Source organism: Pantherophis guttatus, chromosome 6, assembly GCF_059756535.1.
Source record: "Pantherophis guttatus breed Tessera chromosome 6, ASM5975653v1, whole genome shotgun sequence".
NCBI classification, from domain to species: domain Eukaryota; kingdom Metazoa; phylum Chordata; class Lepidosauria; order Squamata; family Colubridae; genus Pantherophis; species Pantherophis guttatus.
In genome coordinates, this window is record NC_142068.1 from 92612292 (window position 1) to 92683417 (window position 71126).

Genomic DNA, 71126 nt, shown 5'->3' on the forward strand with positions numbered 1-71126 from the left:
CTCATTTTATCCACCTTGGAAGGATGGAAAGCTGAGTCAATAGCACTTAGACTTATATACCGCTTCACAGTGCTTTACAGACCTCTCTAAGCGGTCTACAGAGTCAGCCTATTGCCCCCCAACAATCAGGGTCCTTGAGCCTAGTGAGATTCAAACTGCCAATTTCCTGTCAGCTGGCAATCAGCAGAATTAGCCTGCAATGCTGCATTCTAACCACTGTGCCACCACCAAAACTCCGGCCTACAGATCAGGAATATTCTAGAAGAATAATCACTGACCTCAGAAAAGTCCTAAACAAAGACCACTACAGATAGTCCTCGACTTATGACCACAGTTGACCCGCAAATTTCCATGGCTAAGCAAGATAGTTATTGGGTTTTGCTCCATTTTGTGAACTTTCTTGCCACCGTCGTTAAGCGAACCATTGCAGTTGTTAAGTTAGTCGCTGTAGGTAAACCTAGCTTCCTCCTTGACTTTGCTTGTCAGGAGGTCACCAAAGTGGATCCCCGAGACACTGCAACCGTCATAAATAGGAGTCAGTTGCCAAGCATCTGAATTTTGATCACATGACTCTGGGGATCCTGCAACCAGTCAAAAGTGGATTTTTTCAGTGCTGTTGCAACTTTGACCGGTCACTAAACAAGCAGTTGTAAGTCAAGAGCTATCTGTACATATTATGCAGCCATTAATCAAGGATTATTGCAGGATTGTAATTGAAATCTGACTTTCAATCCAAAATCAACAGGAAAGCAATTTAACCCCATCTTCAATATTGGAATCATAATGGAAATGTTACAATGTTATTATATTTTTTTTTAAAAAAAACTTTTTAATCTGAAATCATTCCTGATTTAAGTTAATTTCATTGATTATATTGTACACCGGCCAGTGCCCCTCTCGGAGGGAGATGGGAAGGTAAAGAAATATGAAATATAAATAAATATTTTGGCATGGCAACAAAGCTTTAGCTTTTTTAATCTTCTTTTTTTTTCTTTTTTTGTTTATTTATAAAAGATGTAATGGAAATTGTGAATTGAGCTTGTGAAAGGAATGTAAGCGTGGTAACCATCTATGACCGGATCGAGATTTTTGCTCTTGAAAGTTATGTTTTTATGTTTAAATTTGAAAAAATAAATAAAAAATATTTACAAAAAAAAAAAAAAAGCTTTAGCAGGGGGCAATTGGTTTGAACTTGGAGTACTCACTTCTAAAGATCTAAGTGCCTGAGCCCACACTGTAACAAAATTGCCAAAAAGGCATTAAGAGTTGTTAACCTAATCTTGCGTAGCTTCTTCTCTGATAATGTTGTACTACTAACTAGAGCATACAAAACATTTGCTAGACCAATTCTTGAATACAGCTCATCTGTCTGGAACCCGCACTGCATACCGGACATAAATACAATCGAGACTCCAGAGATATTTTACAAGAAGAATCCTCCATTCCTCTAACCGCAATAAAATACCTTATGCCACCAGACTCCAAATTTTGGGCTTAGACAACTTAGAACTACGCCGACTTCAGTCTGACCTAAGTATAGCACATAAAATTATCTGCCACAATGTCCTTCCTGTTAATGACTACTTCAGCTTCAACCGCAATAATACACGAGCAAATAATAGATACAAACTCAAGGTAAACCGTTCCAAACTCGATTGCAGAAAATATGACTTCAGTAACAGAGTGGTCAATGCCTGGAATGCACTACCAGACTCTGTGGTTTCTTCCCCAAACCCCCAAAACTTTAACCTTAAACTGTCTACTGTTGACCTCACCCCATTCCTAAGAGGTCTGTAAGGGGCGTGCATAAGTGCACCAGCGTGCTGTCCCTGTCCTAATATTCCGTTTTACTCTTACTCTTTTCATGTATTCAGATTATGTTTATACTTTTTATCTGTTATATTATATGTGCTTGATAAATAAACTTATGATTATGATTATGAGTATTTCAAGTTATTTTAAGTTATTGTGAGTCCTTCGGAAGAAGAGCGGTATAGAAATTCAGTAAATAAATAAATAAATAAGTTGGGAAGTTGTTTGTAGGTACAATTGGGAGATTCTACACTGGAGACAAATTCTTTGTGTCTCCACTCACATTTGGCCAATAAAGATTTGGCCAATTCAACTTCGAAAAACCACTCTCGCTAGGATCTGTAGGTAGTCCTCAATGTACAACCACAACTCAGCTCAAAATTTCTGGGGGTCATTTGTTGAGTTTTGCCTCATTTTGCGACTTTTCTTGCCACCGTTATGCATTTATGCCTAGCACTACCAGTTGGGTTAGTTAGAGAGACGGTATTCTCCTTCCCCTTTCCTGGAATGCCATACAATTAGTCCTTGACTTACGACCAACATTTGAGCCCAACATTTCTGTTGCTGAGACAGTCGTTAAGCAGGTTTTGACCCATTTTAGGATCTTTCGTGCCACGGTTGTTAAGCGAATCGTTGTTAAGCGAATCGTTGCAGTTGTTAAGTGAGTAGCACGGTTGTTAAGCGAATCCAGCTTCCCCTTTGACTTTGCTTTGTCAGGAGGTCGCAAAAGGGGATCATGTGACCTACACACACATACACTGCGACCGTCATAAATATGAGTCGGTTGCCAAGCGTCTGACTATAAATCGGGTGACCCTGGGGATGCTGCAGACGTCGTAAAGTGGGAGCCTCTTTTTTTTCAGTGCCGCTGTAACTTTGAACGGTCACTAAACGAACCGTGGCTTAAGTGTGACAAGACTCCAGGAAGGGCTTCTCAAAAAGATGCTTGTGGAGGAGGAGAGGAACGTCTGGATGGCCTCCGTAGCCAGCAAAACCGAGGAGAGCAGAGAGCGCGTGCGCGAGTCCAAACTGACCGCAGCTGTCAGAAGGCGCGTGGCCCCTTTCGGGAAAGTCCTTTATTTCCCGCCCTTTGCCGCCTTTTCCTCGCGCCCAGCAGGTTGAACCCCGCGACGAGGGAGGGGGGAAACGGGGCGGGGGGTGAGTGAGAGGCGTGGAAAAGCGCGGCTGAGGGAAAAGGGGCGGTGCTGAGGGAAAGTTTGGGAGCGCACGTGCGCTTCGGGAGCAGCCACAGGTGGCTGAGGAAGAGGAGAAGGAGAGAAAGAGGAAAAGGGGCAAAGGAGGATGAGGAAAGGGAGAGGAGAAAGAGGAGAGGAGAAAGAGGAGAGGAAGAGGAAGAGGCGGAAAGGAGGGGTAAAGCAGAAGGAGAGGAGGAGGAAAGGAGAGTTAAAGCAGGAGGAGAGGAGGGAGAGGAAGAGGAGGAAGGGAGAGGTAAAGCAGGAGGAGGAGGAGAGAGGAGGAGAGGTAGAGAAGTAGAGGAGGAAGAGGAAAGGAGGAAAGGGAGAGGAGAAAGACGAGAGGAAGAGGAGGAAAGGAGAAGTAAAGCAGAAGGAGAGGAGGAGGAAAGGAGAGGTAAAGCAGGAGGAAAGGGAGAGGAGGAAGAGGAGGAAAGGAGAGAGAAAGCAGGAGGAAAGGAGGAGGAAGGAAGAGGTAAAGCAGGAGAGGAGAAAGAGGAAAGGAGTAGGCAAGGGAGAGGAGGAAGGGAAAGATAAAGCAGGAGGAAAGGAGGAGGAAAGGAAGAGGAAGAAAGGTGAGAGAAAGCAGGAGGAGAGGAGGAAGAGGAAAGAAGTAGACAAGGGAGAGGAGGAAGGGAAAGGTAAAGCAGGAGGAAAGGGAGAGGAGAGGAAGAGAAGGAAAGGAGAGAGAAAGCAGGAGGAAAGGAGGAGGAAGGGAGAGGTAAAGCAGGAGAGGAGAAAGAGGAAAGGAGTAGGCAAGGGAGAGGAGGAAGGGAAAGATAAAGCAGGAGGAAAGGAGGAGGAAAGGAAGAGGAAGAAAGGTGAGAGAAAGCAGGAGGAGAGGAGGAAGAGGAAAGAAGTAGACAAGGGAGAGGAGGAAGGGAAAGGTAAAGCAGGAGGAAAGGGAGAGGAGAGGAAGAGAAGGAAAGGAGAGAGAAAGCAGGAGGAAAGGAGGAGGAAGGGAGAGGTAAAGCAGGAGAGGAGAAAGAGGAAAGGAGTAGGCAAGGGAGAGGAGGAAGGGAAAGATAAAGCAGGAGGAAAGGAGGAGGAAAGGAAGAGGAAGAAAGGTGAGAGAAAGCAGGAGGAGAGGAGGAAGAGGAAAGAAGTAGACAAGGGAGAGGAGGAAGGGAAAGGTAAAGCAGGAGGAAAGGGAGAGGAGAGGAAGAGAAGGAAAGGTGAGAGAAAGCAGGAGGAGAGGAGGAAGAGGAAAGGAGTAGGTAAGGGAGAGGAGGAAGAGGAGGAAGGGAAAGGTAAAGCAGGAGGAAAGGGAGAGGAAAGGGAGAGGAGGAGGAGGAAAGGAAGAAGAGAAAAGGAAAGGTAGAGGAGGAGGAGGAAAGGGAGAAGAGGAAAGGAAAGGGAGAGGAGAGGAGAAGGAGGAGAGGCCAGGGCTCCCTCAGGGCAGAGCGGGGAGCCAAGCGCGGGCCGGGCGAAGGCACTTACTTGCGTCCCGTTCACCAGCCGCCCGGCCATGGCTGCGCTGCCTGCGCCCGGGGCAAAGGACGGCGGGGCTGTCGGAGCGGCCGGCGGGGCGGGGCGGGGCGAGGGGCGCGGCCGGCCGGCCAGCTGCAAGTGGCCTCCCGGCTGAAGCCCCTCCGGGATGCCGCTTCCTTGAAGGCGGTCAGCTGATCGCCAGGCGGAAGAGCCGCTGCCGGCGCTTAGGCGGGCTGCTTGCTCAGCCGGGCGGGCTCTGCGCTTCGCTGCGGGGCCAGGGGACCTTCCGGGTTTGGGGAGCCCCGGGAAGAGGGGAGGGGGCTGGCCTCGGGGAGGGGGGGAGCTCCGTCCAGGCCCAGCCGGGGTGGGGTGAAGATGGGGGCGCCTGCCTCGTTTTTCTCCCCCCACCCCCTATTTTACACCTCCAAGACGCCTCTAAAACTTTTCAAAACTTTTTTTGGCTGCCAATCAGAAGAAGAAAAAATGCCTGGGTGGTCGGCTGGCTGCTGGCCTTTGGTGCCCTTTCAGTGAGGCAGCTAGTCCTCGACTTTACAACGGTTCGTTTAGTGACCGTGCAAAGTTACAACGGTGCTGAAAAAAGTGACTCAGGACTTTTGTTTTCGCACTTAGGAATGTTTTTCGCACTTACAGCCGTTGCAGCATCCCCCAGGGTCACGTGATCAAAATTCAGATGCTTGCCAACTGTTTCAGACTTACGACCATTGCTGTTTCTCAAGGTCAGGGGATCCCCTTTTGCGACCACCTGACAAGCAAAGTCAAGGGGGAAGTCAGATTCACTTAACAAACGGGTTGCTAACTAATCAACTGCAGCGATTCGCTTAGCAACCGTGGCAAGAGAGGTCATAAAACGGGGGCAAAACTCACTGAACAAATGTCTCAACCGCAGAAATTTTGGATTGGATTGTGGTTGTAAATTGAGGAGCATTGTATTGTAAAGAGGAGGAAGCACACCTGATGGTTTCTTCCTTTCAGACCCGTCTCAAGCTCACCTGCCAGAGGGCTCACAATACACCTGTCCAGAGTACCAACTTTGTAAGAGCTCAGGAAACAGTGGTGGTGGTATCGGGCACAGTCTATGCCTATGATGACAAACCTATGGCACGCGTGGCAGAGGTGGCACGCAGAGCCCTCTCTGGACATGCCCACTGGCCAGCTGCTCTCTTTCAGGTTCTGTTACACACATGAGCACCGGCCAGCTGCTCTCTTCCGGATTCCGGCGCATGCATGCGCACCAGCCAGCTGCTCTCTTCTGGAGTCTGTCACATGCATGCGCACCAGCCAGCTGCTCTCTTCTGGGTTCCGTTGCATGCATGCGCACCAGCCAGCTGCTCTCTTCTGGGTTCCGTTGCATGCATGCGCACCAGCCAGCTGCTCTCTTTTGGGGTCCATCACTTGCATGCGCACCAGCCAGCTGCTCTCTTCTGGGTTCCGTTGCATGCATGCACGCCAGCCAGCTGCTCTCTTCTGGGGTCCATCGCATGCATGCGCACCAGCCATTTGCTCTCTTCTGGGGTCCATCGCATGCATGCGCACCAGCCAGCTGCTCTTCTGGGGTCTGTCACATGCATGCGCACCAGCCAGCTGCTCTCTTCTGGGGTCCATCATATGCGCACCAGCCAGCTGCTCTCTTCCGGGTTCCATCGCATGCATGGACACCAGCCAGCTGCTCTCTTCCGGGTTCCATCGCATGCATGCGCACCAGCCAGCTGCTCTCTTCTGGGTTCCATCGCATGCATGGACACCAGCCAGCTGCTCTCTTCTGGGGTCCATCGCATGCATGCGCACCAGCCAGCTGCTCTCTTCTGGGGTCCATCATATGCGCACCAGCCAGCTGCTCTCTTCTGGGTTCTGTCGCATGCATGCGCACCAGCCAGCTGGTCTCTTCTGGGGTCCGTCACATGCATGCGCACCAGCCAGCTGCTCTCTTCCGGGTTCCATCACATGCATGCGCACCAGCCAGCTGCTCTCTTCCGGGTTCCATCGCATGCATGCGCACCAGCCAGCTGCTCTCTTCTGGGGTCCGTCACATGCATGCGCACCAGCCAGCTGCTCTCTTCCAGGGTCCCTTGCATGTGCACCAGCCAGCTGCTCCTTCCAGGTTCCGTCACATGCATGCGCACCAGCCAGCTGGTCTCTTCTGGGGTCTGTCGCATGCATGCGCACCAGCCATTTGCTCTCTTCTGGGGTCCATCGCATGTATGCGCACCAGCCAGCTGCTCTCTTCCAGGGTCCCTCGCATGCGCACCAGCCAGCTGCTCCTTCCAGGTTCCGTCGCACCAGCCAGCTGTCACACACACACTCCAGTTTTGGCACTCGGTACCGAAAAGGTTAGCTGTCACTGGTCTATGGGGAGAGGAGGCTTGCAAAAGCTGTGAGCCAGGTTCTTCTGGCTTTCGCCACCCTACAGTAGGGAGCAGCCACAAGCCAGGGGTACTGAGAGGAAGAGGAGAAGGAGGAGAGGAAGAGTAAAAGTATTCCTGGAAGCCCAAATGTTTCCCTGGAATTCCCAGTCTGCTGATTGGCTGCCTTCCCTTGATGTCTGCTGCCTAACCTTGCCTGGGATTGGAAGCTAAGAAGGCTGAGTCCTGCTTTATAGATGGATCACCTCTTCTAAAACAGCGTGTAGGTAGTCCTCGACTTACAACAGGTTGTTTAGTGACTGCAATGGCACTGAAAAAGGAATCGCACAACCATTGTAGCATCCTCATGGTCACATGATCAGAATTTGGTCTGATTCCGCCCTGAGTCTTTGGAGAGGGGCAGCATATAAATTGAATTAAATTGAAATTGAATTGGTCGCTTGGCAAATGACACCTATTAATGACGGTTGCAGTGTCCCCGGGATCAGGTGATTCCCTTTTGTGACCACCTGACAAGCAAAGTCAATGGAGAAACCAGAATTACTTAACAGCCATGTTAGTAGCTTAACAACTGCAGTGACTCACTTAACAACTGTGGCAAAGAAGTTTGTAAAATGAGGCAAAACCCTCATTTCATAAATGCCTCAATTAGCAACAGAAATTTTGGGCTCTATTGGGGTCGTAAGTCAAGGACTATCTGAAGAAGTAGAAAAGGTGACAAAAAGTAGTTTCCCTAACGCTTATTAAGAAAATTAGCCACTAGTTTGATATAGTGCTTAAGCCGTGAGGCTAAAAACCAGGAGACTCTGAGTTCTAGTCCCGCCTTAGCCATGAAAGCTAGCTGGGAAACTTTGTGCCAATCACTAGGAGACTGTGAGTTCTAGTCCCACCTTAGCCATGAAAGCTAGCTGGGAAACTTTGTGCCAATCACCAGGAGACTATGAGTTCTAGTTCCGCCTTAGCCATGAAAGCTAGCTGGGAAACTATGAGCCAATCATCAGGAGACTCTGAGTTCTAGTCTCAATGGCCATTGGCCATTCCCAAGGTACCTTCTACCATATGTGGTGGACGTGTCCGGAAGCGCCGAAATTTTGGAGAACAATACAAAAATGGATTCAAGAAGTAATAGAGGAAAATATTAAACTGGAGCCAGAAATCTATCTCCTGGGAGTACTAAGAAGGGCATATGGGAAGAAGAAGAAATACTTAATCATACACATCATTACAGCCACCAGATTAGTATATGCGAAACAATGGAAAGAGAAAGGAGGCCCAACAGAAGAACAGATAATTAGTAAAATATTAGAATGCGCTGAGATGTGTAGGTTAACATATATATTAAATGAGAATGAGGATTCAGAATTTTACACGGTATGGTAAAGGTGATATAGGTGGTTAGAAAATAAACGTAAATACTAATTTGAATTAAGAAAGACAGTATCAAACTATGTAACTTATATAGGTAAATAAGATGTATTATAACTAACAATGTAATAATTTATAAATACTTAATATCTAAATTCTAAACTATTTGTATAACTTTATTGTATACCACTTATATAATGTATATAGCATGTCTGCACGTAGCCAAACCGAAATTGTTAAATTGTAATAATTTTGTTTATTCAATAAAAAACTCAAAAGAAAGAGAGAAAGAAAGAAAGAAAGAAAGAAAGAAAGAAAGAAAGAAAGAAAGAAAGAGAAAGAAAGAAAGAGAAAGAAAGAAAGAAAGCTAACTGGGAAACTTTGAGCCAATCACCAGGAGACTGTGAGTTCTAGTTCCGCCTTGGCTATGAAAGCTAGCTAGGAAACTTTGGGCTAGTCACTCACTGTCAGCCCAACCCCCTCACAGGGTGGTTGTGAGAAAAATAGAAGGAGGAAGGAGTATTATGTATGTTCGTCACCTTGAGTTATTTATAAAGTAATAAAGGCAGGATAAAAATCAAATAAATAAACTACATGTACGGTCCTGGAAATGAAACCAGATTGAGCAAAATTGTACTTTTCCTCCTTTGTCATCTTCTCTCAAAACATTACAACCAAAGCTGTCTAAAAGGCCCCAGTTATGTAAAGATATCATGTTGTTCTCATGTGATACATTTTATTTTTATTTTTTTCATGTGACAGGAGGAAAGAAACCATTGAAACTGGCAACTGTTACAATCAAAATTTGTTTTGGTTTTGTCCATCAACAACCACCAATTCTCAACTAAGATAGTATCACCAACAGACTCTTTCACCAGTTTAAAATGTGTATCAGATCTCTATCTTTATCATTTGATTTCTGGCTAAGCCATAGTCTATTTGAATTTTAAGTAAAACAGGCCATTTTGTTACAACCCTATGGAATCTGCACCTGATTTTCTCCATTTATACGAATCGCATCTCCTGAACTGTCACCATTTTAGCGGGTCTTTTAAGAGGAAAGGTGAGTTGATGGCTTTGTTGTTGCCTCTCAGAGGATCCAAGTGGAATTTTTAGGTACATCCAGATGCCTGTAGTTGTGAAATATTAGTTTTCAGAACCAACTAAAAAGTATCCTAGATGCCTTGATAATCCAGCAAGAAGATAATGTGATACCACCACCTCCCAGAAAGCAAGCAGGTCTGGGTTTTGTTACATTTGGATGAAGATTAGGGGAAATGTCCATAAATTTGCATTACCTTGCAGAAGAAGAAAAACTGTTATAAAGGAAATAAAAAATAATTTATTAATCTACCTTGTCTATAACTGTTTTACATTATAAACAGACTGTAATTTGCCTTTAATTAGTCCTTGATTGTTCAACATATTCAATAGAAATCATTTTTTTTTTGTTTTTCTGGGAGATAAATCTGTATAATACCCTAGATAGTTTCAAGTATTATTATATGTATATGAAATCTTATTCTGTTCACCGCCCTGAGTCCTTCGGGAGAAGGGCGGTATAGAAATTCAATAAATAATAATAATAATAAAGTAAGGCCTCCAATTTCTCAGACTATAAATAAAGAGTTTATTATAAATACACAGGACTCCTTAGAAGCAGTGCAAACATTTTAATCAGTTCTTAGAAGTACTCGGCATTAAAGGGAGAAAGAAAAACCCAACACTTTATATTTAGGAATTGTATTTGTCATCGCTTTCATTTGTAGATAAATTATAAATAAAGCAGAGTGAATAATATTTGAGAAAGGCAGCAAAGTAGAAGATGAATTAATGTGCATTTTCTACGCGCTGCGAAAGGAAAAATATAACCAAGCATTAATAACCATTTCCCTGCAAATGTGTCATGGATGGATTCTTCTATTTCAGGATATGGATTCATGCTGGATTTACATTTAATATTGCATGTAAAGTAGAATTTCTAAAACTCTTAATAGTTCCTTCCTGAGATGCTGCTTTTCGTAATATTTCCAGAAAAGATCACTTCCATTTGATTTTCCATGAACAGTTTTCCCACTATGAACTTTTCCCACTATGAGCCTGGTCCAGGGGCCAGTCTTTCCAGTCTAAGAAATGATCTCCTGATTGTTTCATAAAGGCAACCTGTCAGGCAGGCCCAAAAGAAACCAAGAATGACAACAGGACTTATCTCAGAATCGTTTCTTTATTGCTGCTCGCCTATGTACAGGAATCTTGCCAAACCCAAGCGCTTATCTTTAGAACTGTTAGATAAACCCTGTGAACTTAATTGAAATTAATGTGAAATTAATTGCACCAGAAGGCAAGACGAGAAGCAATGGATGGAAACTAATCAAGGAGAAAACCAACCTAAAACTAAGGCGAAATTCCCTGACAGTGAGGACAATTAGCCAGTGGAACAGCTTGCCTCCAGAAGATGTGGATTCTCTCAACATTGGAGGTTTTCAAAAACAGACTTGGGCATTCATTTATCTGAAATGGTATAGAGTCTTCTGCTCGAGCAACTTTGTTATTCTGTGTTCCATGTTCCAACTGCTAGGGCTGGTCGCCTTAATCCTTTTCTTGCATATCAAAGATTCCAAGCTATATTGTCTCTTTATTTCCCAGAGAAGAGACCTTCCTATTCTGCGACTCTAGACTTTATTCCACCACAGAGCTTCCTGGGGCTTGCATCGCACAGTCTCAGCTGCCATCTTGACTTTTATGACTCCTCCTTCTGAGCGCTCCCGTTTCAACTGTATGGAGGCCCTCTCAACACTCCAATGACTTTGCCCTTAGCGATCCGGCAAAATAGCAGTTTTGCATCCTTGGAAAGGATGTACCTTACAACTATTTTGATTTCTTGCGTGTGATTTCTTGCATTTGCCCTGCAGGTTTTAATAACTTCACTCAAATGAAATGTTGAGTTTTTTCAAGATTTTCTTATTAAAATTTCTAGTCTTGACATAGAAGATTTTTTTTTTGTTTTTGAAGACCCTGAGGCCATATTTCTATCATTGAGAACACACATGCATTGTTGTGTTCATTATAGTTTGCATCATTATAACAGTTTGCTAGAGAAGAGATGTTGGTCTGTTCCAGGGGTGAAATCCAGCAGGTGCTAACAGGTTCTGAAGAACTGGTAGTGGAAATTTTGAGCAGTTCGGAGAACCGGTAGTGGAAATTTTGAGTAGTTTGGAGAACCGGCAAATACCATCTCTGGCTGGCTCCAGAGTGGGGTTGGGCTGGAGATTTTGCAATATCCTTCCCCCAGGAGGGGAGGGAATGGATATATTGCAGTATCCTTTCCCTGGAGTGGGGTGGGAATGGAGATTTTGCAATATCCTTCCCCTGCCACACCCACCAAGCCACGCCCACAGAACCGGTAAGGGAAAAAAATTGGATTTCTCCCCTGGTGTGTTCTCAGCTACACTCTCTGTTGCTATCATATCATCGTTGGGAGTGATATCAGTTGCTGTAAAAAGCCAAAAAATATGACTTTCTCTACTAAGGCTATGTATAGGCTATGTATAGGGTAAATTTTATATCTTCCTCCTGAAGACATCAGTTGAATTTGCCTTCGACTGATCACTTTTGATCCATTCCCAAGGACACAATTCTTCCTATTAGATATTTTTATTCTTAAAGTGTCAGAATCACTTGATAGTGAAATGGGTGGCATACATATTAGGAAGGGAGGGAGGGAAGGGAAAGGAGGGAAGAAGAAAAGGAAGGGAAAGGAAGAAAGAAGAAGAAGGAAGGAAGGAAGGAAGGAAGGAAGGAAGGAAGGAAGGAAGGAAGGAAGGAAAGGAAGGAAGGAAGGAAGGAACTCCTGCATAGGGTGAGTGAATTCTATTTCAATCTGAAAGAAATTTGAGATTCTGGGCAAGTCAGAAATCCATTTTGTGGAAACAGAACTAAAAGATAAACCAGCAACAACCAAACCATCAGGGGCAACTTAACCATCTTGCTTTATTTTAGGAAACCAAGATTTCTAGAACTAAAAGGCTATTGACTTCCATGCCTTACAGTAGCTAGCGTAGCCAAGCAGAATCAGTTCGCTATCTCACGAGAACTCTTTTAGATTTAAAAAATATACCCAACCAACGGCGGATGATTAAAAGCACGAAAAAACGATGTACAAAAATGATAATCCTCAGAATTTCTATTAATAGCTAACATTGCCCCTTTTTTTTAATTCTCTGTGCTCCCACTGCATGTGTTTCGAAATCAAGCTAACATGGACAGGAAGCAGCTTTGACAAGTGAAATACAGCTCGCTTCCTTCTCCTGTCCTGGTGAGGGTTTTGTACCCTCCTCCTTCTCTAGAAGCTTCTCAACGCTTGGAGGGAGTTTTTTTTTTTTCTTTCTTTTTTTTTTCTTTTTGGATTCTTATGTTGCACATCAAAGTCACAGCAACATTTTTTTTATGAAGACCGCAAATGAATCAACTTCCTTTTGCTAGGCTGTGATTGGTCAAATACTGCAATTGCATCAGTTAACTGTCATTAGAAGGCTCTTAACAAGGCATAAGTGCTTCCTGCTTCAGTTCCAGGAGTCACTTCGACTTTGCTTGTTATTTAGGCACTAAAACAACCTTGAATTAAGTTTGAATCCTGGGATTAAACAAGCACAGCCTTGGAGTGTTTTTGGCAGTAGGATAGGTGTGGTTTGGCACTGCTTTTTTTTTTGCTAGGACTGGCTTGTAGCCTAAGATTCCCTGGTGGGCGCCCATACAGTTATTAATCAGGCCTGAACCTGCTTAGCTTCTGGGAACAGCCAAAATAATCCAGAGTCTGCCCCTATTGCCAAAAATAATTAAATCTCACCACAGCTCTGTAGGTTGAAACTAAGAAATATCCTTATGGTGCAGATAGAAGCAGCTTTATTGTGTAAAGAAACTTTCTCATGGAACTTTAAACTCAGAGCTGAAGAAGCTTCTTGGATGAGAAGCAAAACGTCTTCAAAGAAAAACCAAAGAAAATCCAGTTGCCTCTTGGAAAAAGCACCTTTGGGACAACCTGGATGACTGAGAATCTCCATAGACATTCAAACTCAGAAACACATGTCTGAGACAGGATAAAACATTATGCATTTATGCGGGTTGGGTTAGAGCAGGGGTTGGCAACCCGCAGCTCTGGAGCCGCATGTGGCTCTTTTATCCCTCTGCTGCGGCTCCCTGTCGTCGGTTGGCTCCACAATTGATAGGGCTTTCAGTTAGGACAGGTAGAGGAAAAAGGACGCCACACTAGGAGAAGACTATGGTGGGCAGTGGTGAAATGTAAAATTTGTTACTACTGGTTCTGTGGGCGTGTCTTGGTGGGGGGTAATGTGACTGGGTAGGCGTGGCCAACTTTTTTTTATATATATATATACTTTTAAAAGCATTTTTTCTATAACCTCTTCGGCCAAAGCGGAGGTAGAAAACGCTTTTAAAGGACTCTAACGATACCAGCTGAGCCGCGCAATCATCATTTTTTTACTTTTAAAAGCATTTGTAGAAAAAATGCTTTTAAAAGTTTAAAAAAGCCTCTGATAACCGCATGGCTCAGCTGGGCATGTGGGGGGGGCAGGGATTTCTGCTACCTGTTCTCCGAACCACCCACCACCATTGCTACTGGATCGGGCAATCCGGTCTGAACCGGGACCATTTCACCCCTGATGGTGGGGAACCGAACTTCTGGTCAGAGAGATGGTATTCCTTCCCCCTCCTGGAATGCCATACAGTTAGTTCTCGACTTACGACCATAATTGATTCCAAAATTTCTGTTGCTGGGACAGTAGTTAAGCGAGTTTTGACCCATTTTATGATCTTTCGTGCCATGGTTGTTAAGTGAAGCCTTGCCGTTGTTCAGTTAGTAGCAATGTTCAGTTGTTAAATGAATCTGGCTTCCCCATTGACTTTGCTTGTCAGAAGGTTGCAAAAAGATGATCATATGACCCCAGGGCACTGTAACCGTCATAAATATGAGTCAATTGCCCAGCATCTGAATGGTGAGCACGTTTACCATGGGGATGCTTCACCGGCAATGGTCGTTAAGTGTGAAAAACTGTCGTAAGTCACTTTCTTCGGCTTTGTTGTAACTTCAAATGGTCACTAAACAAACGGTTGTATGTCAAGGACTTCTTGTATCACAATCTAGCCAATTGGGAGGGGGTTGCAAACAGGTAAAAGAAACAACTTTAACCAACACAATTCTGTATCTGTCCAAATCCATTGAACAGCCTGGTTGAGGGAATAACTCTGAAGGCTTCACACACATAGTATAAAAGGTATGGGAGAAAGACCTTGGGAGACGGGGGAAGAAATGCTGCCTTATCTGAATGCTCATATAAGGAATGGCTTAGCTCAGGGGTGTCAAACTCACGGCCTGGGGACTGGATCCAGCCCATGGAATGCTTAGATATGGCCTGCGGGACCCCCCTGGAAACAGTGAAGGACCGGCCCTTGTTACCTCTGCCAGTGAAAATGGAGCTCAGGAGGGCTGCGTGCAGGAGATAAAGAGTTTATTGAAAGAGGAATCCAAGTGTCTAGATAGCTCTATTCATAAGCAAAGCAAATACTGCAGGCAGAAATCCCATTCAAGACAGGATATTTCAAAACTCCTTGGCAGAACGGTAGGATTAGAAAGCAGCTCCTCATCCAAGATCCAACCCAGGATGAAAGCCATTAAGCCACAATAGGAATTGCCTAACACCTTTCATTGCACCATTCCAGAGCAGTCCAAACTTCAAACCTAAACAGACATAAAACAGAGATTGACCAGATTAGCTCAAACACCTAGGATTTGCATTTCTGGAGGTTCTGTTCAGGGCTGGTATTAACTTACCTTCACTACTGGCTCGCAAATGTGAGCCCATGCACCACCTACGCACTTGTGCGGGCCTTCCGTGCATGCGCAGAGTACCAAAAACATTATATGATTCACCAGTTTATAAGATTTGGATCAGTGGTGAAATCCATTTTTTTTACTACCAGTTCTGTGGGCGTGGCAGGGGAAGGATACTGCAAAATCTCCATTCCCTTCCCACTCCAGGGGAAGGATACTGCAAAATCCCCATTCCCTCACCACTCTTGGGAGAAGAATATTGAAAAATCTCCATTCCCACCCCACCCCAGGGAAAGGATACTGCAAAATCCCCATTCCCTCCCCACCCCAGGGGAAGGATACTGCAAAATCCCCATTCCCTCCCCACTCCTGGGGGAAGGATATTGCAAAATCTCCATTCCCACCCCATTCTGGGGCCAGCCAGAGGTGGTATTTGCCGGTTCCCCAAACTGCTCAAAATTTACGCTACTGGTTCTCCAGAACCTGTCAGAACCTGCTGGATTTCACCCCTGATTCGGATATATTATTGCCTCCATTGGAGAGAGCCAGACTGGTACTTCCCTATAGTGTTGCAGTTTAATTTCCCCCCAAATGTTAAGCAATGCGTTCCTCACTTAATGCCTCTGGAAATATTTGTGCACCGTATTTCTGCCATACCGAAGAAAGGCATGCCAGCCTAATTACAAGTCGTGTCCTTCTAGTAATAATAGTCTTCTGTTAGTCAAGTTTATCCAAACTTTTAGCCAAGTGAGAGCTGCAGCCTGGTAATACAATTCCCAGTCTGGGAGTCCAAAACTGTCATTATTCCTAGAGTCCTGTAATACTTTCAATTTTATTCTCGATTTTTTTTACCTTGCCAAATATATTTCAGAGTCGTTTTATTTAGTTCGTCAAAAAAATTCTTTTCTAATTTTACTGGTATGGTTTGAAATAAAAAGAGTAGTTTTGGTAATACATTCATTTTCATCACTGCAATTCTCCCTATCATCGATCACTGTATATTCTTCCACCTTTCCAGATTTATTTTAATTTGTTGTATCAGCTTTGTATAATTGTCCTCTTTGATTGTCCCACACCTAGCTGTTAAGAAAATACCACGGTATTTAACCTTTTTTTTCTATCTGTAGGTCAATTTTCTCTGTCAATTCCTTTTTTGGTTTGTTGGTGAGATTTTTGACTAATATCTTGGTTTTATCTTTATTTATTTTCATCCCTGCCACCTCTCCATATTCCTCAATTTTCTTTATCAATTTAGGGCCAGTTTCTATGGGTTCTTCTAATATAAACACTAAGTCCTCAGTGAAAGCTTGGAGTTTGTACTTTTCATTTCTAATTTCCATTCCTTTTATCTCTGTATCTTGTCTTATGTTCCTCGTCAATACTTCTAATATTAAAATAAATAGTAATGGGGAGAGGGGACAACCTTGCCTTGTTCCTTTTTGTATACTAAAACTTTGTCACATCTCCATTAACCAATACTTTTGCATCCTGTTGGGTGTAAATTGCTTTAATTGTATTCCTAAATTGTATCCTACAAGGATATTTTAGATGAAAGGAGTGATTCAGGGGTGGGTTCTACTTACCTTTACTATCGGTTTGCAATGGGGCCACGCACACACGCTCTTCTGTGCATGCACAGAAGCTTCCTGATGACATTGGAGTTGGTGGGCGGAGCCTCCCACTGGTTTTACTACCGGTTCTTGCGAACCGGTTCGAACCAGGGGCAACCCACCACTGGGGTGATCTTAAATCCTGACAACAATTGCAGAATCAGGGGTTGGACTTACTGTATCTTGGTGGCCATATTTGAAGATCCAATCAAGGCACGAAAAAGATGTTAAATTATGGGATGTAAATAAAGAACAAACAGCACTGGACAAAATTTTAATGGGGACGGATGAAAAAATAATTTAAATATATATATAATTATTTACTGAATTATAAAATGGAGGAAGAGATAGTTTATAGATAGAAACGATGATTGCCTGGGCAAAGAATTTCGGATACAACATAGAATTAGAAAAATGGTTAAAAATTTGGGAGAGAAACTACAAACTGACGATGGCCATGGCCTATAAAGAAAACCTTTACAAAATGTTTTATAGATGGCATTTGCAATCAGCAAGATTGGTCAAGATGTATAAAACTCCCCCGCCAATTGTTGGAAATGTAACTAGACTACAGGAACATACTACCACATGTGGTGGACATGTAAGAAAGCAAGGAGTTCCTGGGAGAAAATTCATAATTGGTTAGAAATGATAACTAAGCAACATATTGAGTTCACACCAGAAAAGTGCCTTTTAGGTATACTGTTGGGAAGTTATGACAAAGCAACCATTTACTTAGTGTTACATATTGACAGCAGCTAGAATTACATATGCTAAATATTGGAAAAATGCGAACACTCCATCGGATGATGACATCATTAGGAAAATTTGGGATTGTGCTGAAATGGACAGATTGACTTTAAAAATTAAAGATAAAGAAGACTCGAAATATTATAGGACATGGAATAAATTTTATGAATGGATAGAGACAAGAAGTAGAAATGAGAGGGAAGTTTATGAATGTTAATAATCGTTAGTGTGGACAACAAAGATGTATAAAATTATGGATATAATATGGAAAATGTAAATAAGCTAATTAAGTAGAAATTTAGTTGAAGTTTTCTTTTCTCTTGTTTTTTAGTTGTATTACTGTAATTACGCTTAACATAGTACAGTTAGTTATTAGCTTGTATGTTAAGATTTACCATTGATTTCTCTCTGGCTCTGCTTTATTTGCATTGTTATCCTGACATGGCACTTGTGACCCAGGCCCAAGTAGGTATTATCAGACACAATCAGTTCTAAACAAACAGACTTTATTAGAAGAGCTGAGAATTAACTCATTCTCAGCGTAATCCAAACTAATTCAAAACAAATTCTTCATAACACAATTCTTCAGCCTTATCACCAACCTTGGTCTACTTTGGCAAACTGCCAAAGGCTTTTCTTGGCAAAAAGTTCAGAAGCAGAAGACGCCGACCAGAGATAAGTGCAGCAAGACAAGAAACAAATCTATCAATGTTGTTTTCCGACAAAGAGCCCAAGAGCCATTGCTGGTCTTTTAAGCCTTATGGGAGGGGCCAATCATCTCGTGGCCTTACTCCAGAGTTGTCCTTTTTGCTTTAGCTGCTCTTGCCTTCTGGCAGCTCTTCTCATGCGTGCACTAGGAACAGGCCCCTCCTGTTCCTCTACCTCTCTGCTGTCAGCCTCTGGAGGCTCCGGAGTCCGCACCTCACTCCCAGACGTCTCTGGCCCCATCTCTGCTTCCGACGCAGAGTCCTCATCCGGGCCTTCCCCAGCCTCCAGGACTGGCCCATGTTCTTCCTCAGCCTCCTCACTGTCCGACTTCGCTGCCAGCTCCGCAGGCTGCTGGCGGACCTCAACAGCACTGTCTTTTCAATAAAATAAAGTTTTTAAAAAATGGGACGTGATTACATCTGGGCGGGTGGGTGGAGCCTCCCACCACCGCCACTACCGGTTCTCCCGAACTGGATAGAACTGGCTGAATACCACCACTGGTTCTGTTCATCATTAAACCATCTTTCCAATCAGCCTCCATGTTTCCAATGTCTTTCTGGAAATGAACCAGATGGATATTTCTTCCAACAAGAGAATATTAGAAACTGACCAAAGTGACTTTAGCCCAGTTTCTATTCAGTACTAAAGAGTTCTCCATCGGCATCACCATATAAAAAGTAATAAGACAGAATTTGAAACTTCGTATATCGGAATTGTTCCCATTTGAAGCAGGTAATTCTGAGACTGGTGAGGAGTGGGGTTTAGACGCAAGTCTTAAGTGACCCATAAAGGTCTGAGAAGAGAAGAGAAGAGAAGGGAAGGGAAGGGAAGGGAAGGGAAGGGAAGAGAAGAGAAGAGAAGAGAAGAGAAGAGAAGAGAAGAGAAGAGAAGAGAAGAGAAGAGAAGAGAAGAGAAGAGAAGAAAAATAGAAATAGAAATAGAAATAGAAATAATAGAAATAGAAATAGAAATAGAAATAGAAATAGAACAGGAAATAGAATAGAATAGAATTAGAATAGAATAAGAAATAATAGAAATAGAAAAAATAGAATAGAATTAGAATAGAATAGAATAGAATAGAATAGAATAGAATAGAATAAGAAATACACTAGAATAGGAAATAGAATAGAATAGAATAGAATTAGAATAAAATAGAATTAGAATAGAATAGAATAGAATAGAATAGAATAGAATAGAATAGGGAATAGAATAGAACAGAACAGAACAGAACAGAACAGAACAGAATTCTTTATTGGCCAAGTGTGATTGGACACACAAGGAATTTGTCTTTGGTGCATACGCTCTCGGTGTACATAAAAAGAAAAAAATACATTCATCAAGAAACAAGATACAACACTTATTGATAGTCATAGGTTACTAATAAGCAATCAAATCATACTAGGAAACAAAACAATGTAAATCGTAAAGATACAGGAAACATGGTTATAGTCATAGTGGGAGGAGATAGGTAATAGGAAGGATGAGAAGAATAATAGTAATACAGTCTTAGTAAATAGTTTATAGTGTTGAGGGAATTATTTGTTTAGCAGAGTGATGGCATTCGGGAAAAAACTGTCCTTGTGTCTAGTTGTTCTGGTGTGCAGTGCTCTATAGCGTCGTTTTGAGGGTAGGAGTTGAAACTGTTTATGTCCAGGATGCGAGGGGTCTATAGGTATTTTCACAGCCCTCTTTTTGACTCGTGCAGTATACAGGTCCTCAATGGAAGGCAGGTTGGTAGCCATTGTTTTTTCTGCAGTTCTAATTATCCTCTGAAGTCGGTGTTTGTTTTGTTGGGTTGCAAAGCCAAACCAGACAGTTATAGAGGTGCAGATGACAGACTCAATAATTCCTCTGTAGAACTGTACCAGCAACTCCTTGGGGCCTGGTCTTCAAGAAATAAGGACATCAGTTGAAGAAGGCCAGTTCTCCTTTGGCAACAGAGCACAGAAGTACAGTTTTGATGCTGTCAGGGAGATCAACAATTCCTCCCATAGCCAACCTTCTGTCTTTGTCCAGGAGTTTCTTCAACAGCTCTGCAACCCTCAGGCTGCAGCCTAAACCAAGGAGTGCCCAGCTATTGGCAATTGAGAAGAAGAGCATCAGACAGAAGGACCCTATGAGGAAGAGGAGGGATGGCCGAGTGCTGGCTGGAAGCCCATGGTTGTTCCCCCACATGGGGTGGGGTGGGGGTTGCATGGTGAGTGGAGAGTGATGTGAGGCTGCAATGGTAAAGGCATTCGTGGAGGGGGAAGAGGAAGAGGAAGATGTCCCTGGAAGGGGACTCCAAAGGCTCTGTGCAACCAACACGGCTGCTGAAATGGTGGTGAGAACCTAACAGGGAGCATTGGGAGGCATTTTTAAAAAATTCTCCTTTGGAGTTGGGAAAGCAGTTTCTATTACATGCCAAATTTCTTGCCTGCAAAATAATAATAATAATAATAATAATAATAATAATAATAATAATTATTATTATTATTATTATTATTATTATTATTAATAACAATAATAATCATTAATAATTTCATGGTACCAGGAGATGGTAGAAAAAGTTGAAGAAAAAATACTGGAAAAAATCATGAAATATCGCAACCTGGCCATCGAAATTACATGGCTATGGATGAAACATGTCACAGTGATACCCATTGTCATCGGGGCACTTGGTACCATGTCCAAGAATTTTATAACATATGTCAGCAAATTGCAGCTTCCTGCAATAACACCAGCAGAACTGCAAAAAACTGCGCTACTTGGAACATGGTACATCTTAAGAAAGTACTTGGTTGATACCCAGGACGCTGGCAGCAACCCGTATCAACCCTTAGCACCAGTCAATGGTATTTGTGATGCATTTTTGAATGTTCAGTTGATTGAACATTCATGTTTCATGTTTAATGAGTAAAGTAAATAATAATAATAATAATAATAATAATAATAATAATAATAATAATAATAATAATAATAATAATAATAATAAATTGTAATACATTTTAAAATGTTCAGTTGACTGAGTTTCATGTATAATAATAATAATTTAATAATAAATTATATTTATTATACTTGAAATGATGCTCTGAGATGTCCAGGATTATTATTATCATTATTATTATTATTATTATTATTATTATTATTATTATTATTATTATTATTATTATTATTAACTTTATTCATTAAACATGAAACTCGGTCAACTGAACATTCAAAATCAGTTGACGGAGTTTCATGTTTAAAAAATAAAGTATTGTATATAATCACAATCACCCTGACCACCTCCAAACAGAGCGTCCTTTCAAGTATAATAAAAAATATAATTAATTAATTTTTTTTTAAAAAAAATCTCATTTTGGATTAAATGAAATCTTATTGGTCGCCCCCCCTCCCCCCCCCCGTAGGACCAGGAAAGGAACGTTGGCTTCAGGCAAGTTTTACAGCTTCCAGCCGGAAAACCAAACTCGCGATTTTGTCTCCCGCGGCGCCCAAGCCCACCGCGTAGTTTCCTCTTCGGTCCGCCTCCCACCCGCCAGCTTGAGCCCAAGTAAGACGGGCGCTAGGGCCCGAGGGAGCGGGGAGGAGGCTTCCTTCCAAGCTCAACCTTAGATGGAAGTGCGGCGGGGGTGGGGGCATTGTGCCGTGGGGGGGGCCTTCTCGGAGTAACAGAGTTGGAAGGGACCTTGGAGGTCATCTAATCCAACCCCCTGCTCACTCAGGAGACCTGTACTAGGGATTTGAACCACCGAACTGCCGACCTTTCTGATCGACAAGCTCAGTGTCTTAGCCACTGAGCCACTTATTTTATATATATATGTATATGTATATGTATATGTATGTATGTATGTATGTATGTATGTATGTATGTATGTATGTAGCCTTTCTCCGGAGACTCAGGGTGGCTTACAATGTGTTAAGCAATAGCCTTCATACTTTTGTATATTTTATACAAAGTCAGTTTATTGCCCCCAAAATCTGGGTCCTCATTTTACCCACCTTAGAAAGGATGGAAGGCTGAGTCAACCTTGAGCCTGGTGAGAATTGAACTCGCAGTAATTGCAGGCAGCTGGAAGCTAAATACTACCTTTAACAATAGCATTAGTCTGCTGTGCCACTCAGGCTCTTAGTCATTGGTCTCATTGGCTTGCTTTCCCGATTTCCCCAAACACGAAGAGTCATCCATGGCAGACTTATGCTAGCCAGCAGCTCAGAATCGCATGCCAACCCCTGCCCAGCAGAGCCAAGGGGCGGCTGAGACGGCCGAAGAGGTGCCTGCTTTGGGGGGCACACCGACCCGGCCAATGAAGGGGGGCGGGAGGCAGAACCCAGGAAGAGGGTTCCCCCCCCCACACACACACACACACCAGCCCGGCTTCGGAGGTCCTGCAGATCGCTGGGTGTGTGTACGTTCTGTGGAAACAGTCACAGAGCTGGAAGGGACCTTGGAGGTCATCTAGTCCAACCGGCTCCCTCTAGAGGGGAAGGGTGTCGATCACTCCTCGAGACCGGCTGGATTTCCTCCTTCGGCGCCTCTTTGCAAAGTTGGGAAGGGGCAGCGGAGTGGGGGGGGGGGCGCGACGGATCCTGCGCGAAATCCAACCACATAGCCTCCTTTTGCGGGGGGGGGGGTGTTCGACGTATCCTCTCCTCTCCCCCCTTCCCTGCTTCTTTGCTTCTCTCTCTCCCCCAAAGACCCCCCCCAACCTGAAGAGGATTCCCTCCTCCCCTCCCTCTCCCCGGCTTTGTGGCTTTCCCAAGAGATCAACGGTCTGGAGACGGGGCGGAGGAGAAGAGTTGGGCGCTTTTGCAAAATTTTAGGGTGCTGTTTTTTTATTTTTATTTTTTTTATTTATATGCCGCCCTTCTCTGGAGATTCAGGGCGGCTTACAATGCGTTAAGCAATAGCCTTCATACTTTTGTATATATATTTATACAAAGTCAGCTTATTGCCCCCACAATCTGGGTCCTCATTTTACCTGCCTTAGAAAGGATGGAAGGCTGAGTCAACCTTGAGCCTGGTGAGATTCGACCTTGCAGTAATTGCAGTCAGCTGATGTTAATAACAGTGCTTTAGTCTGCTGCGCCACCAGGGCTCTGTTTAGACAAACCACGAATGGTGGCTTGTAACCCCCCCCAAAAAAAGGCCAAAGCGGAGACCAAGTGGGGCATCTCCTTCCTTTAACCAAGTGGTTGGTCTTAAGAAGACCCCTCTCCCTCCCTCTCTCTCTCTCCTCTCACCCAATCCCTTCTTTTTCATCTGCGGCCCCGGAATTCTGCGTCTCTAAGAGCCCCCTGGATCGAAAGCAGCCCAAACTTTCCCTTCGGCTGTCTCGAACTGCCAAGACAGGTAAAGCGTCCGCCTCCACACACACACACCCTCCCTCCCTCCCTCTCTCTCTCTCTCTCCCCCCCCCCTCCTCGCCTGTCCCTACTTTTCAATTTAGAGGATTAAAAGAAAGTCACTCCCGCTAACAGCCTTTAGTCCATCGCCAGCCCATATGTCAGCCTTGGCGCTTTAAATAATTATATTTGCATGCAGGGAGTGATTCATAAATATGTCAGGCCGGTGAAATATAGGCAGGCATTTCAAACTTTCTATTTAAAAAACATGAATTATGGCCACGAAAAATGTGTTCCCATTTAAGGGTGATACGGAGTATTTGGTGTCTAGTACAGAGGCCAATCCATCATAGAGACAATAAAGAGAGTTTTTGCCTGACGCGGGAAATTTATGGTTGCCCTTCTCTGCCCTAATAATTCAACCATTGTGTCAGCCACTGACAGCTCGTGCAGAAAAACAGCAAGCTCTGTTATCAATCAAAAAAAAAAAAAAAAAAAAAGCCCCTTTTTTTACATTTTTAGCAAAACTCGGATCATCCAGACACCCTTTTAATGTATATATTACATCATTATAGATCATTCTGTACTTCGCACCCCCCCTTTTTTTTTTCCTTTCTGCAACTCAACAAAAGATTCATCATTCTAGCGGACAGCCCTGATGAGCGCGGATGTAAATTATTTGGCACGTCCCCGAAATACAGTCCCAAGTGACAAATCCACTTAGGTGGAATTAATTTTTTTAGGGCGCCTCTAAGATTTGGGGTTTGGAGGGTGGGGGGCAAGAGACAAGAGAGAGAATCCCAGGGACCACGCTTTAAAGGAACCGTCCATGGAACGGCTGCATAATCTGAATTATTATTTTTTTTTTTTTTGCAAAGACAAGTCTAGTCGGTCGCTCGGATCTTCCCCACCGCCTAACCTGTTTTTCATCCCCATCATGTCATATAAGAGGCGATGATGATGCCGCATTTGGGGGCTTGGGAAATACTTTTTTTTTTTCCCCGCGGCTTCAAAACTTTCCTCCCGCGCGTGCACACCTCGCCTCTGCTGTGCAAAAGCTCAAAAAGAAAGAAAGAAAGAAAGAAAGAAAGAAAGGAAGGAAGGAAGGAAGAAAGAAAGAAAGAAAGAAAGAAAGAAAGAAAGAAAGAAAGAAAGAAAGAAAGAAAGAAAGAAAGAAAGAAAGAAAGAAAGAAAGAAAGAAAGAAAGAAAGAAAAGAAAAGAAAAACACCTGACAAGTTTTGTAGAATAACCGAGTCGCCCAACTCCGTTCCCGCAATTGGACGAGAAAAAGAGATTGAATGATTTTCGTCCGAAGGGAGCCCTGCGCTCGAGGCAGCTCCGATCCTGCGCAGCTCCCTGTTTGGTTCCACAGGGGATAGCGCAAGATCACTTCCGGTAGGGTTAAACGACCCTCCTCTCTCCGTCTCCCCCCCTCCCCAATTTTTTCCATTAATCGAAGGACTTTCGCTTTCTTTCATGTCTCAGTTTATAGCTTTCTTTTCCTTTCAAAGCGACACCACCGAAGCTCCAAGTGGCACACCGCTCGGGGCCGTTTTTTCCCTCCCCCCCCCAATTATTTGCGCCACGTTCTCACGGACCCCTCGATCATCCTCTCCAACTCTGACCTCAGTTTACACGGGTTGGAAGTGGGTGCTTCGTTTTTGGGAGGCTGGGCTGGGTTTTGATGGTGGTTATTTTGAGCAGCAATTAATTTTCTTCTCGAATCTTCTCTTTTTTCCCCCCACAGCCCCATCCCCAGGTAAAAGTTCAAAAGGCCGCGAAAAGCCGCCCCCCCTCTCTCTTTTAAACCCTGTCACTCCCCCTTCCCTCTTTTAAATCTTGTCGCGCGCCCCTCCCCCCTTTCCCAGGAGCTGAATTAATTTTTTGGAGTGGGGTGCCGTCTCCAGATCCCCCTTTGTAGCATCTCTGGAGCAGGTTGCTCCTGTAAGTGGAAGGCGCGCGCACGGAGCACGCGGGGGGCGCGCGCGCGCGCGAGAGAGAGAGACAGAGACCCCCCCCTCGGGGGGGACTTCCAGGTTTCCCAAACGGGGAAGGAAGGGAGGAAGGGAAAGAGGGAGGGCAGAAATCGCGCGCTCAGCTCCCCCGATTACGAAGTGGCCCGTTAGCCGGCTTCGTCGCGGGGGTTAAAAAAAAAAAAAAGAAAAGTTTCATTTTGCCACGCGCGATCGCGGGTCTTTTTCTGATTTCACCGCCTCTCCGCTGAGAAACAAAAGGCAGAAGAAGAGCGGTGGGGAAGGGAAGAGAAGGGAAGGGCTGGGGCGCCCTTGGAACGAAGGAGAACCGTAAAATGGCATTTTATTATTATTTTTTTTGCATCGGTTCGGTTCAAGAAACCAAGGCCTGGCCGAGCCACGCGAGTCTCGCTGTGACTTGGAAAAAGAAAAACAAGAAAAAGTAGAGACAAGCAGACGCTTTTCCGTGTCCCCCGGGGGAAATTTTTCGCCCAAGCGGACTGTCAGTCTCCTTGCATTTTCTTGGTGGGAGGGAATGATCCTAATCTTAGCAGATGCTCCCCCCACCCCAAAATCCAGGAGACTGTTGATTCCCAGGACTGCCCGCTTTCCTTCCAAGGGCCCCCGAAATCCAGTGGGATCCGTTCTCCCCCTCGCTCTGCCGGAAGCCCAGGGCCTTCGCCCCTACCGAGCTGGCCGGAGAACCGACCCGGTTCCAGAGTCGATGCCTTGCCCGGCACGCAACGGGTCGGCTCTCCAACATTTCGCGGCGGCTCCGAAAGGCAGCTGTTTGGGGGAGAAGCTTGGGCCAGGTGGGGCGGCGGTGTAACTGAGCGGGGGGGGATAATCCATCGGGAAGCCCAAGAGAATTCTTCCTTGAATATATTCCGCTTTTGTCCAAAAGTGCAGCTGCTATTTTATTTTATTTTATTTTTATTTTTTTTAAAATGACCAAGAAAAATAATAAAAGATTTCTGTGTACATAAGACAGAGAAAGGCGGGCGCCGTCCGGCCAACAAGACGCGTCTTTCCCCCCCAAACCTGGAAAAGAAGAAAAAGAAAGAAAGAAAGAAAGAAAGAAAGAAAGAAAGAAAGAAAGAAAGAAAGAAAGAAAGAAAAAGAGAGAGAGAGAGAAAGAAAGAAAGAAAGAAAGAAAGAAAGAAAGAAAAAGAGAGAAAGAAAGAGAGAGAGAGAGAGAGAGAGAAACCAGAAGTCAATCCAGCGTAGGCTATAGACCTTTTTTCTTTCTTTCTTTCTTTTTTTTTCCTTTTGAAGGTGGGGGGGGGGGAAGGAGGGCGTGAGGGTTGAAGGTGATCCTAACCAGGTTTTGCAGCTCGCCAGGCTGAGCTGTCAAGCATATTATTTTAGAAGGAGATTAATAGGGGAGGCGGGCAGCAATAATAATCGTTTTGTTTGATGTGACAACTTTGATAGGCGTTGATTTACTTACAAACTGATAGGGTTTTAATTGAGCGCCTCCATCCCGCTTGAGATGAAAGAGAAACCGCATTGAAAGGTTGGCCGATTGCCCTCCAGCCTCAATACTGATTAGCCATCTCGACAATGAATAGTTCAAGGCATTTTCAAACTTTTTTTTTTAACCTCCTCCTCCTCCTCTTTCCCCCCCCCCCACTTCTTCCCCTTCGCTCTCCCCTCTTCAAATAACTGCCAGCCCACGCCCCCTTCCCCTCAACCCCCCCCCACCCCGTCCTTCGGTGAAAATAAATCATTTCCATTGTGTGCAAATAAAATCGACTTGACATCTTTGCCGATAGCTGGGTAGGTAAACGAAAGTGTGGACTGGCATTTGCTAATTAATCCTTTGGTGTGTGTGTGGACGTGTATTTTCACCCCCACCCCCAGCCTGGAAAATCATGGCAGAAAAGGGTTGGGGGGGTGGAGACTTCCCCACCCCCCCACCCCCGATTTAATTTACTGGAGGTGAGAAAAAAAAGAGAGAGAGAGAGAGAATTCGTCACTTTAAATAAAAATAATCGAAACAAACTTGGAAGCGTTGTGTGTTGCAAAGCTCAATTTCCTCTTTAAAGGGAGGCGATTTGGACACTCCAATAACACAACCAGCCTGAATCACACAAACCCAGATGGCGGCCCTCCTCACAGCCTGGGGGAGAGGTGTTGTCCGTTTTAAAGTTGTTGCAGATAAGCCGGTCGTAAGTACGACTGCCCAGCCCCTTTGGGGTTCGTTTGAAGAACCGGGAAACCCCAGAGCCGTTTTGAGGCTGGACCGTCGTGTCTCCGAGGAACCTTTTTAGCGCGTCTTGTGCAACTGGGCGCTCCAAGGAAGGTCTAAGGGAGGGAAGGGCGCCGTTTATTTGAGATAGGGCGGGATCTCAAGGCTTGAGCTTTTCACAAGCCTCCGAGCTCTTGATCCTCGATCCATTGATCTCTTCGGGCCTTTGGAAAAGCGGATTGAAAAGCGCGCGGCGGAGGCCCCGAGGATGAGGATGCTTTTGAAAATGCTCCGAATCGCCCCCATCTAACTGCAAGCAACAACTAATCTCTCTGTATGCCCCTTCCCTCTCTCTCCCCCTCTCTCTCTCCCTCCCCCCCCTCTCTCTCTCCCTCCCTCCCTCTCTCTCTCTATCTCTCTCTCTCTCTCCCTCCCTCCCTCTCTCTCTCTCTCTCTCTCTCACACACACACACACACACAACACACAAGTATTCCACCCACTCTCGCTTTTCGATGTTTTCCTCTCTCTCTCTTTTGCACGTCAATACGCTGCTTGTTTTACACATGTCCCGGAGTTCACCTTTGATTCTTCTGTTTTAAGCACTGTAACGAGGCCCTCGACCCCCCCCCCTCCTCCTTCCCACCCGTCTCCTCGCTTTTCTTTCTCTGCCTCGCTCGCTCGCTCCACAGGGGAAGAAGGAAAAAAAAAAACCCTTTCCCACATCTAACGCTACCTTAAGACAATTAATCTTTTTTACTCTTTCACCCTGGGGGAGGGGTGGACGGGGGGACGGGCAAACACCAACCGGGGAAAAGTCGCTCTGCTCCGGTTAGGAAAACAGCTGGTCGGGGCACTTTCATGCAAATGAAGGCGAAATTAAGAACTGTCTTTTCTTTTTCTTTTTCTTTTTCTTTTTCTTTTTCTTTCTTTCTTCTTTCTTTCTTTCTTTCTTTCTTTCTTTCCATTCTTTCCTTCCTTACCTCCCTCCCTCCTTCCTTCCCTCCTTCCCTCTTTCTTCCCTTCTTCCCTTCTTTTTCTTTCTTTCCATTCCTTCCTTCCCTCCCTCCTTCCTTCCCTCCCTTTTCTTTCTTTCTTTTTCTTTCTTTCTTTCCATTCTTTCCTTCCTTCCCTCCTTCCTTCCCTCCCTCCCTCTCTTCTTTTTTTCTATTCTTTCCTTCCTTCCTTACCTCCCTCTCTTCTTTCTTTCTTTTTTTCTTTCTTTCTTTCCATTCTTTCCTTCCTTCCTTACCTCCCTCTCTTCTTTCTTTCTTTCTTTTTCTTTCTTTCTTTCCATTCTTTCCTTCCTTCCCTCCCTCTCTTCTTTCTTTCTTTCCATTCTTTCCTTCCTTCCCTCCTTCCTTCCCTCCCTCTCTTCTTTCTTTCTTTCTATTCTTTCCTTCCTTCCTTACCTCCCTCTCTTCTTTCTTTCTTTCTTTTTCTTTCTATTCCTTCCTTCCTTCCTTACCTCCCTCTCTTCTTTCTTTCTTTCTTTTTCTTTCTTTCTTTCCATTCCTTCCTTCCTTCCCTCCCTCTCTTCTTTCTTCCCTTTCTTTCTTTTTTCTCTCCCCGCCCCCAGCAAATCTATCAGGATTCACAATTAGAAAAATAAAATAAAATAAGACAAACCCAAGAGGCCAAGACGGCTGGTCTCGAAAGCCCCTTGGCTAGGAGGCTCCCCCCACCCCCACCCCCAGTTCAGGAAAAGAGGTAAGCAGGGACTCCCGCCGACCTCTTCGGCTAGGAAGTCCGGTGTCTTTCAAGACTCTGAGCCGAGTACCTCGCAGGGAAAGGCCGAAGGGACCAACAGGAGCCTGCGGAAAATCAGCCCCGAACAAAAATCCACATCTTTCGCCCCCAGATGTTTCATCGTTCCCGCAGCCAGAAGGCCGGGGGAAGGGCGCTCCTGTGGCACTGGCCCCCTCACTTGGAAAAAAGGGGAGCCCGAAGGTGCCCAGCTGGGCGTGGGGTTCCCAAAGGGAACTCAGTTCAAAAGCTGAGCCGCCGAGAACTTCAGAGGCAAGGCCCAAAGGGGTCTTGCTTGACACGGATTCTCTGCTGACACCCCCACACCCCCCCCCCCGCTGCCCTCAGGGAAGTTTCCCGTTCTCAGAAGGCTCTCTGTCGTGGTAGCTGCGGATCACCCGGTCACGCTCCGAGCGAAAGGGCCGCCTTCCCTCAATACCTGGCAGCAGGTCTTGGCCAGCGTTAAACCTTAAGGGCGTTTTTGGTTTGGTTTTTTTTTCCCCTTGGGAGAAGATATTGGGTGGTGGGAACTGTCGGGTGGGTTTATGTGGGGGAGGGGAAGCGAGTCCCCAGGTAAAAAAAAAAGGTTGAGCATGAGGTGTGGAGTCCGCCAGAGAGAAATGGCAACAACCGATTGCAGGCAACGCAACTGCCTTCCTTTCCGACGCGTCCTTGCTTCCAAACGTGTCTTAGGCCATCGGGGTCAGAGGATGCCGAAGGCGGGGGGGGTGGTGGTGGTCGAAAGTTGCCGAGAATTTGCAACTCGATCCGATTTTGGCGTTCGCCCCTGGGGCTCCTCCGTCCCCTCCAGAAGGTCGCCCAGCCGGTTTTACGGTCGCCTCGGCCCCGTCTCTTGACGGGATAGAAGAAGTCTCCGGCCCGGGGCAGGAAAACGAGAAGGGGGAAGACGGGAGCCAAGAGGATGCGGGAAAGAAAAAAAAAGAAAAGACCCCAGGCCGCACGTCGGCAGGTGAAATCGAAGCGACATCCAACCGTAGATGCGCCAGCCGGCGGGCGAAAGCCTTCGAAGGCAGCCGTAGTTCATATCATCCGGCAGGCCTGTTGGGCGAATAGCTTGGACCGAAAGAGGCCCAACCTTGTCCCGGGCGAGCAAGGGAACTCGCCTCGCCTGAAAGCTGGCCTCCCCTGAACCCCCCCCCCCGCCCCCGGCCCGTCTTAACATCATTACGGGCAAACCAGTGTACTGGGGGCCCCTAGCCACCTACTCACAGCAATAAAAATGTAAACGGTCGACAAAATGAAATATATATCTATCAGCGTTATCAGTGTTAATTTCTATTAACGCATGTTAGTATACCAGAGCCCTGGTAGCGCAGCAGACTAAAGCACTGTTATTAACGTCAGCTGCCTGCAATTACTGCAAGTTCGAATCTCACCAGGCTCAAGGTTGACTCAGCCTTCCATCCTTTCTAAGGTAGGTGAAATGAGGACCCAGATTGTGGGGGCAATAAGCTGACTTTGTATAAAAGATACAAAAGTATGAAGGCTTTTGCTTAACGCATTGTAAGCCGCCCTGAGTCTCCGGAGAAGGGCGGCATATAAATCAAAATTTAAAAAAAAAAATTAAAAAAACGCACTAAAATGTAATAAATATGTTGCTGTATTTATAGGATAGAAGGTGCATCGAAGGGTTAACATACACAGATTAGTATGGGGCCCCCTATACTCGTGGGAGAGCCCACAGGCAAGTATCCATTAGGCCCAGAGCGTTAAGACGGCCCGCCTGGAGGAAAATATCCAGGCCTCCAGGCCTTCCTCGGGGAAATTCCAGGCCCTGCCGACCCCCCCCCCCCGAAAGTCACCCAAATGGGTCGGCAGCATAAAGCAGTGGTGTTGGAACTCCTGGCTGGGCCTGGACAGAGGCCCTGCATTACCCAGAAGAATGGACCGGGCGCCAAGAAATGCCTCGTGGGCTCTGGGTGGATCCCATAAGGAAATCTGTTCCAGAGTCTCCGAGAAATGGAGGGGTGTGTGTGAAAGCTGGACAACGGGGGCGGGGGGACTTCAAAGAACAGCGGCAGGAACAGTTGCAGAAGAGGAAGAGCAGCGAAGGCATCCTAAAGAGCAATTAGCAGCACCGACGGTTGTAGGCTGTATGGTGGTTCATATAACACCAAGGGTAGGAGTGAGTCCCACGGGAGACTAACGGGGGTAATTCAGGGTCCTCCTCCGGTTCCAAGGACCAGGAGCCGTGGAAGAAGCTTGATCGCCCGGGAAGTGGAGAAAAAAAGGGACGGCCAAACAAGCAGCGGGCTCCCCCCGACTCCCCACCCGAACGAGGTGCCGGGCTCAAGGGAAACGAGCCTCGCGGCTTGTTTTGCGGGAATACACATCGCATTTACCCGGAGCGATTTACTCTTTTAAATGGAATGATAGATAGATAGATAGATAGATAGATAGATAGATAGATAGATAGATAGATAGATAGGTAGGTAGGTAGGTAGGTAGGTAGGTAGATAGATAGATAGATAGATAGATAGATAGATAGATAGATAGATAGATAGATAGATAGATAGATAGATAATCTATATATCTATCATCTATCATCTATCTATATCTATCTACCTACCTACCTACCTACCTATCTAGATGCTAGAGATAAATAGAGATAGAAATGTAGAGAAATCTATCTATCTATCTATCTATCTATCTATCTATCTATCTATCAGCCATTTTCATATATATATATGAGTGAGTGAGCGGAGAAAGACAGACAGCAAAGAGACAGACGGGCGATATATATTCCCTTCCAAGGGAAGCCGTCCGTCCGTCTCTTTGCTGTCTGTCTTTCTCCGCTTACTCACTCTCTCTCTCTCTCTCTCTCTCTCTCCCTTTCCTTCCTTCAAAGTCGCACCAGGCTTGTAATCAGCAACACAACCTGACATAAATCAAGGCCGGATTGACGGGGGCTGACAAATAACTGATGGATTGCGGTTGGAGAGCATTGACAGCGGATGAAGGAGAGGAACCGAGGGAGAAGAGCGCGTCTCCCCCACCCCCACCCCCTGGCCGGGAGGGGAGGGGCAGGAGGAGGAGGAGGAGGAGGGAGGGAGGGAGGGAGGGGCCTCATTCACGTGACACCCCCCCCGGCCTCGCCCAATCCCCGCGTGGAATTTCCCCACGCCCCTCCAGTTCCGCTTGGAGGGCGCTGGGTTGGCGTATTTGGAAGGAGGAGGCCCAGGACTTTTCCTGCTTGTTTTCGTGCCGGAGGAAATCCGATCCAGGCCCCGTCAGCTTTTTTTTCTCTCTCCCCCCCCTCCCCATAAACTGAACCCCGGGGCCGTTGCACGGAGAGCACGGAGCGCAGCGCCTCTTGGTTTTTTTGGGGGGGGGTCCCATCGGGAGGCCGGGAAGCGACCTTAACCCAAGCAAAATCCACCGGACCGATCTTGTCCCAACCTGGGAGGGCGGGCAGCGTCTTGCGCCCCCTCCCCCCCAAAAAAAGCCCCTCGCGGAGTCTCTGGAGGCCGGCAAAGTGGGGAGGGGGTTTTTCTCAGGAATGCCAGGACGGGCAGGGAACGAGCCCCGTTGAGCTGAGCAAAGGCAGGAGGCGGGATGGATGGCTGGATGGATAGATGGATGGAGCGGGCAGAGCGATGAGTGGGTGGGTGGAGGTATTGGGTGGGGGGTCGTCGGCCGCGGAAAAGCCCTTGAAGAGGCAGCGTGACGTCACATCCCCTTGACCCTCCAATCACCTCGGGCTCCCATTTGATTGGAAGGCGGCAAAGGCTTTAATCTCCCGACTAATTCAGCTCGCTCGGGAAGCCACTTTCTCTGCCAGAGCCGAGGCTGGCAGGAGAGCGGCTTGGGCGGAGAGGAGGAGGAAGAAAAGAAGAAGAAGAAGCAAGAGACCGAAGGAAAGAAAGAAGGAAGGAAGGAAGGAAGGAAGGAAAAGAAAGGAGGAGAGAGACCGGCCGGGCAGAGGGGGGTTGAACGGAGGAGATAAGCCCGGGCTCTTCTCTCTCCACCCCCCGTCATCCCCTCCCTCTCCCCTCGGGGGGGCACACAACCCTGCCCCCCCCTCCACCCCAAAAAAGCACGGATTTATTTCTCCAGCGGTTGAAACCTCGGACTTTTCCCTTTGGCCCGATTTTGAAAAACGAAAGAAAAAAAAGCCTGAAAAAAAAAAGAAAAGAAAAAGAAAGAAAAGAAAAGACTGGGAGAGAAAAAAAAAAAGAAAAAGAAGGAGAAGAAAAACCTTCGGAGGAATCTGCTGCGGCGGCTTCTTCTGCTGCTGCTGCTCCCGGTTTTGCAAAGGGGGCGGAATCTTCCTCCCTGCCTTCTCACCCCCCCCACTCCACCCCACTCCCACCCCTCCCCCCACCCCCCACTCTTCGGTCCCCGAAGTCGCCATTGGAAGCTGCAGACGCTCCGTTTCGGCTCCTGAGCAGCGCGTTCCCGGCGCTCCCGTCCGTCCGTCCGTCCGTCCGTCCGTGTGCCCCCCCCCCGCGCGTTTTCATGCGAGCCTTTGGGTCATGATTACAGCCCCCGCGCTTTCTGCCGTAAGAAGTAGTCCGCGCGGAGGCGGAGGCGCAGGAGGAGGCGCGCCAGAGCTCGGGAACGGCGGCGGCGGCGGTGCTGCTGAGCTCCCTTGGCAGAGCGGGCTCGCTGGGAACCTTATCGGCGGCGTTGTTGGCGGCGGCGGCGGCGGCTGCTGCAAAGCTTTCTTCCACGCCATCCCCCCTTCGGACCCTTTGCGCCAAGCCAACCGTCTGCCCATCAAAGTCTTGAAAATGCTCACGGCACGGACGGGACACATTTTGCATCCCGAATATCTCCAGCCGTTGCCTTCCACGCCGGTCAGCCCGATCGAGGTAAGTAAGACACACCGGAGAAGGGGGGGGGGCGGCAGGAGAGAAAGGGACCCCCCGTCCTTTGGTGTGTTTGGTGTGTGTGTGTGTGTGTGTGTGAGTGGGTGCGTGGAATCCTTTGTAGGGCGCTTGCTTCGTTTCAACAACTCTTCCCCCCCCCCTCTACAAACACACAGACACACACACACATATACCGTCGTCCGGCCTGGGGCGATTGATTTTGGGGGGGGGAGAGCAAGTTGAGTTGGGTACCCCTAAAAAGCTCTCGGAGGGACCCGCCGTGCGTCCTTCGCCTTGGGTGGAGAGGGGGTGACGCGCCCCTGGCTTTCCATTTTGCATTCTCCGTTCTTGAACGGGGGGGGGGGGACGGCCGGGTGCTCCGGCGGAATTTGCCACTTCATCGGCGGGCTCATTCCTGCCCCCCTCCGCCTCCGCCTCCACCCCAACCCCCCCCCCCCACGGCTTGTTGGTTATGGAACCAGATTGCCATCCAAGGGACGGTAACCTGAAACTGAGCAGCCCCTACCGGTTCGAGAGTGAGGGTTTGGGAAAGAAAGCCGCCCTGGCCGCTTGTTTTTGTGTGTGTGTGTGAGAGAGAGAGTGTGTGTTTGTGAGTGTGTGTGTGTGTGTGAGTGTTTGTGAGAGAGTGTGTGTGTGTGTGTGAGAGAGAGAGCGCTCTTCGGGCACGGCGAAGCTCTTGGGGGTACAGCCAGTTAAACGGATCGGGTCTCGGGGCGTCGGGGTTCCACAGGGCTCTCCAGGGGCGCAGCGACGGGGCGAGAGGGCTGCGCGAAGCAGGGCTCGGGGCGGCGTCCCTGCGGCGCCCGCCAAAGAGTCCCAACGGGGGAGAGGGGACACACGGACGACCGGGGGGGATGGGGGGAAGCAGCACAGGGCGCCGGCCTCGGCTTGCCTTGCCTTGCAGGGTGGAAGGGCGACTTTCAAAAGGGGGGGGGGGTTGAGGTCGGGGGGGGTAGGCAGCCGCTTCGGGGGAGCCTCCCTGCCGGCACTCAGGGTTCCAACTCTCTTCTCTTCCCCCCACCCCACCCCACCCCACCCCGGCCCTTCTGCAGCTGGACGCCAAGAAGAGCCCGCTGGCTCTCCTCGCGCAGACCTGCTCCCAGATCGGCAAGCCGGACCCCTCGCCTTCCTCCAAGCTCTCCAGCGTCACGTCCAGCGGAGGCGGCGGCGGCGGCGACAAGGAGGCGTCCAAGGGGGGCCCCTTGAAGCTCAGCGACATCGGCGCCGAGGACAAGTCCAGCTTCAAGCCTTACTCCAAGCCCGGCGCGGATAAGAAGGATTCGTCGGCCGTCGGAGGCTCCGGAGCCGCATCCGGAGGGAGCTCGGGCGGTGGCAGCAGCAGCAGCAGCGAGAAAACGGGATTCCGGGTGCCGAGCGCCACCTGCCCGCCGTTCACGCCAAGGACAGGCAGCCCCAGTTCCAGCGCCTCGGCCTGCTCGCCCGGCCTGCTGCCCGGCGGGGAGAGCAAGGGCGGCGGCGGGAGCAGCAGCGGCGGCGGCGGCGGCGAGGCGGAGAAGAAAGAAGCGGCGGAGAGCTGCGGCAAGAGCGCTTCCGACGGCTCGGGGCGCCTGGCTTCCAGCGGCGGCGGCCTCTCAGCCGAGCTGAGCCAAAGCCACGAAGGCGCCAAGGGGCTCCTGGCCGGCGTCGCTTCGGCCGCCTCTTGCTCGACGGCGGACTCGTCCTGCAGCGCCGTCCCGTCGTCGGTGGCCGCCGCTGTGCTGGGTTCAGCCGGTTTGGTGGCGCCGGTCTCTCCTTACAAACCGGGCCAGACTGTTTTCCCGCTGCCGCCGGCTGGCATGAGCTATCCGGGCTCCCTAGCCGGGGCGTACGCCGGTTACCCACCGCAGTTCCTGCCGCCGGGCGTGGCGCTCGACCCCAGCAAGGCTGGCAGCTTGGGGGGAGGCGGCGGGAGCGGCGGCAAAGCGGCGGGTTCGAGCCCCCTAGCCGGCGCTTCCCCGCCGTCGGTGATGACGGCCAGTTTGTGCCGCGATCCTTACTGCCTGAGCTACCACTGCGCCAGCCACCTGGCCGCCGGCGCCTCCTGCGCCCACGAGCAAGCTCTCAAAGCAGGCGGCTACCCGCTGGTTTACCCGGGGCCGCCTCTGCACGCCGGCCCGCCGTCGCTAGCCGGCCACCCGCTTTACCCTTACGGCTTCTTGCTGCCCAACGACCCCCAGCCTCACAGCTGCAACTGGGTCTCGGCCAACGGGCCCTGCGACAAACGCTTCGCCACTTCGGAGGAGCTGCTCAGCCACCTGCGGACTCACACGGCTTTTCCCGGCCCGGCTGAGAAACTGCTCTCCGGTTACCCGAGTTCCAGCTCGTTGGCCGCCGCCGCTGCAGCGGCCATGGCTTGCCACATGCACGTGCCCACCTCGGCGGCCGGTGGCCCGGGCAGCCCTGGCGCTCTGGCTTTGCGCAGCCCGCACCACGCCTTGGGACTCAGCAGCCGCTACCACCCTTACTCCAAGAGCCCCTTGCCCACCCCAGGAGCCCCCGTCCCGGTCCCGGCCGCCACTGGACCCTATTACTCCCCTTACGCACTCTATGGGCAAAGACTGACGACAGCTTCCGCGCTGGGATACCAGTGAGTTTTTTTCCCCCGGTGTGTGTGTGTGGGAGGGGGGGGGTCGCCGCCTGAGGCTGGGGTTTTGTTTTTGGTGATCCTTTGGGGGGGCGTCGGGGGGTGGGGTGGGTGGATTTGAAAGCGAGGGAGGAGGAAGGAAAAGACCGCCCAGCGTCCCTTGGAAAGTTTCTTAAGGATGGATGACCAGACAAAAAAAAAAATGGCAAAATTGGACGTTTTTTAAATAAATATATATATAAAGATAGTGTTCATCTTGAGGACTGGATCCATGGGCACTGTATTTATTTATGTTAGCTTCAAGCGGGACGATGAATCCATTTAAAAAAATAAAAATAAAAAGTGCATTACCTAATTTCAGCTCGATAGGCTTCAAGGAAAACAAAACAAAAAAAAAAAACACGCAAACAAAAACGAAGTGGAAACACCCGTTGTAGAATATAAATCAATAAAAAGAAAACGAGAACTAGAAGTCTTCTCTTTAATGTTACTTTAAAATTGCTATGATTGTACTGTATTGTACGTTCTTATTTAACGGTGGGTCGGTGGGTGGGGCAAATCCCCCCCCTCCTCAATGCATGTCTCTTTTTCCAAGAACAACGCGGCTCTTAACTTGCAATTTGTCTATTCCAGTCTTCAAATTGCAGCGATTTTTCAAAAGTGTATCCAGTGGCAAAGAGAGCGAGAGAAATTGGTATTTTTTTTTTTTGTATGTATCCTGGCAGGAAGGAAACCCAACCACCAACCACTCTTTTCCCAAAAACCTCCGTTTGCCTTATTTGTATTCTTTCAAAAAAGAAACACTTGACTATTTTTTAATTTTTAAGATCCACCCCGTAGCTAGGGACAGGAACAAGGGGGTGACGTCATGTATTTAAAAATAATAAGACAATGTATCGCTTTAAAAGATTAAAATTCTGTATATTTGATGTATTAAAAAAAACAACAAAGGTTTTACTTTTCTTTTGAAATAACCTTTTGGAGTCTTGTTATAAATGCTCTTTAATTACTTGGGCGGATGAAAGCAAAGGAAGAGAAACAGCAATTGAAGGTTGATTATGCTCCCGGTTTAATTAGCACCCGATACTTTTCTTATTGCAGCTGCAGAGTTGTTAAGCAGAACTGGGGCAATTTAAACTCAAAACAAAACAAAGACGAAGTCAGCTTCTGTTCTAAGGGGGAAAGGAAGGCGTTTGGCTTCCCGGGATTTGCCCACCAAAGCCGTGGAAAGAACGTCTGGGCTTTTCAAAAGGAGGGAAAAGGTCGCTGGCGCGCCCTGTTCCTTGTTTTGCTTTTACGCGCGGCGAATAAACTCCTGGCTCAGTTTAGGGAAACGCGGGACACGATCCAGCCCACGAATTCTGGAAGGAATCGGGCAGGCGGCTTGGGAAGGGGATCTCGTCCCATCTCCATCCGTTCTTGGCTTGAGCAAGAAAGATCTTACCTGCTCGGGAGAGAAACCTTAAGATCGACCGTGGCACGGGATGGGTCTGGTTTTTTCCGTCCCAAAGGAGCGAGAAATGAAAGAAAGGGACGCGTGTGTGTGTGTGTGTGTGTGTGTGTGAAGGAGCAGATTTATTATAAAAAAAAACACGAGCGAGAAAGTCCCTTAGTTAGGTGGGAGTGGGGTATTTTGAAACCCTGGTTAGTTTGGCCCGATGGCTGAAAAACCAAACGCTTTGGGTAAAACAAAACAAACAAAAAAAAGGTTTCATTTTCAGACAGGCGGGGAAAAATAAGATCTACAAAATCTCGTTAGATCCGTCGTTGCAGGGGAAAAAAAACAAAATCGACCACGTCCGTAGATCCTCCTGCTGCTTGTGGCGACGTTCCCACAGGCTTAAATTTGGCTTGAGCGTTTTAACTCTGGGTTGAAGGAAGTCTCTTTCGGAAGTCTCCGGTTTATTTTACGCGGCGTGAACAAAAATCCCCTTTGGTTAAGTAAGACATAAGTGCTTTTTCCGTGGCCTTTTGTGTGTTCAAAGCAAAGGAGCGAATTTCAGCGACCCGTTTTAGTCGTCTTGTGTGAATCCGGATGCGGGGATGTGGAGAGACAGCTGGCCAGCAGGTTTTTTTGGAGGGGAGTGGAAATAAACCCTGACTAAAACCCTAATCCCCTGGTCACTGGTGCGGAGGTAGCTGCGTGGAAAAGGGAAGGGGGTGTCGTAGCTCTGAATGGGAAGTGGGGATTGAAAGAATTCCCCATCTCCTAAAATGGGAAAGGGGAAGGAAAGACGCTTAATCGCTTATCTATCAGGCTTGCGGCCTGATTTTATTTTTATTATTATTATTATTTTACTTCCGAGTAGATTTCTTCCTACAAGTTTGAAGAACCCAAAAGCTGCCGAATTTAGAGGTGCGAGGCGAGGCGAACTTCAGCCCGTCTTTCTGGCTTTCTACTTCCCTTTCCAGTTTTATTTCCATCCACTATATTTCCCCCTCTTTGAGATGGAAAGTAAGTAAAACAAGAAGGCTTTGGCCTTGTTTTGTTTTTTTTAAAATTTGATTTATATGCCGCCCTTCTCCGGAGGCTCAGGGCGGCTTACAATGCGTTAAGCAATAGCCTTCATACTTTCGTATATTTTTTACAAAGTCAGCTTATTGCCCCCCACAAACGGGGTCCTCAATTTACCTACCTTAGAAAGGATGGAAGGCTGAGTCAACCTTGAGCCTGGCAAGATTCGAACTTACTAATTGCAGACAGCTGGACTTAAATTACAATGCATTAGTCTGCTGAGCTATCCAGGTTCCTTTTAAAACCTTCAATCCGGGGAGATTTCATTTGAACCCTTTTCCAAAATAAGGTTCGCGTTCTTAGTTTGCAGCGCTGGATGCGAATGGGAAAAGACTCGTGGAAAAGCAGATTCCGGGGAAAACTGCAGGGACGGTGGAGCAGAAAAGCTTTAAAAAAAACAAACAAACCCAAAAACCTGCTAAAGGTTTCCCCCCTCCCTCCTTTGGATGTAAACGGCACTCCAAAGATGTGCAACTGGGCCTATATCCGTTGTCTTGCAAAAGGAAAACGCGCGTGCGTCCACCCAAAAACAGTATTTCGCTTTAGTTCTTAGCAATCGGTTCGTAAATGGTTATTAAGTCGGGGGTAGCCTCAAATGCTCGTGAAGCTGTAAAACTTCGCAAGCAAAACAAACAAAACGAAAGCAGGCTGACTATAGGAAAGGAAGGAAAGAAGGAAGGAGACGGGCGGAAGCAAAAGAGGAGAGGCGAGCGTCGTGCGGTAGCATTTTTAACCTATTATTATTATTATTATTATTATTATTATTATTATTATTATTATTATTATTATTATTATTATTATTATTATTATTATTTAAACAAGGGTTATTTTGGTTCCGTCGTCTCTTGTCAAACGGATTAGCAGATCGGAAGGTGCAAACTGGTCGTGGTGGTGGGGCGCGGGGGTTGAAGGTGGGGGCAGCGCAGGCTTTGCAAAAGTTTTAAGTTTTCTCGGCTGTGACTTCTGGGGGTGGGGGGGGGGAGGGAACGGAATTGCCTTGGGGCAGCTTCACTTGCCAACGACCTGAAAGGCTGAACCTTGTTTTCGGGCTGCGGTGGTTGGTTGCCTTGATGGCTACTTTCGCTCTGCTCTTTTGTGTCTTAGGAGGCCAAGGAAGGGCTTTTTGGCTGTTCAAATAACTCACAAATCAAAGGCCTTTTTTGGGGGGGGAGAGACAGTGGGGGTGGGGGGGACGGCCAGCAGAGTGTGTTGGGATTGTGAGCGACTTAAGTCGTGGCTTGGCCTGAGAAGCGAAGGGACTGGATTTCTGGGGGAGGGGGAAAAAATGGAACCTGTGGACACTTGTTGACGTGTTTGGCTTTTTATATAATTGCGGGGAAGTTTTTAAAAAGGTCATTAAAATTCATTGGGTACAGGCAGAACTCGCCCTGGGGAGAAAAGGGGGAGAACCCCCCCCTTTCCGGGAACACGTGTAGAGAAAACGTCGGAGAACAAAAAGGGTTCTTTTTAAATAATAATAATAATAATAATAATAATAATAATAATAATAATAATAATAATAATAATAATATGCTCCTCTCTTAAGGTGTTCCTTTATTGAGGCTGTCAAACCCCCCCCCCCCCAAATCCGATGAAGAGATTTCCCCGGGCAATCGGAGCAGGGGGGAATTAAAATCTGCAAGGGGGTCATTCTTGTGCGCAGCTCCCTGGATCGTACAGCGCGCCCCAGTCTTCAAAGTGGGGCAAGGGAGACAAAAGTTACCGTAATCCCCTTCTTCTTCCTCTTCCCCCTGGTTTTAAACAGGTCTGCCGTTAATAAACCTGGGTGATGCCGGGGCCAAGGCTTGGGCCAACTCGCCCTTGGGGTGCTCGGGGTAAGACTTTCCTTCTCGTTGGAGCTTTCTTCCCCTTTGACCTACCTAACCCTAAAAGCCGGGTCTTCAAGGGGACGGGCGGCGCTTGGCAAAGACCAGGGATGCGTGGCACAAATCGCTGCAGGCCCCCCACAGAAGCCAAGAGACCTTCTCTCGCTTCCCCCACTCCACACCCCCAACCAGGGAAAAAAAAGGCTCTTTGCAAGCTTGCCGGGGTCGAACCGGCTGTTTGAGAGGCAAAAAGCCCGGACGGAGGAAGGTGGGGGGGGGAACCACAGGGGGAACGGCGGTGGCAACTGACTTTCCCCTCCCTGCAAAAAGAGAGCAAGGCCGGCCTAGCTTGCATCTCTGCGGCTGGAGACAGCCAGCAGTCTCGGTGGGGAACCCTATGGACGGCGTTCCCACGATGCAAATTCAGCAGCTGGCACAATTCTAGTCTCTGATCCAAAGCTGGGAACGCAAAGGCTGCAAAGGAAAGCTCTCGGCTGCGTTGGGAACGGCGTTCTTCAGGATTCTTCTCTGCGCCTTCTTTATTTCAAGGGCTAACCGCTGTCGGAGGAGGAGGAGGAGGAGATGCCCGGGGCACAGGGTTTCTCTCCACAGCTGGGATATAAACCTGGCTTTTTCCCTCGGCGAAGCGACTGGAAGAAAGAACCTGCAGCCAGACGAGGCCTTCCTTAGCGCACCGGGCCCTGCGAGGAAGCAGAGCGAAGATGGAGAAAAAGAGAGAAATTCTATAGTGAGACCATCACTTCCACAGCCAACTGAGCAGGCATGGTTAGAAGAAGAGGAAGAGGAGGAGGAGGAGGAAATGGCAATGGTCGTAGTACTACGACTGGTAGGGAGAAGAAGAGTCACGGACTGCAACGCAACTGGACTTTCCTAAGAATGGCGAGCTTGGAAGGAAGGCAGCAACGGGGCAAGAGGGACCACCGTTCCCTATCGCAGGGCTGGGAAAGAATTTGGGGGTGGGTTGGAGGAAGGGGTTCGACTCCCGAGAAGAGAGAGAAGAGCTGGACTCTTCTCTTGGGGGTGCAGGCCTGGAAGAAGCCAACCTGCGAGGAAAGGAAGGCTTCTTCCATCCCTTAGGAAAAACCGGCAAGGCCAAAGAATGGACTGAATTCCCACGACTCGGGAATCCCCAATTCCTGGGGAAATGCTGGGTGAATTGCACGGACGGGGATGGTTTGTGCCCCGAGAGCCTTGGGCGACCCCAGCCGGGGGGGGGGAGTGGTTTGATGGTCGTGTTTTATTCTAATGGAGCCTTTGTGGGTCAAGAAGCGCCTTTTTTCAGGTTGGGAGGTTTCGTGGTTTTTTTGGGGGGGGGCTGTTTCCAGCTGGACACCCCCCCCCCAAGTTGAAGGTGGAAAGCAGCTGAGCTGATGAGCCAGGAAAAGTTCGTGCAAGCTTTAAGGATACTTGCGAGGCCTATAAGAGCGCCTGTAAATGTTGCGGTAACTAACGCAGGCCGTTTAGCAAATGTTAAGTGGGGTTTTTTTTAATTAAAAAAAGGCATCATCAGGTTGTATAAACGGGGATATCGCGAGCCTCTCCTGCTTCGGAGCAGAAAGCCTGCAGGCTGGAAGGACTTTGGGCCAGCCGCTGTCTCTCAGCCCTGGGAAGGAAGCAATGGCAAACCACTTCTGGAAAAAACCTCGCCAAGAAAACGGCAGGGATTCTTGAGAATTGGACATGATGGAATAATAATAATTTAGCTGGTTAGCAAATACCAGAATGCGGGTGAAACTTTTCTCTGTCCCTCAAAAGAGCGATCATCTTAACCAAACGGCGAGCCAAGGGCCAAAACCCACCAACCCCTCAACTATTTGCTCATTTTGTCCGTCCCAGATTTCCCCGCATTGGGTTACGTTTTGCACTCCGGAATCCTTTTAAAGCAGCCTCATCGGATCCTTTAAAGCAGCCTCATCGGATCCTTTAAAGCAGCCTCATCGGATCCGCATTGCCCTTTTTGTGATCCCAAGAAACCATTGGAGGAGGAAAGAGAGCAGAGTGGTTTCCCCATCCCATCCCCTGACGATCCCTTGGGGGAATCAAGTGAAGTTTGGGGGCGCTCCAAGAGAAAGAAAGAAAAGAAAGAAAGGAAGGAAGGAAGGAAGGAAGGAAGGAAGGAAGGAAGGAAGGAAGAAAAAAGAAAGAAAGAAAGAAAGAAAGAAAGAAAGAAAGAAAGAAAGAAAGAAAGAAAGAAAGAAAGAAAGAAAGAATGAATGAAAGAAGCTCTGGTGGCTCAGCAGACTAAAGCACCGTTATTAACATCCACTTACATCAGCTGCCTGCAATTCCTGCAAGTTCGAATCTCACCAGGCTCAAGGTTGACTCAGCCTTCCATCCTTTCTAAGGTAGGTAAAACGAGGACCCAGATTATGAGGGCAATAAACTGACTTTGTATACATATACAAAAGTATGAAGGCTATTGCTTAACGCATTGTAAGCCGCCCTGAGTCTCCGGAGAAGGGCGGCATATAAATCAAAAATTTTTAAAAAATGCGTTCCCCAAGTTTAGGGGGGAAAGCGCTTTTTCCCCCTTCCTCTTTAGTGTTTTGGGGACGGCCAGAGATCAGGCTGAGCCACGCAGCGGGCAGAAAGCGAGTGCGGGCGTGTGCGGGCGCTCCATCCAACCCGCAAAGCTTTGAAAAACCGACCACTGAATCCGTGCATGCCTGTTCGGAAGCGCGCGTGTTTTAAAGCTGCCGTGTCTGCTTGCCTTCATCCAGACGATCAGAGAACGCTGTCGGCTGCTTTCCCACAGCGCGCCGAGGACGGGGAGCGTGAGAATCGTGACTCGGGAGAAGCCAGCTACGACCTGGACTATCGCCCTCGGCTAGTGGACGTGGGAGAGAGGACACGCGCGTGGGCGTGGGATTTTTTTTCTTCACATGGCTGGAAAAGGAGCACTTGTGAACCCTCGAAAGCTCCCCACGGCGGCGAGCCCTTTCTCTTCCTTCCTTCGCCTGCCTTTTCTGTTTCTTTTTTTTTTATTATTACTATCCCTTTACTCATTCTTGTTTTCCTTTACCCTTCCTTCCTTCCTTCTTTCTCCTCCCCTTCTTCCTTTCATCCCCAAATTCTTGCGTGTTATCCCAGGGACTCCGGCATCCCTCAAAAGACTTCTGCCCGGTTCTCTGCCCGACCGCTCGGTGTGCAATAACCAACCGGAGGCGTCGGAAGAAAAACCACAACTCCTCATGGTTACTACTGGTAGTAGTCACTTAATCCACGCACGGGTACATGCCTTCAGCCCGTCCTCGCCACGTTCTGTTGTTTGGCTTGTCGTCGCCTTGGGATGACCTAAAGAGAGATTTGCACGTGGGGAAAGTAAGAAGGATGCTTGCTCGCTGGCGTAACTCCCTCCCTCCCTCCGCCTCTTTGTTTTCCCTGCGTATTTCCCCATTTTCAGCCAAGATGCGCCGCCAGGCGGCGCTAGACAAATCTTTCCGAAACGATTTGTAAAAAAACTCACAGGTTTTAATCCCGCCGCTTTGAGCGCGATTTGTTAACAATGTTTTTTACACCGAGTAGCTTGGTCTGTACTCAATTTCGTGCGTTTTGTGTGTGTGTATGCAACACACGCGTTCACGGAAGAGGAGCTGGGGTTGGTCCGAGGAAACGGTTAGATGGGGAAGGGAAGGACCGCGGGATGCAAGGAGTGGGAAGAAGATCAAAGCAAGACGCCTCTCTTTTATCTCTTTTGAACTCTTCACGGGAGTTGTGGGGCGGGGGGCGAGGGGGGCACAGCAAATTCAGAGGTCCCATCCAAGCCTTTTGGGGCTGGACTGCTTCATACAGATATTTTAGTAGTGGTGGTGGTCTGGCGTTTTCTCTCTGCCCCTTTGGGTTTGAGGCAGTGGTGAAATCCTATTTTTTTTACTACCGGTTCTGTGGGCGTGGCTTGGTGGGCGTGGCGTGGCTTGGGGAACGATACTGCAAAATCCCCATTCCCTCCCCACTCTTGGGGGAAGGATACTGCAAAATCCCCATTCTCACCCCACTCCTGGGGAAGGATACTGCAAAATGCCTATTCCCTCCCCACTCCTGGAGGAAGGATACTGCAAAATCCCCATTCTCACCCCACTCCTGGGGAAGGATACTGCAAAATGCCTATTCCCTCCCCACTCCTGGAGGAAGGATACTGCAAAATCCCCATTCTCATCCCACTCCTGGGGGAAGGATACTGCAAAATCCCCATTCCCTCCCCACTCCTGGGGGAAGATACTGCAAAATCCCCATTCCCTCCCCACTCCTGGAGGAAGGATACTGCAAAATCCCCATTCTCACCCCACTCCTGGGGAAGGATACTGCAAAATCCCCATTCTCACCCCACTCCTGGAGGAAGGATACTGCAAAATCCCCATTCTCACCCCACTCCTGGGGAAGGATACTGCAAAATCCCCATTCTCACCCCACTCCTGGGGAAGGATACTGCAAAATCCCCATTCTCACCCCACTCCTGGGGAAGGATACTGCAAAATCCCCATTCTCACCCCACTCCTGGGGAAGGATACTGCAAAATCCCCATTCCCTCCCCACTCCTGGGGAAGGATACTGCAAAATCCCCATTCTCACCCCACTCCTGGGGAAGGATACTGCAAAATCCCCATTCTCACCCCACTCCTGGGGAAGGATACTGCAAAATCTCCATTCTCACCCCACTCCTGGGGAAGGATACTGCAAAATGCCTATTCCCTCCCCACTCCTGGAGGAAGGATACTGCAAAATCCCCATTCTCATCCCACTCCTGGGGAAGGATACTGCAAAATCCCCATTCCCTCCCCACTCCTGGGGGAAGATACTGCAAAATGCCTATTCCCTCCCCACTCCTGGAGGAAGGATACTGCAAAATCCCCATTCTCATCCCACTCCTGGGGGAAGGATACTGCAAAATCCCCATTCTCACCCCACTCCTGGGGAAGGATACTGCAAAATGCCTATTCCCTCCCCACTCCTGGAGGAAGGATACTGCAAAATCCCCATTCTCATCCCACTCCTGGGGGAAGGATACTGCAAAATCCCCATTCTCACCCCACTCCTGGGGGAAGGATACTGCAAAATCCCCATTCTCATCCCACTCCTGGGGAAGGATACTGCAAAATCCCCATTCTCACCCCACTCCTGGGGAAGGATACTGCAAAATCCCCATTCTCACCCCACTCCTGGGGAAGGATACTGCAAAATCTCCATTCTCACCCCACTCCTGGGGAAGGATACTGCAAAATGCCTATTCCCTCCCCACTCCTGGAGGAAGGATACTGCAAAATCCCCATTCTCACCCCACTCCTGGGGAAGGATACTGCAAAATCCCCATTCCCTCCCCACTCCTGGGGGAAGATACTGCAAAATGCCTATTCCCTCCCCACTCCTGGAGGAAGGATACTGCAAAATCCCCATTCTCATCCCACTCCTGGGGGAAGGATACTGCAAAATCCCCATTCTCACCCCACTCCTGGAGGAAGGATACTGCAAAATCCCCATTCTCATCCCACTCCTGGGGAAGGATACTGCAAAATCCCCATTCTCACCCCACTCCTGGGGAAGGATACTGCAAAATCCCCATTCTCACCCCACTCCTGGGGAAGGATACTGCAAAATCTCCATTCTCACCCCACTCCTGGGGAAGGATACTGCAAAATGCCTATTCCCTCCCCACTCCTGGAGGAAGGATACTGCAAAATCCCCATTCTCACCCCACTCCTGGGGAAGGATACTGCAAAATCCCCATTCCCTCCCCACTCCTGGGGGAAGATACTGCAAAATGCCTATTCCCTCCCCACTCCTGGAGGAAGGATACTGCAAAATCCCCATTCTCATCCCACTCCTGGGGGAAGGATACTGCAAAATCCCCATTCTCACCCCACTCCTGGGGAAGGATACTGCAAAATGCCTATTCCCTCCCCACTCCTGGAGGAAGGATACTGCAAAATCCCCATTCTCATCCCACTCCTGGGGGAAGGATACTGCAAAATCCCCATTCCCTCCCCACTCCTGGGGGAAGATACTGCAAAATCCCCATTCCCTCCCCACTCCTGGAGGAAGGATACTGCAAAATCCCCATTCTCACCCCACTCCTGGGAAAGGATACTGCAAAATCCCCATTCTCACCCCACTCCTGGAGGAAGGATACTGCAAAATCCCCATTCTCACCCCACTCCTGGGGAAGGATACTGCAAAATCCCCATTCTCACCCCACTCCTGGGGAAGGATACTGCAAAATCCCCATTCTCACCCCACTCCTGGGGAAGGATACTGCAAAATCCCCATTCTCACCCCACTCCTGGGGAAGGATACTGCAAAATCCCCATTCCCTCCCCACTCCTGGGGAAGGATACTGCAAAATCCCCATTCTCACCCCACTCCTGGGGAAGGATACTGCAAAATCCCCATTCTCACCCCACTCCTGGGGAAGGATACTGCAAAATCTCCATTCTCACCCCACTCCTGGGGAAGGATACTGCAAAATGCCTATTCCCTCCCCACTCCTGGAGGAAGGATACTGCAAAATCCCCATTCTCATCCCACTCCTGGGGGAAGGATACTGCAAAATCCCCATTCTCACCCCACTCCTGGGGAAGGATACTGCAAAATGCCTATTCCCTCCCCACTCCTGGAGGAAGGATACTGCAAAATCCCCATTCTCATCCCACTCCTGGGGGAAGGATACTGCAAAATCCCCATTCCCTCCCCACTCCTGGGGGAAGATACTGCAAAATCCCCATTCCCTCCCCACTCCTGGAGGAAGGATACTGCAAAATCCCCATTCTCACCCCACTCCTGGGGAAGGATACTGCAAAATCCCCATTCTCACCCCACTCCTGGAGGAAGGATACTGCAAAATCCCCATTCTCACCCCACTCCTGGGGAAGGATACTGCAAAATCCCCATTCTCACCCCACTCCTGGGGAAGGATACTGCAAAATCCCCATTCCCTCCCCACTCCTGGGGAAGGATACTGCAAAATCCCCATTCCCTCCCCACTCCTGGAGGAAGGATACTGCAAAATCCCCATTCTCACCCCACTCCTGGGGAAGGATACTGCAAAATCCCCATTCCCTCCCCACTCCTGGGGAAGGATACTGCAAAATCCCCATTCTCACCCCACTCCTGGAGGAAGGATACTGCAAAATCCCCATTCTCACCCCACTCCTGGGGAAGGATACTGCAAAATCCCCATTCTCACCCCACTCCTGGGGAAGGATACTGCAAAATCCCCATTCTCACCCCACTCCTGGGGAAGGATACTGCAAAATCCCCATTCCCTCCCCACTCCTGGGGAAGGATACTGCAAAATCCCCATTCTCACCCCACTCCTGGGGAAGGATACTGCAAAATCCCCATTCTCACCCCACTCCTGGGGAAGGATACTGCAAAATCTCCATTCTCACCCCACTCCTGGGGAAGGATACTGCAAAATGCCTATTCCCTCCCCACTCCTGGAGGAAGGATACTGCAAAATCCCCATTCTCATCCCACTCCTGGGGGAAGGATACTGCAAAATCCCCATTCCCTCCCCACTCCTGGGGGAAGATACTGCAAAATCCCCATTCCCTCCCCACTCCTGGAGGAAGGATACTGCAAAATCCCCATTCTCACCCCACTCCTGGGGAAGGATACTGCAAAATCCCCATTCTCACCCCACTCCTGGAGGAAGGATACTGCAAAATCCCCATTCTCACCCCACTCCTGGGGAAGGATACTGCAAAATCCCCATTCTCACCCCACTCCTGGGGAAGGATACTGCAAAATCCCCATTCTCACCCCACTCCTGGGGAAGGATACTGCAAAATCCCCATTCTCACCCCACTCCTGGGGAAGGATACTGCAAAATCCCCATTCTCACCCCACTCCTGGGGAAGGATACTGCAAAATCCCCATTCCCTCCCCACTCCTGGGGAAGGATACTGCAAAATCCCCATTCTCACCCCACTCCTGGGGAAGGATACTGCAAAATCCCCATTCTCACCCCACTCCTGGGGAAGGATACTGCAAAATCTCCATTCTCACCCCACTCCTGGGGAAGGATACTGCAAAATGCCTATTCCCTCCCCACTCCTGGAGGAAGGATACTGCAAAATCCCCATTCTCATCCCACTCCTGGGGGAAGGATACTGCAAAATCCCCATTCTCACCCCACTCCTGGGGAAGGATACTGCAAAATGCCTATTCCCTCCCCACTCCTGGAGGAAGGATACTGCAAAATCCCCATTCTCATCCCACTCCTGGGGGAAGGATACTGCAAAATCCCCATTCCCTCCCCACTCCTGGGGGAAGATACTGCAAAATCCCCATTCCCTCCCCACTCCTGGAGGAAGGATACTGCAAAATCCCCATTCTCACCCCACTCCTGGGGAAGGATACTGCAAAATCCCCATTCTCACCCCACTCCTGGAGGAAGGATACTGCAAAATCCCCATTCTCAGCCCACTCCTGGGGAAGGATACTGCAAAATCCCCATTCTCACCCCACTCCTGGGGAAGGATACTGCAAAATCCCCATTCTCACCCCACTCCTGGGGAAGGATACTGCAAAATCCCCATTCTCACCCCACTCCTGGGGAAGGATACTGCAAAATCCCCATTCTCACCCCACTCCTGGGGAAGGATACTGCAAAATCCCCATTCCCTCCCCACTCCTGGGGAAGGATACTGCAAAATCCCCATTCTCACCCCACTCCTGGGGAAGGATACTGCAAAATCCCCATTCTCACCCCACTCCTGGGGAAGGATACTGCAAAATCTCCATTCTCACCCCACTCCTGGGGAAGGATACTGCAAAATGCCTATTCCCTCCCCACTCCTGGAGGAAGGATACTGCAAAATCCCCATTCTCACCCCACTCCTGGGGGAAGGATACTGCAAAATCCCCATTCTCATCCCACTCCTGGGGGAAGGATACTGCAAAATCCCCATTCCCTCCCCACTCCTGGGGGAAGATACTGCAAAATCCCCATTCCCTCCCCACTCCTGGAGGAAGGATACTGCAAAATCCCCATTCTCACCCCACTCCTGGGGAAGGATACTGCAAAATCCCCATTCTCACCCCACTCCTGGAGGAAGGATACTGCAAAATCCCCATTCTCACCCCACTCCTGGGGAAGGATACTGCAAAATCCCCATTCTCACCCCACTCCTGGGGAAGGATACTGCAAAATCCCCATTCTCACCCCACTCCTGGGGAAGGATACTGCAAAATCCCCATTCTCACCCCACTCCTGGGGAAGGATACTGCAAAATCCCCATTCTCACCCCACTCCTGGGGAAGGATACTGCAAAATCCCCATTCCCTCCCCACTCCTGGGGAAGGATACTGCAAAATCCCCATTCTCACCCCACTCCTGGGGAAGGATACTGCAAAATCCCCATTCTCACCCCACTCCTGGGGAAGGATACTGCAAAATCTCCATTCTCACCCCACTCCTGGGGAAGGATACTGCAAAATCCCCATTCTCACCCCACTCCTGGGGAAGGATACTGCAAAATCCCCATTCCCTCCCCACTCCTGGGGAAGGATACTGCAAAATCCCCATTCTCACCCCACTCCTGGGGAAGGATACTGCAAAATGCCTATTCCCTCCCCACTCCTGGAGGAAGGATACTGCAAAATCCCCATTCTCACCCCACTCCTGGGGAAGGATACTGCAAAATCCCCATTCTCACCCCACTCCTGGGGAAGGATACTGCAAAATCTCCATTCTCACCCCACTCCTGGGGAAGGATACTGCAAAATGCCTATTCCCTCCCCACTCCTGGAGGAAGGATACTGCAAAATCCCCATTCTCATCCCACTCCTGGGGGAAGGATACTGCAAAATCCCCATTCTCACCCCACTCCTGGGGAAGGATACTGCAAAATGCCTATTCCCTCCCCACTCCTGGGGAAGGATACTGCAAAATCCCCATTCTCATCCCACTCCTGGGGAAGGATACTGCAAAATCCCCATTCCCTCCCCACTCCTGGGGAAGGATACTGCAAAATCCCCATTCTCACCCCACTCCTGGGGAAGGATACTGCAAAATCCCCATTCTCACCCCACTCCTGGGGAAGGATACTGCAAAATCTCCATTCTCACCCCACTCCTGGGGAAGGATACTGCAAAATCCCCATTCTCACCCCACTCCTGGGGAAGGATACTGCAAAATCCCCATTCCCTCCCCACTCCTGGGGAAGGATACTGCAAAATCCCCATTCTCACCCCACTCCTGGGGAAGGATACTGCAAAATGCCTATTCCCTCCCCACTCCTGGAGGAAGGATACTGCAAAATCCCCATTCTCACCCCACTCCTGGGGAAGGATACTGCAAAATCCCCATTCTCACCCCACTCCTGGGGAAGGATACTGCAAAATCTCCATTCTCACCCCACTCCTGGGGAAGGATACTGCAAAATGCCTATTCCCTCCCCACTCCTGGAGGAAGGATACTGCAAAATCCCCATTCTCATCCCACTCCTGGGGGAAGGATACTGCAAAATCCCCATTCTCACCCCACTCCTGGGGAAGGATACTGCAAAATGCCTATTCCCTCCCCACTCCTGGAGGAAGGATACTGCAAAATCCCCATTCTCATCCCACTCCTGGGGGAAGGATACTGCAAAATCCCCATTCCCTCCCCACTCCTGGGGGAAGATACTGCAAAATCCCCATTCCCTCCCCACTCCTGGAGGAAGGATACTGCAAAATCCCCATTCCCTCCCCATTCTTGGGGGAAGGATACTGCAAAATCCCCATTCCCTCCCCACTCCAGGGGGAAGGATATTGCAAAATCTCCATTCCCACCCCACTCTGGGGCCAGCCAGAGGTGATATTTGCCGGTTCTCCGAACTACTCAAAATTTCCGCTACCGGTTCTCCAGAACCTGTCAGAACCTGCTGGATTTCACCCCTGGTTTGAGGGACCCCCTCCCCAAACCTTCCAACTCTTTTCCAAAGTAGTTGGGGGAAAGTGCAACATTTTGGTATCTTAAAGACACCTCAGCCACTCTCCCCCCCTCTTTGGGAGACGCCCCCCCCAGGTAGGTTTGGGGAGGAAGCAACAAGACCCTAATTAATAAAAACACTTCTCATCACTAACACACACACACACACACACACACACACACACACACACACACACACACCGGTGTAATTAACTAAGCTTGCAGAGCATCTGAATGTAGGTATGTTTTCTCCAGCCTCTGAAGGAGTTAGAGGACCTGCCGTGCATCCTCTCTGCTGGGCTCCAGATTCCCAAATTAAAACAAGGGAGGGACTCAGCCAGGTGAGAGGGAGGAGGAAGAGGAGGAGGCATCTCCCAACTGTACCTTCCTGAGCTTGTTGGGATGCTCTGGGAATCCTTCCAGGGGGTTGGACTAGAAGGCCTCCAAGATCCCTTCCGACTCTGTTATTTATTTATTTTATTGATTTATATATGCCGCCCTTTCTCCGGAGACTCAGGGCGGCTTACAATGTGTTAAGCAATAGCCTTCATACTTTTGTATATACCTGCTTAGTAGGGCTTTTTGCCCCCCCCTGAGTGGTGATCTATTTTATACAAAGTCAGCTTATTGCCCCCACAAACCGGGTCCTCATTTTACTTACCTCGAAAGGATGGAAGGCTGAGTCAACCTTGAGCCTGGTGAGAATTGAACTCGCAGTAATTGCAGGCAGCCGGCAACTAGGAGCCTGGATAGCTCAACAGACAGAAACACTGTAATTTAGCACCAGCTGTCTGCAATTAAAGTAAGATCGAATCTCGCCAGGCTCAAGGTTGACTCAGCCTTCCATCCTTTCTAAGGTAGGTAAATTGAGGACCCAGTTGTGGGGGCAATAAGCTGACTTTGTATAAATATACAAAAGTATGAAGGCTATTGCTTAACGCACTGTAAGCCGCCCTGAGTCTCCGGAGAAGGGCGGCATATAAATCAAATTTAAAAAAAAAAAAAAGTACTACAGCAGCAGTTTAGTTCACTGCGCCACCAAGGCTCTTCTGTTATGTTCTCTCTTGCAGCCTTAACTTCAGCCTAACCTTGCTGGACTCCAAGGGCTGCAGCGAACCCTCTGAAGCCACAGCACAGTACCCCCCTCCCAAGCCCTTTCCCACTGCCTTTCAAATGGATGCTCCTTCACACTGAGCCAACAGTGTGCGGTGGCAGCCAAAAAGGCCAATGCAATCCAAAGTTACGTTAACAGAAGGATACAATCAAGATCAAGTGAGGTATTAATACCACTCTATAAAGCCTTAGGAAGACCACACCTAGAATACTGCATCCAGTTTTGGTCACCACACTATAAAAAAAAGATGTTGAGACTCTAGAAAGGGTGCAGAGAAGAGCAACTGGGATGATTAGGGGACTGGAGGCTAAAACATACGAAAAATGGTTGCAGGAACTGGGCATGGCTAGTCTAGTGAAGAGAAGGACCAGGGGAAACATGATAGCAATCTTCCAGTATTGGAGGGGCTGCCAGAGAGAGGAAGGGGTCAAGCTATTTTCTAAAGCACCCAAAGGCCACACAAGGAATAATGGATGGAAACTGACCAAGGAGAGATTCAACCTGGAAATAAGGAGAAATTTTCCGACAGAACAATCAACCCATGGAACAGAAGTTGCCTTCGGAAGTTGTGAGAGCTTCATCACTGGAAGCTTTCAAGAAGAGACTGGACTGCCATCTGTCAGAAATGGTGTAGGATCTGCTTGGGCGGGAGGGGGGGTTGGATTAGATGACCTCCAAGGTCCCTTCCAACTCTGTTAATCTGTATCTGTATCTTTTAATTCTTGAGGCATTAAGTTAAAGTATTGTGTAATGTCCTGGGGGCAAATGTGAGTGAGCCTGGCTTGAAACTGTCTGTCCCCATTGCTAATCCTTGCCCTTTGTCTGCCTGAACCTTGTTTCAAGTCATTTTGGAACAACACCGGGTATCCTGTGAAGGCAAACTGGCTTTTTTCTTCTTTTTTTCCCTCTTCGCTTTGTGATTGTCCTCCTTCAGCACATCCCATAATGGCAGGAAAACAGCCATCAATCAGGACCCTTCCACCGGCAAGGCTCTGACCTCAGGATTCTGTGCAGCTTCTCTGGGAAGGTCTTGTCCAGTTTCCTCCTTCTGTAGCTAGCTGAGTCTCCCCAGCTTAAAATGATGCGCAATAAGAATATTGAAAATGATCAGGCAGAAATAGGCCGAGAAAGGAGGTGAGCAGTGGTCGGAGTAAACCTGGCCAGATTTCCCTTGCCGCTCACATCCCCATCAGAATTCGTGGGAACTGTGATACTCCCTTCTCATGACCTGATACTAGACTTCAAACTCCAGTATCTTATTTCAGCCCAGGTTGTATGCTGATGTCCCCAGTTCCTGAAATACGGATCTCTCTCTCGTGCATAATTCTCCCTGGATCCAAAATGTGTGATCTTTTTCCACCCTATTTTCTGTTCCCCAAGTATATTCATGGGACTGATCCTTCATCTGATATTGGCAGACTCCTGTCTGTCTCTAGTAGGAAGGTGTATATCAGGGATGTCAAACTCAATTTCATTTGAGGGCTGCATCAGGGTTGCGTTTGACCTCTGAAGGGTGTGTGTGTGTGTTTGTGTGTGTGTGTGTGTGGGCGTGGCCTGGGTGTGTGGGCGTGGCCATCGTGGGCATGACACAGGACCCATGTCGGGGAGGGGAGCACCTCAGAGGTGGGTTGCCCCCGATTCGCACCGGTTCTATAGAACCAGTAGTAAAACCAGCGGCAGGCTCCGCCCACTGACCCTGACATCATCAAAATGCTTCTGCGCATGCGCAGAAGAGCATGTGCGTAGCCCCGTTGCAAACCGGTAGTAAAGGTAAGTAGAACCCATCCCTGGAGTACTTACGGTGGCCAAATTGCTAAGGCAGGACTTGCGTGAGACACTCCCTCACTCTCATTACTCTTCCTTCCTTCCTTCCTCTTCCCTTCCCTTTCCATTCTAATTTCTTCTTCCTTCCCCTCTTTCCTTATTTTTCCTTCCTTCCTTCCTTCTTTCCTTCCTTCCTTTCTTCTTTTTCCTTCCTTCCTTCTTTTTCCTTCCCTTTTCCTTCTAATTTCTTCTTCCTTCCCCTCTTTCCTTATTTTTCCTTCCTTGCGCTCTTCCCACCTTCCCTTCTTTTTCTTTATCTATCCCCTTTCCCCATTCCTGCCCTTCCTTGCGTGCTCAAATGCAAAAGGGAAATGCAAAACATTTCTCCTTTTCTTTTGTTTTTAGTTTCGATAGCCTTCTGGCAGCCAAAATGGGGTGCGGGGGAGTGCGCGGCCCCCCGCACTCTGTTTTTGCTAGCAGAGGTACTCCGGGCCGGTACTTTGCTATTTCCAGGCCAGCCCTGTGGACCAGATCTGGCTTGCGGGCCTTGAGTTTGACACGCCTGGTGTACACGCATGTCAATTGTGGGATCCTTGATGCTCTCTGAACTTGTTTTCTTACACACCTTCTGGACTTCACATTGCCTGCCTCTAGAATTACAGATAGTCCTTGACTTACGACCACAATTGAGCTCAATTATTTCTGGTTGCTAAGTGAGGTATTTGTTAAGTGAATTGGGGTGAAGCGAATCTGACGTCCCCTATTGGCTTTGCTTGGTCAGAAGCCAGCTGGACATGCGTGGTGATCCCATGACCCTCGGATGCTGCAACCATCGTAAATATACTCTGGTTGCCAATCAACCGAGTTTTGACACAGTTGTAAGCAGTGGTGGTATTCAGCCGGTTCGGACTGATTCTGGCGAACTGGTAGTGGTGACCTGCGGGTTGCCCCACCCCGGCGCTATGCCGTCATATTTAGCCACATTTTCTAAGCCGCGTGCAAGGCATACGCGCTAGCAAAGCGCATGCACAGAAGGTCGCACATATTGTGGAAGGCACGCACACGAGCGAAGCAAATGTGCGCGCACGCTCACATTTTCGGTGTGCGACTAACCGGTGATAAAATTATGTGAAACCCATCTCTGGTTGTAAGTGGAAAAACTGGTCATAAGTCGCTTGTTTCAGTGCTGGGATCACTTCAAATGGTCACTGAACAAACGACGTCTAAAGTGTCAAAGGTTTGACAAAGAGATGGTTGGCCAAGTGGATGAGAAGAGATGGATGTCGAAGGCAAGCTGAAAATTCAAGAATTATTCTATTATGGAAGCGTTTCTCCTCCTTCACGAAGACTCTAGAGCAGAGGGGTCCAATCTTGCCCACTTTTAAGACCTGTGTTGAAAAATGCATTTGGGAATGTAGTTTCATGGGAATTATCTAGCTTCCCTGAAGGAAAATGCAGGTCAATGAGTCCTGATTTATACAGGCAATATATAAATGGCCTATATCAGTGATGGTGAACGTTTTCGGCACTGAGTGCCAAAAAGATCAAGCAGAAACATTGCACGCACACTCTCGCTGGGGACCGCGTTCCGGAAAAGCTGAACTTCCGGGTTCTAGCACGTGTGCGCGCCTGAAGATCAGCTGGCCAGTGTGCATCTACAGGCCGGTTTTCGGCATTGCCATGCGCGCGTAGGGGTCGTACTCAGGAAAAGCCAAAGTTTCGAGTTCTAGCGCACATGCGCTCCTGACGATCAGCTGGCCGGCGTGCATGCATAGCTGGTTTTCGGCACTGCCGCGTGCACAAAGGGATCACGCTACAGAAAAGCTGAACTTCTGACTTCTGGCGCGCATGCATACCCAACAATCAGCTGACCGGTGTGCATGCACACACCCGTTTTTGGCACTGCCGTGCACAAGCTGATTGTGGAGCACGGATGCATGCCAGAAACCCGGAAGACAAACAGGCAAGGCTGCACATGCTGGGTGATACGGCTTTACATGCCACTTTGGGCACGCATGCCATAGGTTCACCATCACAGGCCTGTATACATGGACAGAGATGATGGTCGGTGAGGTAACCTGGCCCGATCACCAGCCAAACAGAAAATGTCCATTGGTACTTCTACGTGGTCAAACTGATACAACAGAATAACAGAGTCAGAAGGGATCTTGGAGGTCTTCTAGTCTAACCCTCTGGAAGGAGCCCCACAGCACCCCCAAAAAGCTCAGGAAGGTACAGTTGGGAGATGCCACCTTCTCTCTCTCGCCTGGCTGAGTCGCTCGCTTGTTTCGGAAGAATAAACCCATGAAGTGTGTCCAAACTTGCAATCTCCGGATCACTTCACGTATTTCTCTGGAACTATTTTTCGCCTTCGTTCTGCTTTTGTTTGGTGATTTTTTGGTGCACAATGTTTGAGAATCGCAATTTCTGTCCCTCTGATCCTGTGTTTGTGGACCCTGGGACTTCGTGGAAAAAGCAGCCACGTTCGCAGGCCTCCAAGCCCCCTCGTCTTATTTTTGTGCAGCTTCCCAGCATTCCGCTCTCACAATGGCCGCCTTTCAAGGTGAAATGATTCATATGCATTTTTGCTGTGCGAGTCAGTATCCAAGCACTTAGGACGCGGCTGTGTGATTTATCATCAATACAAAGCCCAGAGAAAGTCACCGTGCAGAGGAGGGAGCTGAAGGGGATTGGAACCCATGTAAGTGAAACAAAGAGAGGCTGGAGGAAACCGTTGTGGTTGTGCAGATCTGAAATTATTTGCGGGGAAATTGAATATAGACTCAAACCCTCATTCACCCGTTTACACTCATTTCCTAAACCGCACAGCGATCGATACCTTTTGTGATACATCAAAAAGCTACCGATCGCTGTCTTTTTTTATAAGCGCCCAATTACACAGTGATCTTGGCGTGCTTCTGTTGCTTAAACACAGCCGGGTGTTCAGACAACCTCGCCGGCAAAGCTGCTGTAAAAATGTGCTATGAATAGACTGAGAGGTTGACCAGCACCCATTTTAAAACTGGGTGTCTTGCTTTGGAGACTGGAATTATCTTGCATTCGGGCATTTTCACCGGAGAGATGGCTTTCGTGCAGACATGAACCTAGGAAGCTAACGTGTTTCCCCGAAAATAAGACCTACTCCGAAAGTAAACCCTAGCTTGATTTTTACATGCACGCCCAATATAAGACCTACCCCCCAAAATAAGCCCTAATTAAGACTCCGCCCACTCCAGGGTGCATGGGTAAAAATTAAGCTAGGGTGGGGATAGGGAGGTGGAGCTGCCCTACTACTTAACATTCAGACAGTTGCAGCCAGGCCTCGCACACCCTGACACCTACCTTGCCAGCCAATTTCTTCTGCAGCCGGCAAGGCGTTCCTGAAGGCCTCTGCAGCTGATAACAGAGCTCTGGATCAATTTGGAGCTCTGTTATCGGCTGCAGAGGCCTTCAGGAATGCCTTGCCGGCTGCAGAAGAAGCTCCTAAAGGCCTCTGACAGTGAAAAGGAGGCTGGGGGCAATGCACACTAGTGAGATGAGTCAGTGGACGACATTTTGCCCCTGAAAATAAGACCTGGTGGCTATTTTGGTGAATATATGACAGGGTCTTATTTTCGGGGAAACACGGATAGTAATGTCTAATGAGCTAGGTATGTCTAGCCTAACAAAGAGAAGGATTAAAGGGGACATGGTTTCTATCTTCCAGTATTTGAAGGACTGTCCCAGAGAAGAGCCGAGGTGGCGCAGTGGTTAAAGTGCAGTACTGCAACTACTTCAGCTGACTGCTAGTTCAGCAGATCAGCGGATCAAATCTCACCGGCTCAAGGTTGACTCAGCCTTCCATCCTTCCGAGGTGGGTAAAATGAGGACCCAGATTGTTGGGGGGCAATATGCTATTTAGTATACTGTCTTTGGTGTAAGCCACCCAGAGTCCTCAGAGAGTGGGCGGCATAGAAATATGCCTAATAAAATTAATAAAATAAAGAGAGGGTAGCACCGGAGGGCAGGAGGAGAGGTGACGGGTAGAATTATTGTTTTAACGAGAGATCCAACCTAGAATAAGGAGGAAATTTCTGATTAATCAGTGGAATATCTTGCCTCTCAGAGTTGTGGCTGCTCCATCACTGAAGGTTTACAAGAAGAGCTTGGACCAGGATGGAATAAGGCTTCCTGCCTTGAGCAGGGGGTTGGACTAGAAGACCTCTGAGCCCCCCCATCCCATCCCAAGCCCTATGATTCTATGTTCTAAATCCCCACCACTCTCACTTGCCCCATGGAAACAATGGGAATATTCTTAAGTAGGGTTGATTGCTTGATGCCTAAAAGATCGGCTGGGCTAACCTTCAGAAGAGCTCATTGGAAGGTGTCATGGAGGAAAAATGTTTTTGTTTTGGTTGCTGTTATTTGTTGACTTCTTGGGTTATTCTACATATCACTCCAACGCATTACATCTGTCCTGTCCTATTGAGCATAGATAGCCTCTTCAGGTTACTGGCTCTAACCATTCATCCCATAGCCACTTCTCTGGGAATCAGCCAAGCCTGAGTGAGACTTGATCCTTGGAGATTACTGGGGGCTTTGCATAGATGGGATCATCTGTTATTAAGCAAGGGTCTCTGGGCATCATCAGTGTGGCACAACTAACTTCACCACTTCTTATAGCAATAGCATGTAGACTTACATACAACTCTACAGCCCTCTCTAAGTGGTTTACAGAGTCAGCCTCTTGCCCCCCAATAATCTGGGTCTTCATTTTATCGACCTTAGAACAGGGGTGAAATGCTCCCGGTTCGGACCGGATCTCCCGATCCGATAGCGATGGCAGTGGGGGTTTGGAGAACCGGTAGCAAAAATCCCTGCCCCCACCCCGATGCCCAGCTGAGCTGCGCAATCATCAGAGGCTTTTCTTTTTCTTTTTAAAAGCATTTCTTCTACAACCTCTTCAGCTGAAAAAATGCTTTTAAAAGTTTTTTTAAAAAAAGCCTCTGATGATCGTGTGGCTCAGCTGGGATTGTCAGAGGCTTTTAAAAGCATTTTTTACAACCTCTTTGGCTGAAGAGGTTGTAGAAAAAATGTTTTTAAAAGAAAAAAAAAGCCTCTGACGATCAGGCAACTCAGCTGGGATCATCAGAGGCTTTTAAAAGCATTTTTTTTACAACCTCTTCAGCCAGAGAGGTTGTAGAAAAAATGGTTTTAAATGTTTTTTTTTAAAAAAGTTGGCCATGCCCACTCAGTCACATTACCCCCACCACCACCAAGCCATGCCCACAGAACCGGTAGTAACAAATTTTACATTTCACCACTGTCTCAGAAGGATGGAAGGCTGAGTCAACCTTGAGCTGGTCAGGATCGAACTGCTGGCAGTCAGCAGCATTAGCCTGCAATACTGCATTCTAACCACTGCGCCACCACAGCTCATTTTATCATTTTACCATCTCTGATGAGGTCCCCTATGAACCAATCAGCTGCTATGTGGAGTAAGAAGATGTTTGTTGTATGGGTGTCAATATATGTATGTATGTATGTATGTATTGGGGGTGAAATTCAAAATTTTTCCCTACTGGTTCTGTGGGTGTGGCTTGGTGGGTGTAGCAGGGGAAGGATATTGCAAAATCTCCATTCCCACCCCACTCTGGGGCCAGCTAGAGGCGGTATTTGCCGGTTCTCCAAACTACTCAAAATTTCCACTGCCGGTTCTCCAGAACTTGTTAGAACCTGCTGGATTTCACCCCTGGTATGTATGTATGTATGTATGTATGTATGTATGTATTTATGTATACATATGTATGTGATGTATATATGGGTCCCTTCCAGGGATGGTATTCACTTACCTTTGCTACCAGTTCACAAATGTGAGCCCGTGCACCTCCTCCACACATGCACAGAGGGTCAAAAATGGGACGTGATGACATCCGAGTGGGTGGGTGGAGTTTCCTGCCACTACTGGATCATGCAACCCAAATACAACCGGCTAAATTTCACCACTGGTCCCTTCCCTATAGGAGAGTAAAACTTACTCTGACATTAAGAAACCTTGGAGAGGCGTAAGTTTAATACTGTCCGATAAAAGGAGATTTTGAGACCTATCCCTCATGCGATCATTTTTTGAAAAATGGGAAAACTTGGTCACAAACCTTTAGCAATTCCTGAGGTTAGTGTGATTATGTACTACAGGGTGAACTCTGTAGCTGAGGGCTGGAATCAACACTCAGTAATTCAGGCACAGGGGAAATGGCTGGGATCTTTGCAGCAGGTGGTTAAAAAAAAAATCGAGACACATATATAAAACACTTCAATCACACAACTGCAACCACTATTATGGCTTTTTTTTTTTACTATTTCCTTTGGGGACACACACACACACACCCATGAAGGGTGACCTAAAGCAGGACAAGGAGCAATGGATGGAAACTGATCAAGGAGGGATTCAACCTGGAAATAAGGAGAAATTTTCTGACAGTGAAAACAATCAACCCATGGAACAGAAGTTGCCTTCGGAAGTTGTGGGAGCTTCATCACTGGAGGCTTTCAAGAAGAGACTGGACTGCCATCTGTCAGAAATGGTGTAGGGTCTCCTGCTTGGTTGGGTGTGGGGGTTGGACTAGAAGACCTCCAAGGTCCCTTCCAACTCTGTTAATTTGTTAAAGCCTAACTCCACAGCTCAATACATTTGGGACCCTCAGCTGGTGATGACAAATGGAGGGTTTGGGAGATGCAGAATCTCTGGCATGATTAGGTGGCAGAATTCATCCTTTTGTGTCACACACACAATATATATATACGAGTGATGTGTTTGCTGGCTGCCAGAAAAAAAAAAAAGCCTAGAAACTAGTGGATTGTGATTTCACAGAACTAGAGCTGCATAAAAATCTTGGTTTACATAGGAAGAACCTGGCTAAAGAGAAATACACATAAAGCCTATGAAAAGGAAAGAAAACAAATACTGTACCTTTACAGGGAGGATACATGGGATGAGGGTATGGCTAACTGATGATGACTTATAAGTCCAAAATAGATCTATCTTAGTCTCCTTAGTCTCCCAATGGGCAACAGAGTGTTTGCTGGCTGCCAGAAAAGAAAAAAAAAGCCTAGAAACTAGTGGATTGTGATTTCACTGAACTAGAGCTGCATAAAAATCTTGGTTTACATAGGAAGAACCTGGCTAAAGAGAAATACACATAAAGCCTATGAAAAGGAAAGAAAACAAATACTGTACCTTTACAGGGAGGATACATGGGATGAGGGTGTGGCTAACTGATGAGGACTTATAAGTCCAAAATAGATCTATCTTAGTCTCCTTAGTCTCCCAATGGGCAACAGAGTGTTTGCTGGCTTCCAGAAAAGAAAAAAAAGCCTAGAAACTAGTGGATTGTGATTTCACTGAACTAGGGCTGCATAAAAATCTTGGTTTACGAAAAAGAAAAAGACACACACACACACACACACACACACACACACACACACACACACACACACATGCTGTTCTTCATGTGGGCCACCCTGTGTTTATCTCCTGTCCCCCAATCAGAAGAAAGTCTGTCGACATAAAAAAATGACACCACCTTCTACGTTTATCCCATCTCTGCAACCAGATTGGTCAGCGTTGGTGCCCGCTCACATCGTAACCTAAGGTAGGGGTCAGGGGTGGTATTCATTTAACTTTGCTATCATTACGCAAATCTGAGCGCACCCACACGTATGCACAGAGCATTTCGTCCATGCGCAGAGGGTAAAAAACAACATCAGGGCAGGTGGGCAAAGCCTCCCGCAGCCACCACTACCGATTTGTACAATCCGGATAGAACCAGCTAAATTGCACTACTGTCAGGGGTGTCAAACTCAAGAGCCTGGGGCTGGAATAGGCCCACGGGGTGCTTAGATTTGGCCCATGGGGCTGCCATGGAAACAATGAAAGACCGGCCTGCGGTGCCTCTGACAGCAAAAATGGAGCTCGGAAGGGCCACGGGCAGCCCTCCAGAGCACCATTTTTGCTGGCAGAGAGTTGCAGGAGGCCATCCAGGCTGAAAACGGAGCATGCAAGGGCCGCAGGAGGATTTCACTGGCAGAGGGCTGCAGGAGGTCATCATGGCCAAAAACAGAGCTTGGGAGCCCATTTTCGCTGGCAGAGCGCTCAGTCCACAGGTGCCCCCGACACGAGTAATGTCGAGCTGTCTATGCTCACCCTGGCCACACCCACCCCAGCTCCCAGAGGTCAAACACAACCTTGCAGCCCTCAATGAAATCGAGTTTGCCACCCCTGTTCTAGGCCATCCATTGGTTGAATGTCTGCCCCCTCCCACCCACCAAACATCATTTACCCGTGTGGAATGGACCGCTTGAAGTTGGGGTATGACTGGGTTGAGTGTTGTGACCGTCTCCCTCCAATTGAAACAGATCTTCCTGTTTGGAAAAATGAACATGGCTTCTGTGTTGCATGACCAATCCCACTTCATGGATGTTCCTATGCACACATGCTTTTAAGAAATGCCTCACTGGACGCATGGGGCTTGCTTCTCAATAAGTACACCCCAATTTGCACCACCTCTCCATTGAGAGGGTAATAGTATGGTGGAATGATCTGCACTGGGTTGGGGAAAAGAAAATATATATTTGAAGCTTGCCCCAAAGGTGCTTTTTCAAGAGGCAACTGGACTTCCTTGGTTTTTTTTTTCTTTGAGGACGTTTCGCTTCTCATCCAAAAAGCTTCTTCAGCTCTGACTGGATGATGGGGAATGGAAGGATTTATACTCCTTGCAGATAGCTGGTCATTTGTGTTCTTTGAGAGAGTCACTGAGGCTACCTGGAGGTTTATCCGTGTCCTCAGGAACACCTGAGTGGTGCAAATGGAGTCTTCTTGGAACTGCTGAAAGGACTGTGTTGTAGACTGGAGATCTTCAAAGAAAAACAAGGAAGTCCAGTTGCCTCTTGAAAAAGCACATTTATTTATTTATTTATTTCTATTTAAATTTATATACTGCCCTTCTCCCGAAGGACTCAGGGCGGTGAACAGCCAAAGGTAAACACACAGAATACAAAAATTAAGAACAGTTTAAAAAAACATATTAAACAATTTTGGCCCCACAATTAAAATACCCCTTTTAAAATTAAAATTAAAATTAAGCAATTGGAGAAGTTAGGCCAGCTAAGCTTGTTGAAATAAAAAGGTCTTGAGGGCCCGGCAGAAAGTACGTAAATCCGGAATCCTCCGTATCTCCGGGGGGAGCTCGTTCCAGAGGGCAGGTGCTCCCACAGCGAAAGCTCTCCCCCTGGTGGCCGCCAGTCAACATTGTTTGACCGACGGCACCCTGAGGAGCCCCTCTCTGTAGAAGCGTACTGGCCGGTGGGAGGCTCTCGGTGGCAGAAGGCGGTCTCGGGTAAACCATGACCTGGATGACTGAGAATCTCCATAGACATTAAAGCAATCGGTATCTCTCTGTAGCCACTGGACTTTCTCAGGGAAAGGCTTAGCACAATATCATTTGGAACTGCTATTGGCCCATATTCCAACCAGGGGTGAAATCCAGCAGGTTCTGACAGGTTCTGGCGAACCGGTAGCAGAAATTTTGAGTAGTTTGGAGAACTGGCAAATACCACCTCTGGCTGGCCCCAGAGTGGGATGGGAATGGAGATTTTGCAATATCCTTCCCCCAGGAGTGGGGAGGGAATGGGGGTTTTGCAGTATCCTTCCCCTGCCACACCCACCAAGCCACGCCCACAGAAAAATTTGAATTTCAAACCTGATTCCAAATTTAGTCCACTGGAATCTGTTCGATTCAAATCCCTCAGTTTCCCTATTTGATTCTTTCATCTATATCGCAAACACCGCTTTTAGGTTGAGAAGCAGGGCTAAGCAGAGTAAAAACAAGGGTTTGGCTAGTCCTGTTTAATTATCGGTTTAAACCTATTTCGGGGTTCTCTACTCCGTGTGTAGGGATGCTCTCTTAGCCACTTGGGGAAAAATATCCCTTAAGCAGAAACAATTTTTTATGTGGCTTTTCCCAGGCTCAAAATTCCAGTGTTTTTATGCTACTACAATAAAATCTTAGTCTCTTTTCAGCAGCCAATGCTGGACAATCATTTCATTTTAATTTTGATTTGCTGCCAACCAACAAGGTGTTTCATATATGCGTTGCTGGCTGAGGAACTCTGGGAGTTGAAGTCCACAAGTCTTAAAGTTGCCAAGGTTGGAGACCCCTGGTTTAGAACATTGGCCTTCTCTAGGTTCTGAAGCGAGGTTATCTAGATTATCAAGACTGTCAGGGGATTCATAATAAGGTCCAAGCTTGAAGGTTTAAGGTAGATTTCTGGGCACATTTGTGCAGATTACTTTCTTTTTTCCCTTTTTTTGTTTCCACTTCGTCTGCTGGCAAAAATAAAACAGGTGACATGAGTTGGGTAAAAAGACGTTTCAACTGTACCCATCATCTGGGCCCATCGAGGATCCTTCCTGAAGATGTCCTTACTGGATGCAAGGGCCCATGGCCAAATCTGGTGGGGTTGTCCAAGGTCTACAAAGAATTCTTCAGGCATCTCCAAGACGACCAGAGAAACAGCAGCACTCAAGACGAATAAGATCAAGGGAACCGGTTGCTGAATAACACTTTGTGAGATCTACTCTTTGTAATGGCAGGGGCCCTCCTAACATTTCATTGCTTTTAGAAAGCAAGGCTTTAAGAGTGGGTTAGAAAATTAAGCAGTTTATATAACTGTTACACGTGTTTCCTTGAAAATAAGACCCCGGGCAGCAGATTGTTTGCTGGCTGCCAGAAAAAAAAGGCCTAGAAACTAATGGATTGTGATTTCACTGAACTAGGACTGCATAAAAATCTTGGTTTACGTAGGAAGAACCTGGCTAAAGAGAAATACACATAAAGCCTACGAAAAGGAAAGAAAACAAATATATATACTGGAGGCGGTGCGGGTCTGGATGGGTAGGAACCGGCTCAGAGTCAACCCCTCCAAGACTGAGTGGCTGTGGATGCCGGCTTCTCATGATCTAGTGTCCCCATCACTTCGGATGGGAGGGGAGTTACTTACTCCCTCTGAAAGGGTTCGCAATCTTGGCGTCCTCCTTGGTGGACCATCTGACGGCCGTGACAAGGGGGGCCTTTGCATAGGTTCGCCTGGTGCGCCAGTTGCACCCTTTCCTAGACAGGGATGCCCTCCATACAGTCACTCATGCTCTCATTATCTCTTGGTTGAATTACTCCAACCCCCTCTACATAGGGCTGCCCTTGGGGTGCACCCGGAGGCTCCAGCTGGTCCAGAATGCGGCCACGCAGGTTATTACGGGAGCTTCCCGTTACTCCCGTGTAACACCACTCCTGCGCGAGCTGCACTGGTTGCCGGTGGTCCTTCGGATCTGCTTCAAGGTGCTGGTGCTTACCTATAAAGCCCTTCATAGCATGGGCCCGGGGTACTTGCAGGACCACCTTCTACCAGCCTCCCACCGCCCAGTGCGCTCACATAGGATTGCCCTCCTCTGGGTGCCATTGGCCAGACAATGTCGGCTGGTGGCACCCAGGATGAGGGCATTCTCTGTGATCGCACCGACCCTCTGGAATAAGTTACCCACTGGGCTCCGGACGACCCCCGACCTCCGCACTTTCTGCGGCGACCTGAAGACATGGCTTTTTCTCAGCAAATTTCCTGATCTGCCAGGAGTTTTAATTGCTTGGGGATTTTAAATTGGATTATTTTAGTATCATTTTATTGTCGTGTTGTTTTATCTTGTGAACCGCCCTGAGTCCTATGGGAGAAGGGCAGCATATAAATATGATAAATAAATAAATAAATAAATAAATATATAGCCACCAAAAAAGGCACCAGGTCTTATTTTCGGGGGGAGATGTCATCTACTCACTCACCTCGCTTGCGCGTGTCGCCGCTGGCCTCCTTTTCACTGTCAAAGGCCTTCAGGAACTTATTCAGCTTCAGATAGTTGCAGCTAGGCCTCCCACACCTTGGCCCATTTCTTCTGCAGCCAGCAAGGCCTTTCTGAAGGCCTCTGTAGTCGATAACAAAGTTCTGGTTCTGTTATTAGCTGGAGAGTCCTTCAGGAAAGCCTTGCTGGCTGTAGAAGAAATGGGCCGGCAAAGCCAGTGTAAAGGCATTTAGTAAAGAAAATACGTATTTAATTATACATGTTATAACTGCAGCTAGTATAGTATTTGCACAAGGATGGAAAGCAGAGAAAATCCTTACTGAGCGAGAAGTAATTAAGAAAATATTGGATTGTGCAGAAATGAATAGATTGACTTTGATAATTAAAGAAAGAAAGGAATTGGAATATTTTAAGGTATGGGGACAATTTTATCATTGGTTAGAGAAGAGATATACCCTGTTTCCCCTAAAATAAAACATCCCCTGATAATAAGCCCTGTTGGACTTTTGAGCGCATGCGCTAAAATAACCCTCCCCCAAATATAAGCTCTCCCAAAAGATATTTAAACACAGAGCTGAAAATCAGGTAAAATGGCAAGAAGGGCCCCATCTTACTCCATACACCCCAAAATAATAAGACCTCCCTGAAAATAAGGCCAAGCACTTATTTTAGGGTTCAAAAAATATAAGACAGGGTCTTATTTTTGGGAAAACACGGTATTAATAGGATAATGTTGTGAAGTTTCCGAAAGATGCCCTAATTAATTCATGAGCCATGAGCTGAACTTCAAAAGAAATACAGTCATTTATTAGGAGCACCATTTCGGCAATATTCGGATGCAGTTAGAACTAATCCCATGTAGATTTACGTTCCCCTATGACCCTGTCTCTCCCCTCCTCTCTGGCCATGTCATAAATCACATTCTCCAATTAACCACTTTGGCTGGCTGTGAAATCCAACACCCTCCTTCTGATTGCGGTCAGGAAGAATGTATGGAATGCACTTCAGTTAGGGAAATCAATCAGCTCTATCAGTTCTCCCTCCCTCCTGCTCATGGCAACTTGAAAGCTTTGCAAGTTGACAGTTGTAATGAAATGAGTGAAGAAAGAAGAGAAAGAAGATAGATAAATGTATTAATAGAAAAGCAAAAATGTGGGAGAAATGTTATAATAAATGAAGATATGATAAATAGTGGAGGAGTAGGAAGAAGACACAAAAGATGTACTCAGATGATACACTGAATGATTGATTATGCATTGTATGTTTGTTTGTCTATAAAATAAAAAACTTTTATTAACAAATAAAAATACGATTGAAAAGCCTTGCTGGCTGCAGAAAAAATGGGACGAGGTGTGCAAGGCCTGGCTGCAACTATCCAAAGGTAAGTAGTAGGGCAGCTCCACCACCCCCATCTTCAACCTAGCTTAATTTTTACCTGTGCACCCTGGAGTGGGCAGTCTTAATTAGGGTTTATTTGCGGGGGGAGTAGGGCTTATATTAGGCACACATATAAAAATCAAGCTAGGATTTACTTTCTGAGTAGGTCATATTTTCGGGGAAACACGGGTACTTTGTGGAGGAGACCCTGGAGGAAGACACTTCTTCCATTTTCCTGGGGAAGGAAGTGGCCTTGTCCAAACAATTTCCCCTTATTGTAGGCAGTAATGTGAAAGGAGCATTTTTTATATGCTTGAAAAGAAAGTATTTCAGTTCCCAAGAAAATATCCAGTTTAATGGCGAATCCATAATGCTAAACATGTTTGTTTAAAGAACCCTACATTATTGTACCACATTATCCGCGCACTGCCTGAGTAACACCCTGCAATTAGCAGATTCGGCATAAAATAATCTATTGAGTGGGTTGGAATGCCAGCAATTGATCGGTTACTGGTATTTGTTTTAATCATTATTTCCCATCGATTACTGTAAATAGAATTTTAGCATCATAAAGTAGGGCAAAAATGTGTCTCCCTTTACAGATTGCCATAAGCTGTGGTGGCAACAAATCTTCGCCTAATCAAACGGCATTCAAATTTCAGAAGGCATGGACAGAAATGTTTTCTTGAAACACAGTAGAGCTCAGCAGAAGTCAATTTCTTGCTGATCAGTTGCAAAGAAAGCTCTTTGGCAAATTAAAACAATGCTTTCTCCGTAAAATCCTTTTAATCTAGGCTGGACTGAGACATGATTTGCCCGGTTCTAGGGGCCAGCTCCATGGCAAGACAAGGATTTAAAGGCGAATTTTCTTAAAACCTACTGACGCTCGTTCTAGATTTTTTATGGTAAGCACATTTTATGAAGCACTCAAAACCATTTTTCAGTGTTACTGTTGTGACCCAGGCCCAAGTAGGTAGTAATTGAGGCAAACAGTTCCAAAACAAACAGACTTTATTAGAACAGCTGAGAATTAACTCATTCTCAGCGTAGTCCAAACTAAATTAAAACAAAATCCTCATAACACAAATTCTTCAGTCTAATCACCAACCTTGGTATAATTAGGCAAACTGCCAAAGGCTTCTCTTGGCAAAAATTCAAAAGCAGAAGATGCCGACAAGAGATACGTGCAGCAAGACTATCAATGTTGTTGTCCGACAAAGAGCCCAAGAGCTGTTGCTGGTCTTTTAAGCCTTATGGGAGGGGCCAATCATCTCTTGGCCCTACTCCCGAGTCGTTCTCTTTGCTTTAGCTGCTCTTGCCTTCTGGCAGCTCTTCTCATATGTGCACTAGGAACAGGCTCCTCCTGTTCCTCTGCCTCTCTACTGTCAGCCTCTGGAGGCTCCGGAGTCCGCACATCACTCCCAGATGGCCCTGGCCCCATCTCTGCCTCCGATGCAGAGCCCTCATCCTGGTCTACCCCAGCCTCCACGACTGGCCCATGTTCTTCCTCAGCCTCATCGCTGTCCAACTCCACTGCCAGCTCTGCAGGCTGCTGGTGAACCACAACACTTACGCATCTAAATGTTTCTGTGATTTCCGCTACTGATTTGGGCGAACTGGTCTGAACTGGCTGAATACCACCTCTGCACCAGAGCCCTACTTTTGTCTGAACTAGGTTTTGATTGTCTTTGTCTAACCCCAGGGTTTCACACCACCTGTATAACAATTCTGAATTTCCACAGTTTTTCAATAGAGTTCTATTGAAAAAAGTGGATCTAAGAATGATTCTCGATCCCAAGATTTGCACCAGCTTTCCCCAAACACATGCTTTCTAGATGTTGGGTTATACAGCTTTCATAGTCCTTTAGCCAACAGATCTGGAAGGAAGCAGGTTGGAGAAGGCTAGTAGATATTTTGTTTGCTGTCAATCACATTTATTTATTAAGCATATGATGAGAACACGACAAAAGGGAAGTAAACATATACACACCATCCACATAATTATATACAAAACTACAGGTGTACACCAGTATTAACTGGATGTGACTTGTCAATCACATTGACCCTTATGTCAATATTGCAAGATCATTTAGCTACCTATATATCCTTGTAGCATCAGGGAAAAAAATGAGGTCATTATTTGGGGAAGAGGTATAGTCCCACAGCAACCATTTATTTATTTATTTTATTAGTCATATTTCTATGCCGCCCACTCTCTGAGGACTCTGGGCAGTTTACACCAAAGACAGTATACTAAATAGCATATTGCTCCCAACAATCTGGGTCCTCATTTTACCCACCTCGGAAGGATGGAAGGCTGAGTCAACCTTGAGCCGGTGAGATTTGATCCGCTGATCTGCTGAACTACCAGTCAGCTGAAGTAGCTGCAGTACTGCACCCTAACCACTGCGCCACCTCGGCTCAAACCATAGATGGAAAATAAGCACTGTACAGGACTGATAATAAAGATGAACATGCAAACCATTGATGTGATTGAGAAGGAAGGATCGTATTATTTTGACCTCAAAATCCAGGCTGGGAACCATCAACAACGTTTCAACTAATAATGGAGAATATTTGTAGCTCATAGTTGAAATGCGGAGTCCTTGGTGCTCTCTGAGCTTGCTTGTTTTTGTGCAGACATTTGATTACCTTAACTAGGTAACATCAGCAGTGTTAGTCTAGACCCGTGATGGTGAACCTATGGCACGCGTGCCCGAGGTGGCACACAGAACCATCTTTCTGGGCATGCGAGTTGTCTCCCAACTCAACTGCAGCTGTGCATGCGTGTGCCCCGCAACTGGTGTTCGGGCCTCCAGTGCGAATGCGTGCACAATTCAGGGGACCCAGCTGGTCTTTGGAGCTCTCCTGCGCATGCACACATGTTTTGCATGCATTGCATGTGCAAAAACCACATACATACACAGATGGTGCGATTGTACACGCAG

The 71126-nt window shown here is 47.7% G+C and overlaps 2 protein-coding genes and 1 long non-coding RNA gene across 3 annotated transcripts in view; 2 read left to right on the plus strand and 1 right to left on the minus strand.

The window, feature by feature from the left end:
- The window catches only part of LRMDA (leucine rich melanocyte differentiation associated), a 1044508-nt gene extending 1039409 nt beyond the window's left edge, over nt 1–5099 (minus strand). The window contains exons 1-2 of the mRNA XM_060694129.2: nt 5086–5099; nt 4446–4719 (exon numbers count right to left, since the gene is read on the minus strand). Of these exons, the coding sequence (XP_060550112.2) occupies nt 4446–4719; nt 5086–5099 (288 nt within the window). The remainder of the gene's footprint in view (nt 1–4445; nt 4720–5085) is intronic.
- A 27375-nt stretch (nt 5100–32474) lies between these two features.
- ZNF503 (zinc finger protein 503) lies at nt 32475–37742 on the plus strand. Its single transcript, XM_034424006.3, has 2 exons — nt 32475–34166; nt 35237–37742. The coding sequence occupies exons 1-2, from the start codon at nt 33828–33830 to the stop codon at nt 36773–36775; spliced, it is 1878 nt and encodes a 625-aa protein (XP_034279897.2). The 5' UTR covers nt 32475–33827; the 3' UTR covers nt 36776–37742.
- Nucleotides 37743–40461: 2719 nt separating this feature from the next.
- LOC148113191 (uncharacterized) lies at nt 40462–44651 on the plus strand. The gene is made up of 2 exons (XR_015728379.1): nt 40462–43475; nt 43851–44651. It is a non-coding gene; the product is annotated as an uncharacterized LOC148113191 (long non-coding RNA).
- The last annotated feature ends 26475 nt before the right edge of the window (nt 44652–71126 follow it).

What these genes read in the sequence shown, in the direction of transcription:
- ZNF503 (XM_034424006.3), top strand. Translation starts at nt 33,828, where the DNA reads ATGATTACAGCCCCCGCGCTTTCTGCCGTAAGAAGTAGTCCGCGCGGA. An exon ending in CGCCGGTCAGCCCGATCGAG is followed by an intron (nt 34,167 to 35,236) that starts GTAAGTAAGACA and finishes GCCCTTCTGCAG; the next exon opens with CTGGACGCCAAGAAGAGCCC.